This window comes from Triturus cristatus, chromosome 1_2 (assembly GCF_964204655.1).
Source record: "Triturus cristatus chromosome 1_2, aTriCri1.1, whole genome shotgun sequence".
Taxonomy (NCBI): domain Eukaryota; kingdom Metazoa; phylum Chordata; class Amphibia; order Caudata; family Salamandridae; genus Triturus; species Triturus cristatus.
The window spans coordinates 647606953-647679041 of record NC_140580.1 but is presented as its reverse complement, the minus strand read 5'-3'; the positions used below and the strand labels follow the sequence as shown (position 1 = coordinate 647679041).

General features: G+C 47.4%; 1 protein-coding gene across 1 annotated transcript; it reads left to right on the top strand.

Moving 5' to 3' along the window:
* The first annotated feature begins 36368 nt into the window (after window positions 1-36368).
* On the top strand, window positions 36369-52685 carry LOC146867793 (uncharacterized). Its single transcript, XM_085623753.1, has 5 exons — window positions 36369-36432; window positions 37694-37953; window positions 40535-40663; window positions 41576-42081; window positions 52575-52685. The coding sequence occupies exons 2-5, from the start codon at window positions 37704-37706 to the stop codon at window positions 52683-52685; spliced, it is 996 nt and encodes a 331-aa protein (XP_085479879.1). The 5' UTR covers window positions 36369-36432; window positions 37694-37703.
* The last annotated feature ends 19404 nt before the right edge of the window (window positions 52686-72089 follow it).

Below are 72089 nucleotides of genomic sequence, written 5' to 3'. Positions count from 1 at the left end.
ATATATATATATATATATATATATATATATATATTATCAAGCGGAAGCCCCTTCCTCCGACTCTGGAGACCACTCCCAACCTATTAATGTATTTTCAATTGGGTCAGCCAGCCTGCAAAGGGTGGCCTATCTGTTGTTTATGGTTACACAATCAATGAAAGCAGAGTACCCTCTGAAGCAGCGGTTGGTGGTGGGAGTGCTGGTGGGTGGTGACATGGGGAGGGGCAGGGTGGGTGGCACTGGCAAGTAAACTATGTATTACGGCCAAATACAGGTAATCAACATAAAAATAAATAAAATTATTTTCATTGTGCGCATTGCACCGCCGAATGCGATGCAGTGCGTGCAACAATTTTTAAAAAATTTTTTTAATGTATTGTTTAATTACCTGGGATTGTCCTTAATCCATAGTTTACTATCCCCACCCTGCACCTTCCCACGTCACCGCCCGGCAGCACTCCCACCACCGACCGCTACTGACCTGATGTCGTATTACCATCTATAATATGAATATAAGCAATGATCATTGGATCAGATACATAATCAGCCTTTTTGTAGTACCCAGGGCAGGGTGTAAGTGAAATTGTTCATTTGCCCTAATGTAACAGACAGAGTATGGCCAGTGCCACCGGCCGTAAGGCGTCATACAAAAATATGAGCTTCCCACCTGCAGACAGTAGTAGTAAATAAAACTAACGTGAGTCTGCATCATGTGGCTCATATCTGTTTCTCTTGGGTGCAAGCTTAGCTGACTGAGCTGGCATGCCGGCTACAACAAGGTTATATAATTGCGCTAAACTAGAGATAAGAACAACACGACTGGTGCACCGGAGTACATAGTACGATTATAATGTCGGAAACTCCCACAAATGTTAGAGTCCAAGGAAGTAGGAGTAGAGATACTTACCACCAAATCACAAATGTTATGAACTGTGCTTGCTAGTGATACTGTGACACTATGTGTTGAATGATTTTAGTGTTTCTGTTTTGCTAAGAGTATTGGCTACAACATGTTCTTTTTCTTTCTTGATATAGATACTCCTTCCACATCCACACCAAAACCATCTAGGAAGGAGTTGGCCGCCAGGGCCCGGCGCCATAAACTGGAGGCCATTTGCAAAGAATATCGCCGGCTGGTGGCTCAGGCGGAGGAGGAGGCGGCTGCAGCTGCAGCCTCCTCCAATGCCCCGGGCCCCAGTCAGGCCCTGCCTTCAGTTTCACGGCGCCGTGGTCCGGCAACCGCCCGCCGCCGCGCCTCCATCTCAACCCCTGCTGCCCCCCACCCTGCATGTAACTGCAGGGCATTTCGCCGCCAGCTGCTCCGCCGGATGGCCCGCTTAGAGGAGAACCTAGGGGAGCGGGTAAAAATCCTGGTGGACAAACACCTGAAGGCCCGCCGGCTATAGAGGACCTTGTCATTTGCCCCTTTTTTAATTCCTTTTGTTGGTGGGTGGGTTTTTGGGTGTTGGGGATTCATTCGAACATTGGGACTTGGACTTTCATTTAGTTGTGGACATTGGTTGGGGTTAGGGAGGGGGGTGGGTTAGGTCAGAGTGGGATAGTTTATTTTTGTTAGGGGATATTAAATTTTATGCTATTTACTTATACGATGTTAATGTTTTGTGGTGGGTTACTGTTTTCCGAATTCAATCTAAGTTACATGGTTTGTTACTTTGTTTCTGTGCTGCTGCATGCCCACAGCCAGTGTTTGATTTAAAAGATCTGCCGATTTTGTAACACACAAACCGATAGATGCAGTACCCCTCACTGAGTTATTTTTAATTGTCATAATAGCACTGTCAGTCTCTCCTCCTAGTCCATACCTCCCACCAAACTTATCTTACCTGTGATTGATGATGAAGTTCGGCACACTGATGGCTGCATGGTTGGTTTCCCAAATGAACGGAGATGATGCCATTATTGTGGTGGTAGTAGTAGACACTGGCAATAGCATTTGAAAAAAGAAAGAGAAAGTCACTTGACGGAGAGACTGTGGGAGGAGTAGTAGAACAAAGTAAACTACAGCATGGGTGGGCAAGCAGAAGAAGATCTTTGCCCTGCCTTAGTTGAAATTCAATTAGTATTGCTTTCACCACATCTGCCCCAGCAACCGTGTGATCAATTGTTGGTGTACATTTAATGTAGTCACATCACACCTTAATATAAATCACACAGCCCGGGGGAAGAGGGTTAGGGATTGATGAATGGATGAGAAGTGGGGTTTTGGGAAAGGTTTGAGAAAGAAAAACAGACAGTATGCATGGACACAACAAAAGTAAAACACAATCTTGTAAGACGACCATGATCCATTATCAAAGAAATCAAAGTATAAAGTGAGAACAAGGAAATGCATGCATGCTGAGGAAGAGAACGTGATGGTTAATGATAATGAGTTGTACTTACTAACTACTACTACCCAATGAGACAGCACAGGTAAGAAATTATTAATATGAAATTTGCCTTGCCTGTCTGCCACCCTCAGAGCTCAGACCGAACCAAATTACATGCTGTACCGGGCTTACTTTTATTTTTCAAGCTATCAAAGGAAATGAAAAAATAGTTGTAGGGATCAATTACCAAACAAACCACAACACACAAACGTAATGATTGAAGAGAAAAAAGGAATAAAATAAATTTAAAGACAGATGATGAATGATACTAAAGTTACTGTATTACCCTGGTCCAAATGTGGAGGTGCATCATTCTCGTCATTCCTCTTGGTCCTTCCTTCCATGGACACTCCGCACATCAATCTTGGGTACCACTGCCTGCCTGATGCGGATTGGTAAGGTAAGTGTGAGTTGTTTCCCCCACTTTAGCACAGGTTAAAGGCCGGCCTGTAAGTGTAGATGGAAAAACAAACAGGGTATTGAAAAATTACTGCATTTAAAACAATAAACTCAATTACAGTGGGGTGCAAGAAGAGAAGACAAGACTCTGGAGAGAACACTTTCAGACTGAGGCAGCTTGGATAGGATACATAGTGTCTACTCTACAGCATTAAGCTACAACAACAACGGGACAGGACTCAGGAGCCAGCACAGCCACAGAACAGGAGAACCGCGGCACAGGCCAGGTACCCTATCCCTTACTTACATTTTGACCGAGCCAGACAAATGTCATATGCACTGCAGCAACCTAGCATTTTCCAAATATAGTGACTAAATCAATGCGCCACTGTCCCTCATACCACTACACTCTACTCCAGTCCACACCACTACACGGACATCTAGCCTAGGTCTGCTGTGGTTCTTGTTCAAACTGTTTACCTTTTAAGTCAGCTCATGAAACACAGTTATTCCATCAATTATCTCCGATCCAACTGACTGACTGTGTGCAAAGATAGTATGCTCAGCAGCATCATGATGATGACCGTGTGGTAAGTGTTCTCCAACATCAACTCAGTCTGTAGTGACTGATTAAGTTTATAATATATTCCATATTACAAAATTGCAACGGATATTGGCCGGCACCTGCAGTGGTAGGAGTACATTGTGGTTATTAAACAACAAGGAAACATTAACTGTCACCTGACCTGAGTCACTTTTACTTTGGCAATAAACTAGTATAGTTCTACTTCATGCACATTCATTCGTAGTCAGCAAGCATCCAATGCAATGCATGCCATCATTCACAATAATCACTCATTACCTGTCTTGCTGTTCTCTTTGGCTGTCAGATCTGATGCCTGCCTAGCCTTCTGACAGTCAGTGATGAGTTTCTTTCGGCTTGGAAACAAAACGGAATATAGCTGGAGTCACGTTTCACTTCTTATGGAGGGACTGTTAGAGGCAACATGTATTGCACTATTCTCCATCTCCATCCAATGTCTGGCTTGCTTGAAATGTATTTAGGGAGAGTAAGGAAGATGGAGCAGGACCCTGAGGAGTGGAGTGGACAGTTATGCACAGACATGCAACTCAAATAGGGAAATAAAAAGAGGATACTGTTAATGGATTTGTTGTGATTAGATTTTGAACCAGAAAAACAGATACACAGTCACACACAAATAAAGGAAGGGAGAACAATTTGAAAGCCTAGTTGTCAGGGAAGAGGAGCTTGTCCTCAAACTCTGGTGGTTCGGACAGAAGTACGTCTAACAACCCACTACTTATGTCATCGAAGTCGCTCTCCTCTTCTTGCTGTGATTCACGTTTTTTGTACTCTAGTGGTATAAAGTGTTGATTCATTTTGATCATGGTTAACCTCTCCACGCTTTTGGGCGAGAGACTGGTCCTTTTCACAGTAACAATGGCACCAGCAGCACTGAAAACACGCTCTGAAGAGACACTTGCAACAGGGCAAGCCACATACTTTATCGCCAGCCTGCTGAGCACTGGCCATTGGCTTCTTTTACCATACCAATACACCAATGGGCTTTGCTCCATGAAGACCTCTATGTGTCATCTAGATAGGCCTGAACCATCTGCTCAATGTTCAGGGGTGCTCCGATTTGCTTGGCCTCTTTTGCCTTTGCATCAGTCATGGACGTACAAAACCCTTTCCGTAGAAACCAATCACCTGCCATTTTTTTAAATGTGGCTGATGATCCTGTTGGCGCTATTGAAATTATTGCTGGCAGAGTGTTGTTGACTGCTGGGAGGCAAACGCACTGCTCTCGGCCTCTGAAGTAGAACTTTACTCTGGGTGCCCTGCAGTACTTTTTCTGCCCTGGGGTGGCGGGCCTCTAATTAAGATCCGTTCATTTTCAAAGTCAGTGGCTTCCTCAGCTATCAATGTTTTGTACTTGGCAACATCCACTTCTGAAAAAGGAATTACTTCATTACTGTGCAGCAATAATTTGTAACGTGGATCCAAAATTGAGGCAGTAATGTAATGTGGATGTGACACAATGTTATTTTGAATCCTTGTATTGTCAGATAAGCAAGCGACTAAGGTGTCTGTCAAATAATATGCGTCTACTTTGTCATCCACACCTGCGTACATTTCTGACACCTCCTTCAGCTCTTGCTCTAGCATGTGCAACAATGGGATAGCTTGGCCCATAGCACAGTCCTCCCTGCTCACTTCACGTGTGAAGACCTCAAAAGGAAGTAGCATCTCTGTCAGTCATTTGACGAGGTCCCATTGGGCCATCTCAACGGTCATGCCTTTCACAGTAGGATCTCCTGACCTTTTCATGACAAAAGCATTAAGTGGTATGTGCTGCTCAAACAGACGCTCAAGCATGTAATACGTTGAGTTCCAACGTGTTGGCACCTCCTGGATGAGTGCTTTGACTCGCATTTTATGCTCACGTTGAATGACCCTCAGCTGCTTCCGGGCTTTATAAGAATGGTTGAAATGTGTGCATATTCTTCTACAGGTGGTCAGTAAGCTGCTGACTTTGCTTTCATTTTTCAGAAAGTCTTGAACAACAATGTTAATGCAGTGTGCCAAACATGGGACCCTGAAAAAGCCACCATCTTTCATGGCCCTAACTACATTACTGCCATTGTCCGTGGCAACAAAACCAATGGTAAGCCCTCTTGGTCGCAGCCACTCAAACACCTTGCTGTTAAACTCATCCAAAATGTTTGCAGCAGTATGAGATTTCTCCATAGCAAATATGGCTACAGTTGCATGTTTGCGAGTGTCTTTAAAAATCTCAGCGGTGTCAACAACACCGTCAGATATCTTATCTTTAACACCCGAAAAAGACCCAGTGTGCAGTGATGCACATCTAATCAGTGGCTTGGCAACTGGTCCACATGTCTGTTGTCAGGTGTATACTCTGAACAGCACTCTGTTTTAAGGCTTTTCCAAGCAATTCTAGCACGTCGTGGAATAGCAACTCTTGCGAAATAGTAGCGGCTGGGAACTTTCAATTTTGGGCAGATGGTGGTCACAAATTCAAGAAAACCCACCCCTTCAACAAAAGAAAAAGGGAGAAGGTCCAGTGCTAACATTTTAGCCAGCTTCGCATTGTACAAACGTGCTATTGTGTGGTTGCGTTCGTACTGCCCCTCCGTCCTAGTAAACATGCTAAAAATGGTAGGCTGCATGGTATTCCTTCCTGTGCTCAACGTCGCCCTTTTTTGGCAAGCAGTACTCCTCGGTGTCTCAGGCTGACTCTTACTCTTGTGCCAATGAGATGTGGCTGAGGATGTGGGCGTTAACACTGCAGTGCTGGGGACAGGGCTACTTTGTTTACCACTACCACAGAGAATGTCTCCCTCTTCTTCCTGTTCCACCGTGAGCGGACTTTCTACTCGTTTATGCCCAACAGCAATGGTTTCAGTTTTTATGTAACTACGTTGCTCCTCCCACTGGATTGCGTGGTGTTTTTTCAGATGGGTCATTTGGCCTCCGGTACCATAGTTTGTACCAAGCTTACCACGACTAACAGAGGTATGACAAACGGAGCATATAGCAATGTTCTCCTCCTTTCTGCTAACCGTAAAGAAGTCCCACACAGGGGAGCTTAACTTTTCTCTCCTGCTGGAGGTGCCACTTCCAATGCCGGATGAACTGGAGGGTGTGTGTTGAATTTGACTCTGTGTAGTACCACTACCTACTTCTACTGAGGTGGTGCTTGTGCTGGATGTAGGATGCTGCCAGCCCTTTGCTAATGTAAATATGGAAGCTGGAGGTCGTGTTGGTGTTACCTGTGTAGGAGGTATGCATGCTACATCCCTCGCAGCCATTTTGGATAGTGTAAAAATGTTGGTCTCCATCTCCTCAGGCCCGGGAGTGATGTTCGTGATGACTGGCTCATCTTCATCATCATCATCATCCTGCTCTTCTACATCAACCTCCATAAGTGTAAGACTTTCTGGAACCTTCCTTTTCCCATGCCTGCTCTTATGACGTGTTTCCCTCTCAGACTCAGTTTGTGGCTTCCAAGTGGCATCTAGATCATCAGAAGGGGGACTTGGTGAAGAACTTCATGTACTAACCCTCCTTTTCCATGCTGGGGATTTGGAAGCCAATGCAACTTTAAAGGAGTGGCTTCCTCTTCTTCCTCTGCATGAGGCTCAATTTCCTGAACTGCCCCTACTTCGGGAGGAACTACAGCTACTATTGCGGGCGGTGGTTGCGGCTGTTGACCACTTATCTGCTGTGTTCCCTCCTGCGTTGATTGTGTACTACTTTGTGATAGCGAGACGTTTAGTTCAGGCTCAGCATCACTGCTTTCCACCATAAGGCTGGCTACCTCTTCCACACTCATCTGCTTGGGCCTGGGTTGGTGGGTTGGGCCCACCGATGTGGAGGTGCTGCCCCCAGCTTGGCCCCCGACACCACTGCTGCAGGCATCATTTTTGGTGTCCCAAAAAAAGTTTTGGGAGGCACACCAGACTTCCTTCTTCTTCTGTTCCTTCTTCTCCATGGCAACTTTCTTGGTACCGGAGGACCTGCTACCTGCTTTCTTTGGGGGCATCAGATGTCAAAACAGCACTCAGTTGCACAAGTTGCAGAGATACCTGGTCAGGTCACTCACACGTCACGTCGTGTATAGCAGCAGGACGTCGGTCTGGCACCACAACGGTCGATGATGATGACACACCTCCTCCGTCGTTTGTGCACCTAAAAGCAAAAAAGCCAGAAGAACACTAGTCAAAAGATCAATAATACAATATAACTTCTTAGTGTCTGGTGGGTAGTCACAATTATTACATTTTATGAAGTCAGTGAACAACAAAAGTATAGCCATTTATGAGACTGACAAGGCCAGGGCTCCTGGTGTACTTGTACTGTGTACACTCAGGAAGAAGAATAGCAAAGAACAAAAACATAAATGTAGTGTAGCCTGTTTGCTCTAAATAAAAATTTGTGCATCTTATGGGATGGATGCAGCATCAGGGAGCAACAACAATGAACATATACACATAAAAACTAAAGGCATTTATTTACAACACCCAAAAAGTGAAATGTACCCCCGAAAAAAAGCAAAGCCCACATTTTACAATTCAATCCAAAGCCATACATGATGTTGAAATTTAACGCACAACACAAAAACAGTTGTTTAAATTCCATGCACCCGTGATGATTGATGAGTAGTACCCCTGGGCCTACTGTACGACTAAGCCACAAGCTTGGACGCCTATGGAAAAAGCACAGTGGCTGGTACCACAAAATGGCCGCCACCACATGGCCAGGCCACTCACAAAAACAAGAAAAGGTCAGGAATACAAGACAGACAATGCAGGCCTATTCCAAAAGCACAATGCCTGCCTCCACAAACTGGCCGCCACACATGCTCAGGCCACCCACCACAATAATAACAAAAAAGTGATTACAAAGGACATGAACAGGAAGTTGTAGTCTCTGTGGGACTTACTTCCTCTCCTAAAAATATTTTTTTTTAAATAAAAGTGACTGTGCTCCAAAACTACAGCAGAATGACAACCTGAGGAGTTTTCTTAGCAAAATGCAAAAAATCAGCGTTTTCGAGAAGGATTTATGTTGCTTGCGAGATATTGTTTGCCAGATTGCAAATGCTGCATGTTCGGGATCGCGAACTGTACAAAAAGGCTTTATAGCGTGCGCAAACCCGCATATTGAGAGCGCGAAAATGACAAAAACTGTAAGTCCGTGTTGTCGCGCTGTGCAGAGTTACCGAAAGTACGCGAGCTGAATCCCTAGGGCTACCTACTGGCTGAAAAGCCCTATTTATTTAACACACCCAAAAACTTCTATTCCACCCCAAAAAACAATTTTTGCAATTCAATCCAAAGCCATCCATGGTGTAAAAAAAAATAATTCAACAGACAACACAAACTGTAAATTTAAATAATGCACCAAAGATTTGAGGATGACTACCTCTGGGCCTACTGGCAGACTAGGCCACAAGTTTGGAACAGAATGACAAAAGCAAGCACACTACTTGGATGGCTCCACAAAATGGCCACTACACACCCACAACAACAATAAATGGAAAACAGACAATGTAAGCCTATGGCAAAAAAGCACAATGCCTGCCTTCACAAAATGGCCGCCACACACGTGCTCAGGCCACCCACCACAATAATAACAAAAAAGTGATTACAAAGGACAGGAACAGGAAGTTGTAGTCTCTGTGGGACTTACTTCCTCTCCTAAAAATATTTTTTTTTAAATAAAAGTGCCTCCGTGCTCCAAAACTACAGCAGAATGACAACCTGAGGAGTTTTTTTTAGCAAAATGCACAAAATCAGCATTTTCGAGAAGGATTTATGTTGTTCGCGAGATATTGTTTGCCAGATTGCAAATGCTGCCTGTTCCGGATCGCAAACTGTACAAAAAGGCTTTATCGCGTGCGCGAACACGCATATTGAGAGCGCGAAAACGACAAAAACTGTAAGTCCGCGTTGTCGCGCTGTGCAGAGTTACCGAAAGTACGCAAGCTGAATCCCTAGGGTTACCTACTGGCTGAAAAGCCCTATTTATTTAACACATACCCAAAAACTGCTATTCCACCCCAAAAAACACCTTTTGCAATTCAATCCAAAGCCATCCATGGTGTAAAAAAAAAAATTCAACAAACACAAACTAAATTTAAATAATGCACCAAAGATTTGAGGATGACTACCTCTGGACCTACTGGCAGACTAGGCCACAAGCTTGGAACAGAATGGCAAAAGCAAGCACACTGCTTGGATGGCTCCACAAAATGGCCGCTACACACCCACAACAGCAAGAAATGGAAGACAGAGGGCCCGATTCACAGATCTAACTTAAGACAAAATCCTAAACTTACTACCATTTTGATATTCACAGAAGGCACTTACTCATTTTGGTATTCACAGAAGGCACTTACTCATTTCGGTATTCACAGAAGTTAGGAGTCCTAACTTTAGGACTCCTAAATGCCTTCTGTGAATACCGAAAGTCTTAAAGTTAGGATTTTTCTCACTTTAGGAGTCCTAAAGTTAGGAGTCCTAACTTTACTACTCCTAAACTGAGAAAAATCCTAATTTTAAGGCTTTTGGTATTCACAGAAGGCATTTAGGAGTCCTAAACTTAGGAGTCCTAACTTTACTACTACTAAATTGAGAAAAATCCTAATTTTAAGACTTTCGGTATTCACAGAAGGCATTTAGGAGTCCTAAAGTTAGGAGTCCTAACCATACTACTACTAAACTGAGAGAAATCCTAATTTTAAGGCTTTCGGTATTCACAGAAGGCATTTAGGAGTCCTAAAGTTAGGAGTCCTAACTTTACTACTACTAAATTGAGAAAAAGCCTAATTTTAAGACTTTCGGTATTCACAGAAGGCATTTAGGAGTCCTAAAGTTAGGAGTCCTAACTATACTACTACTAAACTGAGAAAAATCCTAATTTTAAGACTTTCGGTATTCACAGAAGGCATTTAGGAGTCCTAAAGTTAGGACTCCTAACTTCTGTGAATACCGAAATGAGTAAGTGCTTTCTGTGAATACCAAAATGAGTAAGTGCCTTCTGTGAATACCAAAATGGTAGTAGGTTTAGGATTTTGTCTTAAGTTAGTTCTGTGAATCGGGCCCAGACAATGTAAGCCTATGGCAAAAGCACAATGCCTGCCTTCACAAAATGGCCGCCACACACATGGCCAGGACACAACAACAACAAGCATAAGCCAAGGGAAACAAAGAAAAGAAATGCAGGCCTTTAAGGAAAAAGAAGCACACACTACTAAACTACCACCACAAAATTGCCACAAGCCACATGCCCACTCACAGTCACAACAGGCCATGGAAAACAATGAACTGAAGCAGTCTATAAATGGACAAAGGAGGCCTGCTAAACAACACAGCTTTAATACAAAAATGAAAATCAACAGGGCTAGGAAAGGATTGGAAAGAAGTTACACATCAAGCACACACATCCAACAAAGGTATTTCACACACACACACACAAACAGTGAAATACACCACAGCCACATTTAGCATTTCAATCCTATGCCATCCATGCCCTACATGATGTTGAAATTCAACAAACACCACGAAACATGGACCCATGGGTACCCTACTGGCTGAAATTGCAGAGAAAAACAACTAGGCCCCTATTTGAAAGTACAGCTCACCCACAACAATAATTTTTTTCTAAAAATGAAAATCCCAGAAAAATGTAGGTACACTACAAACAAGCCCCAATGAAACAAACACACCAATTCTCCAACTTACTTGTAGTAAATTAAATCTCAAATCAAAAAGTCCTCAAATATATCCAATCCAATGGTATATGATGCAGCAGACAGACACAAAAAGTGATCTTTCCAGCTCCAAATCCAAATGAAAGTGAACAGCACATGGACAAAGCACTGGGAGGAGCCTGCTGGACAGGAACAGGAAGTTGAAGACTCAGGGGCACTTCCTTCCTCTTGAAAAAAAGAGTAAGAAAAATTAAAGGACTCCTTACACAAAAGACTACAGCAAAATCACAATCTGAGGAGTTTTTCTGAGCAAAATGATCATTTTAGAGAAGGTTTTATGAAGCTCGAGAGATATTCTTCGCCAGATTGTAGTTTTTGCATGTTCGGGATCGCGATCTTACCAAGACAGCCGCCGGAAGTCAGATCGCGCGCCTGAACAACATGTCCGCGTTCGCACACTCTCGCGGGCTTGGGCAGCCATATTACAAATCTCGTGGCGCACGCGAACGGACAGAAAAGGAAGTTGGCGAACGCAGAATCACGGTAAGACGTTACCGAGCGCGCAAGAATTAATATTGAGCGCGCGAGTAAGCAAAAACACTACGCTACGCGCTAGATTGCGAAGCAATCTGCAACTTCGCACTCTACGCGAATCGCAAAGTTGCCTAAACTTCGCAAGCTCCGCGAATGAGCGTAGTTCAATGCCCAGGCTTACAAGAGATGTGATGTGTGTATAGTGACATACTCCTACATTTTCACTTGCATGTCCAACAAATGTGTAGGTGGTGCATGTCGACACATTGGAGTATTAGCATCCAACATGCAACAGACATATGGGTGCAAGTCCAGGAGGGATATGAGTGCCATGGTTGATGGTGAGACTGACAATTGGGTTATTCTAAACAATGTGAGCACTTTGGGCAGTGTTCAGCTGATGATGCCAGGGCTTGCCCTGTGATGTGATGTACTCACTGTGGTGTGTGCAGTCAGTGCAGGTGACTGATGTTGTTCTCTTTTTTCTAATTTTATCCAGATACATCCATGGCCACAGGAGGGGACAGCTCCACGGACCAGGAGGAGCCACAGAGCCTGACTGGGACAGAAGGCGAAGAGTCGGAGGGACCCAGTGGCACGGAGAGCGAGTGGAGCCACACCGAGGAGTCCTCAGCACCATCCACCCCAGCTGAGGGCCACAGCAGCAGCAGCTGGGAGGATGACTCCCTTGTGGAGGCGGGTGTCAGCAGCCACCAAACCCCAGCTAGTGAGGCTGTCCCCGCCACCGCCCCACCACCACCATCACCACCCTCCCATCAGCTCCCATCCCAGAGGTCCGTGGAGGCATGTCCCCTTTGTGCCAGGCACCGCACCCTCTGCCCCTGTTGCCCTGAGTGAGGAGCCTGTGGACTTGCTTCGACAGATCCATGTAGGGCAGACATCAATGCTGAGTGTCCTCCATGCACACACCAGTCTGTTGACACAAATGGTGTCGTTCATGGAGGGCATTTCATCGGGCATGTCTACCCTACAGAGGACCAATCAGTCCATGGCCTCCTCCCTGACGGAAGCAGTGTCCCTCCTCCAACAGTCCCGCACCCCTCCTACCCCTGCACCACCCACGATTTCTAGCACCCTACCTGTCCCAAGCACACACACACCTGCACATTCTCACAAAACCACAGACACGGGCAGCACACAAACACCCAAACCAAGGGCTAGACATGCACACAAGCAAGAGCAGGGGACTGATACCACACTCACAGGGGATGGTTTGCAGACACACACACAGTCATCCACAACCACTCTGCAGTCCTCCGATACCTCTCCCTCCCAGCCCCCTTCCCTCACCTGCAACCCCATCTCCACAGAAGCTCTTCCTCTGTGACCTTGGCCTCTTCCCCACTGACCCAGCAGATCCAGCTTACAAGGGGAAGAGGAAATCCCCACACACAGAGGGTAGTGCCCCTCACACCCGGACACCCTCCTCCAGGCACAGTCAGTCTGAGGCCCCCACCTGCAAGTCCCCCCGGAGCTGGAAGAGCAAAACCCCACCCCCACCCTGCAGCTCCACGATGAAGTCTCCATCCTCCATCCCCCAGGCCACCACTCCACAGGTTCCCCTGCCACACCCTGCCCCAGGTTCCCCCACCCACAGATACACCATCCCCAAAATGCTGAGGCCCTCCCCCCCTACCGCTTGCTCTTCCACCCCCGGTCAGACAGTTTGTGCCACTGATGTGGGGACCGTGTCCCCCTCCCCTGTCCTGCCGACCTCACCTGAACCCCATTCCTCTTCCATTGAGTTAGGCACAGTGTGGAGTCCACGACCACCCCGTCTGACTTGGGCACTGCAGTGGGGACCCAGTCCACTCCATCTGACCTGCCCACTGCAGTTGTGCCGGCACCCACCCCATCTGACTTGTGCCCCACAGTTGTGACTGCACCCACTAGTTCAGTCAGCTCCACTGCAGTTGCCAGGGACTCTCTTGCATCCACCACCCCTTCACTGCCTCCTTCTGCTGCGCCCTGATCCTGTCCCTGCGGTGCCTGGCCTGCCCCCATGTATGCCCCTCCGAGGGGATGTCCCCTGTCCTTTCCATCACAGGCAAGTAACGAGTGACAGTTGTCACTCAAGTTAACTTTTTGTAATTTGGATATGGACTGTTTTGAAAGGACTTTGCATTTTAAAATTGCTGAATAAAGCATTTTTCTTTATCCTTGTGAATTTGATTTAGCTGTACATTATGTTGATGATATTTAGCATGACCTTGCAGTTGTAATGCTCGATTTCCAATGTTGAAAACTGAGGTGTTGATGTGAGGTACTCCATGTGGTCCATGAGATATGTATCATATTCTGGTCGTTATCGATATCATCATTTGCAGCTAACTTGGTGTGTCATGATTAACAATTTGTGAACATCTCTGTAAACATTTCATTTGCATGGTCACATCTGTGGCTTGCACATACACATTGTCCAATTTGTCTATTTTCCTGACTGTGGGCGCATCTCCACTGGACATGTAAGTGTGGGCATCATTCGTGTAGGAGCAACTGGGTCCTCTGTGCAACTTGCTGGACATATGTATTGAGTATGTGCAGATGACTTAAGGGACACTCCCGTACACAGGCTATTGTGACCAGAGCCTTCATTGTGTGGTAACTAATGGCTAACTGACCAAGTGTTCTGCTGACATGATTGAGACCTGCTGGGACTATGTTTGGCACAGCTGAGCTTCCAGAGGAGTTGAGTCCCCTCAAGTAAGTGTGTTGTTCCGTGACATTGCCTGGGCCCATGGTGTGTGTTGTGTGAGCATGTGTGTGTGAGTCCACATCCCTTTTCATACACAGGCAGTGTTCCCTTGATATGTTCCTGTTGTTGATGCTTGCTGAGTTGTACTGTGTTCATCCCACAACTTTGCCATGGGCTATCAGATGTGGGGGTGCATGACACACTACTGTTAATTGGTGGTTCATCATTGGGATTTGTCAGTTCTGAGTGGTGATGATGTGGTCAGACGCAGATGGGACAAAATCAGGGGCCCCTAAGGCACTTGTTTGTTCGCAATATCATGTAGTTGTCCCTAGGTGGTACCTTTCAGTGATTGAGACATGTGTATGTGTGTGTGACTGCTCCCACTTGTCCGGTTCAGGGCTGCAATGTTTGCAGGTGTCAGCATGTGTGCCTTGTGGTTCTCCTTGGCTTTTGCATTGTCCTGGGACTGTGGCAGGTATTCCGAAGGTTACGGGAGCTTTGATGTCATGGCCATGTACCGCATACTGTGCAGTATGTCTGTCATTCACCAGGGCTGTAAACTGTCCTTGTGTGATGAGTCTGTGCACCTTAGTTCCTCCCAACATTACTGTGTTTGTCATGGGTGCATGTGCAATGTCACCTGTCCATGTGGGCTTCACAGATGCACATTGGTGCAGTTCAGGGTGTGTGGTGTTGAGGGTGGACTGATGTAACGGTTTGCATGGATGGGCCCCTAGCTCCCGTTTGTCCATGGATGACGGGCCATGCTGAGTGATTGTGTTTGTGGAGGTGTGATGTACGTTTGTGGCACAGGACACATGGGTTTCACAGTTTCTACGACATCTACCTTTGTCAGCACAGTGGACGTATCATGCATGCTTGTGTCACCCCAATGTCTGGTCCCTGGGGGTAGTGCTGTTATGTGTCAGTCTCTTGCTGTGTTAGTTGCTGTTCATTCCAGCTTGTGTCACATGTGTCTGTTGTGCTCCCTCTCATCTCACAATGCCTGATTGCCCACTAAGGGGGGCCCATTGATGGTTTACTTTTGTATGGCACTGTGTCCACATCTGTCTCACTGTGGTTCAGCCACCCTCATGTGTTGTGTAGTTGCCTGGGGATACTGAGACACACACACACACACACACACACACACACATTGTGTCAGATGTGCAGTGTGAGGTTGCCTGTTTGTGTTTGTGCATCTGCACCAGTGCATTGGTATTGCTGTTGTGGGCCATTGTCTGGATGTTGTTTTTGTGATTTACCCTGCTGTCCCTGTGAGTCATATCACATAATTCTGCACATTCATCCTGGTTGTTAGGTCCCATTGCTGGCATGCAATGGGAGTTTGTGACCTGACACCTACAGTCTACACAGGTTGTTTTGATTTGTGTGTCTATTTTCGAGATGTATGTATGCTTTGTGATGGTCACTTCTGCTTTTGTGTCATTGTACACCGTACGCATTGTCAGCCCCCATGGGTGGTGCTTGTCTGCACATGCCCGAGAGTATGTTAGGTTTTTACAGCACTGTTAGCCTCACCATATCTCTGTGGGTATGGGACACAACCACTACTTTGCCCCAAAAGGGTTTCATGTGTTGGAAGCAGGAATCATACATGCTGTTTGGCATTTGCAGCTTTGACCATGATGACCCTTACCTTTTGGTCACTGTGATGAGGGGGGTTTTGGAGCCCATCACCACAATGCTCAATATTTGCTGCAGTTTGGAACCACAGACTTAACTTTTGTTCAACACAGTGAGGGGGTGTTAGTTTTACATTGACACAGTGCTATAGTGATGCTTGCCTTGTGTAGGCCACACTCAGTTTTTGGTCACACATGTGATGGTAGTTACATTGTATGTTTGAAGTCATAATCACTGTTGTGGGCATTTGACACAGACCACACACTGTTGTCATGATGTTAGGGGGATGTATTTTGCCAACATACCTAATGTTGGTGTATGATGGATGTGTGGTGTATCACCTATCCTATGGGTGGGGGTGGCAGGAGTGATGGGCAGCAGGTCCCCTATGGGTGGGGGTGGCAGGAGTGCTGGGCAACAGGTCCCCTATGGGTGGGGGTGGCAGTAGTGATGGGCAACATAAGCCCTATGGGTGGCGGTGGCAGGAGTGCTGGGCAATAAGTAAATAAGTATCGTATGAGTGGGGGTGGCAGGAGTGCTGGGCAACAAGTCCCCTATGAGTGGGGGTGGCAGTAGTGATGGGCAACATAAGCCCTATGGGTGGGGGTGGCAGGAATGCTGGGCAACAGGTCCCCTACGGGTGGGGGTGGCAGTAGTGACGGGCAATATGGGCCCTATGGGTGGGGGCGGCAGGAGTGATGGACAACATAAGCCCTATGGGTGGGGGTGGCAGGAGTGCTGGGCAACAGGTCCCCTATGGGTGGGGGTGGCAGTAGTAATGGGCAACATAAGCCCTATGGGTGGGGGTGGAAGGAGTGATGGGCAACATAAGCCCTGTGGTTGGGGGTGGCAGGAGTGATGGGCAACAGGTCCCATATGGGTGGGGGTGGCAGGAGTGCTGGGCAACATAAGCCCTATGGGTGGGGGTGGCAGGAGTGCTGGGCAACAGGTCCCCTATGGGTGGGGGGGGCAGTAGTGATGGGTAACATAAGCCCTATGGGTGGGGGTGGCAGGAGTGATGGGCAACATAAGCCCTATGGTTGGGGGTGGCAAGAGTGATGGGCAACAGGTCCCATATGGGTGGGGGTGGCAGGAGTGCTGGGCAACAGGTCCCCTATGGGTGGGGGTGGCAGTAGTGATGGGCAACATAAGCCCTATGGGTGTGGGTGGCAGGAGTGCTGGGCAACAGGTCCCCTATGAGTGGGGGTGGCAGGAGTGCTGGCCAACAGGTCCCCTATGAGTGGGGGTGGCAGTAGTGATGGGCAACATAAGCCCTATGGGTGGGGTGGCAGGAGTGCTGGGCAACAGGTCCCCTACGGGTGGGGGTGGCAGTAGTGATGGGCAACATAGGCCCTATGGGTGGGGTGGAAGGAGTGATGGGCAATATAGGCCCTATGGGTGGGGGTGGCAGGAGTGATGGGTAACATAAGCCTTATGGGTGGGGGTGACAGGAGTGATGGGCAACATAAGCCCTATGGGTGGGGGTGGAAGGAGTGATGGGCAACAGGTCCCTTATGGGTGGGGGTGGCAGGAGTGCTGGGCAACAGGTCCCCTTTGAGTGGGGGTGGCAGTAGTGGTGGGCAACATAAGCCCTAAGGGTGGGGGCGGCAGGAGTGCTGGGCAACAGGTCCCCTATGGGTGGGGGTGGCAGTAGTGATGGGCAACATAAGCCCTATGGGTGGGGGAGGCAGGAGTGATGGGCAACATAAGCCCTATGGGTGGGGGTGGAAGGAGTGATGAGCTACAGGTCCCCTATGGGTGGGGTGGCAGGAGTGATTGGCAACAGGTCCCCTATGGGTGGGGGTGGTAGTAGTGATGGGCAACATAAGCCCTATGGGTGGGGGTGGCAGGAGTGATGGGCAACATAAGCCCTATGGGTGGAGGTGGCAGGAGTGATGGGCAACAGGTCCCCTATGGGTGGGGGTGGCAGGAGTGCTGGGCAACAGGTCCCCTATGGGTGGGGTTTGCAGTTGTGATGGGCAACATATGCCCTATGTGTGGGGTGGCAGGAGTGCTGGGCAACAGGTCCCCTATGGGTGGGGGTGGCAGGAGTGCTGGGCAACAGGCCCCCTATGGGTGGGGTGGCAGGAGTGCTGGGCAACAGGTCCCCTATGAGTGGGGGTGGCAGTAGTGATGGGCAACATAGTCCCTATGGGTGGGGATTGCAGGAGTGCTGGGCAACAGGTCCCCTATGGGTGTGGGTGGCAGTAGTGATGGGCAACATAGTCCCTATGGGTGGGGGTGGCAGGAGTGCTGGGCAACCTAAACCCGATGAGTGGGGGTGGCAAGAATGATGGGCAACATAAGCCCTATGGGTGGGGGTGGCAGGAGTGCTGGGCAACAGGTCCCCTATGGGTGGGGGTGGCAGGAGTGCTGGACAACAGGTCCCCTATGGGTGGGGGTGGCAGTAGTTTTGGGCAACATAAGCCCTATGGGTGGGGGTGGCAAGAGTGCTGGGCAACAGGTCCCCTATGGGTGGGGGTGGCAGGAGTGCTGGGCAACAGATCCCCTTTGAGTGGGGGTGGCAGGATTGCTGGGCAACAGGTCCCCTATGGGTGGGGGTGGCAGGAGTGATGGACAACATAAGCCCTATGGGTGGGGGTGGCAGGAGTGATGGGCAACATAAGCCCTATGGGTGGGGGTGGCAGGAGTGATGGGCAACAGGTCCCCCTATGGGTGGGGGTGGCAGGAGTGAGGGGCAACAGGTCCCCTGTGGGTGGGGGTGGCAGTAATGATGGGCAACATAAGCCCTATGGGTGGGGGTGGCAGGAGTGCTGGGCAACAGGTCCCCTATGGGTGGGGGTGGCAGGAGTTCTGGGCAACAGGTCCCCTATGAGTGGGGGTGGCAGTAGTGATGGGTAACATAAGCCCTATTGGTGGGGGTGGCAGGAGTGCTGGGCAACAGGTCCCCTATGTGTGGGGGTGGCAGTAGTGAATGGCAACATAAGCCCTATGGGTGGGAGTGGCAGTAGTGATGAGCAACATAAGTCCTATGGGTGGGAGTGGCAGTAGTGATGGGCAACATAAGCCCTATGAGTGGGGGTGGTAGTGGTGCTAGCCATGCAACCCCTATGGTGGCCTTTTGCTAGTGGCCAGGATATGGATCCTCTGGGTGTGTGTGACATTTGGTGGGTACGTGTCATTTGTTTGTGTGGTGGGTGTCTGACTTACCGTCTGCGCCGTCGGTTCCTGATCCGGTCATAGATGTACAGTACTGGTATGACCTGCGCAATGGGATTCATGATGTGTTCGTCTCGTACATGCTGCTTGTTGCTCCGTCTCATACCCGTTGCAAGCTGGTCCTTCTCGTAGCCGTGGATTGTGTTCTGGCGTGAATCGTACCTGATATGCTTCTTTTCCGGATGCTGTCACGTGCCGTACATGGCGACCCGTCTGGTGCGTATGATTTGCGCATCGTACTTGTCTGGCCGGAAACTGCTATGGATACTGCTTCCGGGCGACTTGGTTCGGCGTTCGGAGGTACGGCTCGGACGAAGAATGAAGCTTGAATCACAGCCTACGTGTCGGTCGGATTTTTGTCAGTTATGCGCATCGTACTGCATCGCCTGGACGGACCGGCTCCGGGTACGAGTTGGTCGCAAGGTAAGGCTACGGAGACCCAGATCGGAATCGACCCCTAAGTGGTGTATGGACACCACCTCCGGGTTAAGAGTCCAGACACTTAAGGGGTGGAATTTACTATTCTCACTCCAATCTATACCAATGTGGGGAAGGTGTTGGATGCTAAAGGGGTGACATTTAATAATCCCACTCCAATCTAAGGCTATTTGAACAAGGTAATGGACGCTAAAGAGGTGAAATTTACAATATCCACTTCAATATAAAACATTTTACACAAGGTAATAAATATAAACAATTTAAATACACAATCAATACTGCAAACTCATACACATTTTTTTACTATAAAATTTAAAAAAATCTAAATACAAACTACCCTAAACTACAAACCTATATATGCAAATTAAAATATTAAAATATAAAAATAATCTTTTATTACTATTAATGGTTACAAACTTTTTGAATTTGTTTCTAACATTCCTAAACTTTAAACATTAAAATAAAAAACAAGGTATAATTCCAAAATTAATCATAAAATATAAAATTAATTCAGTAACTTTCATATTTTAGAAATGTAAAATATAGGAGGTCATTACAATGGCAGTGAATCCGCCACCGACAGGCTGTCGGTGGTGAATTCACCGCCATCGTGAGGCTATTTCCCGCCCACCATATTATAATGGCGGGCGGCTCCGTGGCGGTCGAAAAATCCGACCACCATGCGTCGGACGGGCTCCTTGAGCCCGCCGGTGCGGCGGATGCCTTCCCATCCCAAAAATGGTGGCAGTGCCTACCAGGCACCGCCGTTGGGATTAAGATGTGCCTCCCTGCCAGCCTTTCCATGGCTGAATTAAATAGAAAACTAAAATGTATTGCAAATATTAATGGGAGAAAATACATTAAAACAAATTATCATTTTACATATCTTCAAAATTATTAACATACTTTTTAATTTGAAATATTAATCTCCCCACACTTATCCCCATAAACCAAATATACTGCTACTAAAAAAATTTTAAAAAAATATTTCTATAAATTAATACAACTAAATATATACATTTCAACAATTTCATAACTGAAAAATAATCTTACTAAAATGCTAATAAAAATAAACAAAAACAATAAAATACAGTACAATAAACTACATATTAATCACCAATTACAAACGATATTTCATATAACTATATTTTCTACATCAATATTTTTTACAACAATAGTAAAAATGTAACTAAAATTCTATTTTTACCTTTGATATTCCTGTCGATGATATTTTTGATGTTTCAATATTCTTGACACATTATTTTTGTATCACGGTATTTATTTCCCGATATTCTGTCCAAACACCGTTGAGGCACATAAAGGCTGGTTTAAGAACAGCATTTTGAACTTATCTTGAAGAATTAACACATTTAAGATGTGATACTATAGCCTTATAGCCCGCCGTAGCTGGCTATACCGGCTATTAAAGGCCCGCTCCAGCGTTAAAGGCCCGATCCGAAGGTGAGAGACTTTAACAAGGGAGCGGGACTTTAATAGCCAGTTTAGCCCAGCTACGAAGGGCTATAAGACATTTAGAACATTCTGTCACTAGAGAGCAGAATGTTCAAACAAATACAACAAAGGCCTCTCAGAGTTCGAGGGGTTTAAATTCCCTCGGGCTCCGAGATGCTTTTGAAAACATCATTGGAATGTTGCTTTGCGGGCCTTTACAGGATAGTAAAAGCATGGAGCACTCCATTGTCTTCAATGGAGCTCCCAACATTCCAATGTTCTAATACAGGGAGTAGTTTAAGAACAGCATTTTGAACTTGTTTTGAAGAATTAATAAATGTAAGCAGTGATAATCCTGTGTCTGAGACTCTACATTCTTGCGCACCAAGAAGTAAATGGAGAAGAAATCCATGGTTCTTTCTTCAAAGGGCACCATTTCTATGGCGCGTTTGTTCAACAGAGCAGAAACTTCTGTCTCTAGATTTCACACATCTGCTTAGAAGCATACCCTGGGAGAAGGAGGGTGGTCCAGAAGAGAAGATAGAAAGGGAAGGGTGTAGTCCTTGTTGATGAACCAGATTATGCAGTGAACCATTGTGACTGTCTCTCAATTAGTGAAGAACTGGCTCTTGAAGGTCATGGTTTTATGGCAGCAGGACCAGTGTAAGATTGCAGGGATGGAAGGTACTGCTGTTGTTGGTGAAGATGTCCTTTAGATCCACCCCTGCCAATAAAGGAGCTGTACAATGTTTAGGGTGTTTGGATTGGCTGCAAAGGTTGTCAATGACAGGATTGTTGTGAACTGAAGAAGCTCTGAAACATTTGGTACTGCTGGTGAAATTGTTTGCCAAGGAGGTTAGGCCCAGCAGGCACAGTGTCGCCTTGCTGTTTTTGAAGCGCTCCAGATAGAGTTCGTCTTCACTCCAAATAGCCAGTCACCATCAAAGGACATGTCCATGAAGGTCACTTGGAAATTTCTGGAGAATCCAGGGGGATGCATCAGCGCGTGGCATCATACAGTGACCATGGCACAAGCTATAGGGGTCTACTACAATGTCGGGTGGATCGCCACCGCCCGCATGGTGGTGCCGATCCACCCAACATTATCCCCCACCCACCTCCCATTTCCCCCCCGCCATATTATGATGGCGGGGGTACCGTGGCGGACGGGAAAACCGTCTGCCGCTTTTCCGCCTGGTCGACGAGTCTACCGGGCGGAAAAGGGTTGAATATGGTGGCGGTGTCTGTTAGACACCGCCATCCATATTACAATGTCTGCGGGAAGCAGCCCAATGCCACCACGGAAAGGCATGCGGTTTTCTCAGTTGAGGGCCTGTTGCGGGCCCCCAGGATGTTGGTGGGGTGGGGGCATATGGGGGGTACCTATAGTACCCCCCTGCATTTGCATGCACGACGTGGCAGGCACCGCACACTGCCTGCCATGTTGTGCATACAAATGCACAAATGCCTTTTTTGCATTGCGGCGGGTGCTGTTGACAGCACTGCCCACCGCAATGCAAAAAATGCAGGATGCGCCCGCCAGTGTGGCGGGCACATCCTAATTGTGTATGCAGGACCGCCACACACATGGCGGGCGGTCCCATTTCACGATGCCATGGTATCGTAATAGACCCCATAGTGTCTGAAGAATCCAGACCACGCTTCATGATGTGTTTGGAGGTGTCCAGACTATTGTCCCAGAGTTCAAATTTCCAAACACCAACTGAAGAGTCATACATAGGGTGGTTCTCCAATGAGGATCTTCATGGCAAGCATGAAATCTGTACTGGGCAAGACTTCACTTGTCTGCTCTGCCTAAAATGTCTGCTGATCACATGAGATTAGGCCATCCCATGACATTTGGAGTGGGAGACCTATATCGAATGAGATCTGCAGTCCCAACTACTACAGGACGTGCCTCACTCCTTGGTGAGCTAACACTTGGATTCGCTGGACCTAAAGGACCCTGACAGAAGGAGAGGGCAAGTCTTGAAGCTGACTGTTGACTAGCATATTGGACCTCTAAACCCAAGGAAGACATGACAATTGGCAATACTGTGATCTCTAGAACTACTAAAGTCACACATGCATCTAGATCCAAATTTCTGGGGGATTAACACTTAGAAAAACAGGGGTTGAGTCACCTTCAGAGCTAAATTAAAATTACGTGTGGGGGCTCCCTTCACTCTTCTGGTACAGTACCATGATATGGGGTGTCATTATTCTCAAAGATATACAGCCAATGATGCCTTTTAAGTGCACTGGCAAGTATTGTTGGTCTCAGTATAAGAAGACTTAACAATGTTTACAGTGGTTGCAGGGTTCTTCCTCAAGGAATTTTAGCAACATTCATATTTTTGTGTCATACATTACGTCAATAGTCCTGGTAGGATGCAGAATTGCAGTTCCTACTCCACTGAGCCACCGGAAGAAGGATTCCATCAATGGGGCAAACACGGGGCTCAGCCAACAGAGCCTCTCATCTCTAAATAATGCGGAGAGACCAAAGATTTGGCAGGAAGGATATTCAGCTCTGTCATGTTTGTAACATAGTACTGTTGTGCCACCAAAATTTAAAACAACCCCGCAATACTTGAATCAACGTTCTTACAGTCAAGGGGAAGAATGTCTCTTGTATTGGGTTGGTAACATACCAAGGGCCGTATTACGATGTTGGTCGGAGTTGCCTCTGACCAAAACCGTCTCGGATTCGGGATAGACCGACCTGAGGTCGGGGGTTCCGACTGCCTGATTACAATGTGACCGAACACTGTGCGGGCGCATACTCACTTTTCTCTATGGGAGCTTATGTCATGGCCGTACACCGGCCGTAATACAGGTTCCTATAGAGAAAAGAAGGTGGGTGTAAAACCATGCCCCATGTGGCAGGGCCGCCTTGGGGCCTGCCACACAGTGCAGGGTTTTACAGGGAGGTACCCTAGGTACCCCCTCGACCACCAACTGTAGGCCGCGGAGGCAAGAGGGCCCTGCTAGGGTTCGACTATTCAAAGGCTTAGATGCTCTCTCAAAATCTGCACGACCTCTGTCACATGCAGCATGCCTTCAACATTTACAGTGCATTTAGAAAGTGGTGCAGACTGGACGTTGCCACATGTCATCAAATACAGAAAGCTTCAAATCCAGGACATCTGGTCTTGCAACATAGGATTGTGGGCTGTGGGAGGTGGTGATATTCACAGAGTTTGAAGGCTCGAGTTGGAGGTCCCGCACATATGTAAAGATTTACATAGAAGACATCCTTGTGCTTTTGCTTTAAACATCGCTCATTTGGGATTCTCTGAACATTCCAGTATTGATTCTACACAGTTAAATTTCAGTTCCACATTGGCAGGGTTTAGCAATGATAGTTATTCAAGGTTTTCTATATTATTCTAATTGACATGCTAATACTTCATCTTTTCCAGAACCAATCAGCAATATTGAAAGCTGCATTGGTTCCATATCAGATGTGTAAATGTAGTGCAGTTGCTCTCTCATGATCTTGTAGGAATGCAGCTGAAGCTGCATCTTCATCACCTCAAGTGTACAAAAAGCACACTTGCACCCCGCTCACTAGAGATGCATTCAAGCATGAATTTTGGATAACTGAGATCTGTCATTTTCAGAGTGCATTTCCAACAAAAACACTTTTAAAAACTGTTCTGGAAATCTTACCATGACCCCCTTTTGATGTGGCATCCTGGAAAAAAGATCACTCTGCAGTTGTTATTTTGCTGGTCCTTTTGGCCATGGATGGAAACATGTTGTCAATGCCTATCTGCATATTAGCATAAAATGCTCAAGGAAGTCTTTACTGAGGGTAATCAGTGGGCTACTTTGCACCCCACCTAAGGAAAAAATATGTCAGTGCATTAGTGTTTACTTTATACAGAACTGCCACATTTGCAGCTCTGTGTCTTGGTTAGATGATTTTCACAGTGGGTGAATGTCCAGACCTCAGTGAAAGCACACCTGGAGAAAGGGACATGAAGTTTAAATCAATATATCTATGCAAACATGCAACCGATTTAGATGCAGCACCCAGTTATGGACTCAGCGTGGCCTCTCTTAGTTACCTCTCCTCAGATATTTCCACTCCAATAGATGGAAATGAGGGTGATGTTAAAGCTCTAGAGGGTTATTGGAACAGGATCTGGTTTCCCTGCAGTGCTACCCCTTCCCCAGGGCCCTGAGTAATAGAGACAGATGTAGGTGTTTTCTCTGTACAGCATCTTGGTGATGCTGTGTCCTGGAGCAGCATAGACTTTAGAACTACAACATCTTCCACAGGTTCTCATTTAGCTAGGCTATTCAGCTCTTTCTGGGGAGGTTCTTCTCTCTGAGCTGTAGTCCATGAACCGCCTTCAGAAACATACAGGGATCTTCATGAAAGGCTTCAAAAAAGATTCTTGTTCCATACTCAGTCCACAGTTTCACAGAAGGGCGGTATTCAGGAAGACTCTAACCTTGAATCACAGTTCCTCTAAAGTGTACCCACTCTTCCATACATATCCTAATCATTTCTTGGGTCACACAGTCTCCAACCATGGGTGAATCCCCTAAACCCATAAATGAATAGGATGTCTTGATTGTCTTGTGTAAGAGCATCTCTGCTCGAGTGCACCCTGTAAGAATGCTGCCTGTTGATTTTCATTGGGTTATGTCCTTTTGTAACCCAGGCTACCAACCTACACATACTCACCAGGCACATCAGGGATAGCTCAGCCTCAGTCACAATAACAAGTAATGATGGTACGTATAGTACTGTAGTGGAAGTGTAGGCAAATGTGGTTCTGTTTCCTGCATCTTTCTCCTTCATGCCATTGTTAAGCAAAGCCACATGTTTAGTACCACATGTTTGGAGCAAGCTTCTGAACCTCACACACAACCCCAAATTACTTCCAACATAGACCACAATACAAAACACACACTCTACCAGACATGCATTCCAAGTAGATGGTTACTTGCTCATCCCAAAAGCACTATGAGGAATCATTAGAGGTAGAAAAGTGGTATACAAATTATATAGTGTGACATATGACTCTACAAAGCTATTACCAAAGCAAATTCTGCAGCTATGGTTATCCAATTAATATATTATGGCTTTGCATAAATGAAATGGTAGGAAGTCCACTTCATTAACTGTCTGGCACATAGAAACTGAGTCTAAACAAATGTACATTTATTCTAAAGAGTGTACAATGGGACAAACTAGGGTAGATTCATTCTAACCAAACAACACATTTTGAGACCGAACATCTGTGTACAATGCAAGACTTAACTTTACTTATCATTGCCATTCGCTTAATACAAAGTTTCTATTAAGCGTCAGTCATGGTTTGTGGATTATTGTTGTCACAGGCAAACATGTGTTGTGGCTCTGGACTCTCAAAACGTTTTATTATAATAGAAAAGAGAGGCAACAAACAAACATGTGAATGTAGACAATCAGTTCAAACCACAACTAGTAGGTCCTTGTCATATGTACAATTTTTCTTTATTCAGGTTTTTCATCCAAAAACACAAAAGCTCAGCCAACACGTTTCACCTTAAGAAAAGTCTTCCTCAGGGCAGTTTTATACATCCACAGGTTTCCTCCAAAATTCGTAAAGCGCAATCAAAGGACAACGGTCTAAGACATATGAACATAGGTCCTTACGGCAATGTTTAGGTGAAATTCAGCTAATACAATCCTCCTAGAATTCATAGACGTTGTGAAGTCAGACAAAGCAGTGAGCCGCAACTTCACAGTCAATCATTCCAACTCGTAGCAACTCTATACGCCGTTCATCCTGAAAGTACCTCCTACAGTTAATACACATAGTGAAGTCTGGAGGAGCCTCACTCCGAGGCTTAGAGGTCATACAGTTCAGCTGCATACTGCACAAACAGAGTCAAGTCCTACTATCTTCCAAAGTCAAATAGGATGCATTTGCAGCTTCCTGCTGCAATATGGGACTCCTTGATACCTATACGTGGTAGTGCAATTAAGGTCCATTTGAATAAACTCATTGTTGGACAGGCCACACAGAGGGCTGGCTCCCCCCCCGCACGACAGGGCCCGAGCTCCGGCCCACCCGGCATACCCCCGTGACAAGCCCCTGTACTCCGTCTCCCGACGGACCCTCTGCCCTCGGACCCCTACTCATCACGGGGTCCAGCCCCACCGGCTTCCCCGGCCAGGTCAAGCCGCCATCTTGGGCCCTGCACCACGCGGCCGCGTGGCCTCACCTCGACCCTAACCCCGGGCCTGGCCGGCCCCGACATCCCGGCACCACCATCCACCCAGGAGGTGAGCGGACCACTTGGCAGGTCAATGGGAGAACGAAGCGTCAAGAGCTCTTCCCCCGCCAGGTGCCGATCGCCTCCAGCAGCCCCCAGGCGCTGGCTCCACCCCCTGCTGGGTGTCTGGACACCTTCATCCCGGACCCTCCGACCTCCAAGTGCGAGGGTCCGGACATCAAAGGGCACCAGCCCTATAACTAAGACAGCTCCGGAGCAGGAAGGCAGTTGTATCCTGGAGTCGAGAGACACCGAGTGAACTCAACCCTGACGGTCTACTGGCGCTGCCGTAGCCCGCTCTTGTGAACCATCGTCCTGCCTGCTGGCGCTGCCGCGGCCTTCTGCTACCTTCATCTTCCTGGGACCTGCTGGCGCTGCCGCGGCCCGTTGTAACGACCCTCCTCACCGGGACCTGCTGGCGCTGCCGCGGACCGTCATCTTCCTGGGACCTGCTGGCGCTGCCGCGGCCCGTTGTAACGACCATCCTCACCGGGACCTGCTGGCGCTGCCGCGGACCGTACATCTTCCGGGGACCTGCTGGCGCTGCCGCGGCCCGTTGTATCAACCATCCTTACCGGGACCTGCTGGCGCTGCCGCGGACCGTACCACCTAAACACCAAGCTCGAGGATTGTGAGCTCATCATCATCTCATCCGAACTACCTGATTGGTAAATAGACTGACCCGCTACCCCCTTCCCTACCTTACGAGACTCTAATCGAGGGGACCCCGGCGTCCAGACCTCCTTGTACCATTCTACCGTATCATAACTAAGTACCTATAAAGAACACTGAACCTTATCCGTGTGTGATTCCTGTCTGTGGGGGGGAAGTTACTTGTCTGTACGATCGCTGGAGACGGCTCTCCCCGGAGACCTCTCCCCCTGACCCCGGCCGGCCCTCCCGGTCCGTCTACCTTTTCTAACATTGGTGGCCAGCGGCGCGATCCGAATCAACGCGTAAGCGTACAGAGAGTAGCTCACCCCACGACAAAAACACGATGTCGACCAAAGATAGCAGCTCCACCGAGAAATTCCAAATGGAGAAATTAGAAGAATACAACCACCGCGAACTGAGACAATTTTGCATAGAACTTGGCATTGCTACCACCGGCCTGAGCACCAAGGATGATCTAAAGCACGCTCTGGAGTCATGGACAGAAACGGGGGTCACAGGACCCTCCGACCAAAGCAGCGTCACCCCAGACCAAACCAGCATCACACCAGAGGGGAACGCCACGGCTCCCGAGGAGCGGGGAACGGGCCTTCCGCAAGAGGAGATCCGAGAAAGAGACAGAGTCAGATTACACGAGTTGGAGATGGCACGACTCAAGATGGATGGGGAACTCAAGTTAGCTGAACAGAAACTTAACCTCGAGCATATGCGGCTTCGAGAGGAACGAGAAGAAAAGCAGAGACAGAGAGAGCTGGAAGAGAAAAAAATAACGCTCGAGCACGAGCGCCGACTAGCGGAAATAGAACTGCGCAAACAGAATAAGGAACTGGGGGTGCCTGAGCGACCACACACCCCGGGGCCAAGTGAGAAAAAAGTTCACATCCCCAAGGATGTTGTCCGCGAATATGTCCGAGAAGACGACATACAACAGTGGTTTAAAGCCTATGAGATCGCAATGACCTCCCACCGAATCGACCGGAGTGATTGGGGAGCCGGACTTTGGGGGAGATTTATCAACGAGGGTCACGATGCCCTGCTGCAGCTCCCCGATCACCAAATGTCGTCCTACGACCACATGAAGGCTGCCCTCCTCACCCGCTACGGCCTCACGCCCGAGATGTACCGCCAGAGGTTCAGAGATTGCACCAGGATCCCAGGTACAACGTGGGTAGAATACGTGAACTATTTCAGCCGGGCATTCGAAGGGTGGATCAAGGGAAGTCAGGTCACCACTTACGAACAACTCTTCAACCTTATGGTATGGGAGCACCTGTCAAACAACTGTTTCGTCGAGCTCCGGCAGCACCTACTCGACAGTAAGCTGACCGACCCCCGGCAGCTCGCCGCCGAAGCTGACCGGTGGGAAAGCACCCGAGTGGGCCGGAGAGGGCCCCACGACCAGAACAGAGGCAACCAAGGCCAGCACCGTCCTCGGGGAGGAGGAGGGGGCCAGGGGCGAGGGAGAGACGCCTTACCAACAACACCCGTGGCCAGCACCCCGCCTCCGGCCGGCCGGGGCAACCCCCCGTTGCGGCCTGGGTACCGAGCCAACGTCACGTGCCACCGGTGCCAGCGACTAGGCCACTACGCCAATGACCCGAACTGCCCGCTAAATCAAACGCCCAAGCCCCGCCAGGTAGCGGCCGCTGCCCTAGGGGAAGAGCAATCCTCGGAGGGACCCGAAGAGTACGAGCCGGCCCAGCAAGGATGGGAACCGGCCGCCATGGTCCTGGCATGCCTAGGGGGAAGAGACATGGTTCCGCGGGCTCCCCTACCCGCCAACACCAGAAAATACGGTCAGTGGGTGACCATTAATGGACAGAGAGCCGAGGCCTTGCGTGACACCGGCGCCAGCGTGACGGCCGTCCGCTGTCATCTGGTGAAGCCCGAGCAGATCCTGCCGAACATTCTCTGCCCCGTCCGCTCGGCAGATAACTCTGAGAGTATGTGTAAGATGGCCTGCGTCCCGTTTGAATGGGGAGGGGTCTCCGGCCTACTGAAGGTGACGGTCCGGGACGATGCCCCCGTGGACTGCCTCCTGGGGAATGACCTCGAGAGTTCCCCGTGGGCCACCGTCGAGAAAAGAGAGCACCTGGGGATGCTGGGCCTCCCGGACTGGGCCTGCATAACCACCCGATCCATGGCCGCCCGGGCCACCCCCCGATCAGAAGAAACCGAATGGCCGGCACCTCCGCCCCCGGTTGCCCCCGTCGAGGACAACAGCGAGGCCGACCTCCCGGACCCGACTATCGAAGCAGACGCACAACACCAGGACCTTCCGGATCTGGCTCAGTGGCGTCAAGAGGGGGGGCCCACCCAAGAACAGTTCCGCCAGGAACAAAAGACCTGTCCCTCCCTCGAGGGACTCCGCCAACAAGCCGATACCCAAAACGCAGGGGACACCACCGGAACCCACTGGGTCTACTGGGACAACGACCTGCTCTACAGCGAGCAAAGAATCGCCGAGCTGGGGGCCGGTCGAGTTCTGGTGGTACCGCTCCGCTTCCGAGACTTTCTGCTCAACCTGGCCCACGATGTCCCCCTGGCTGGACACCTGGGCCAGGACAAAACATACAGTCGCCTGGTGACCCACTTTTTCTGGCCAAAAATGAGGAATGACGTCCTGAACCACTGCCGATCTTGCCCCACGTGCCAAGCCAGCGGGAAGAGTGGTCGGAAGCTGAAGGCCCCTCTGCAACCCTTCCCGGTGGTCACCACCCCGTTCGAGAGGGTGGGGATAGACATTGTGGGGCCTCTGGACCCCCGCACGGCACAAGGACACAGGTTCATCTTGGTACTAGTGGACCATGCCACCCGCTACCCCGAGGCGGTGCCCCTACGGACAGTGACAGCTCCGGTGGTTGGCCGGGCCCTGATGGGGATCTTCTCCAGGGTAGGCTTCCCCCGAGAAGTCGTCAGCGACCGAGGTACGAATTTCATATCTAAATACATGAAGTCCCTCTGGCAACAATGCGGGGTCACCTACAGATTCACGACCCCCTATCACCCCCAAGGGAACGGACTAGTGGAGCGTTTTAACCGCACTCTCAAGGGGATGATTGGGGGATTGGAAGAGCCTCTCCGTCGCCAGTGGGATGTGCTGCTCCCGTGCCTCCTCTTCGCCTACCGAGAAGTCCCCCAGAAGTCCCTCGGCTTTAGCCCTTTCGAACTCTTGTACGGGCACCCTGTGCGAGGGCCCCTCAGCCTAGTCAAGGAAGGTTGGGAGATGGCCCCCTTAACGACCCCTCCCGACGTCTTCAAATACATCCTGGCCCTACGAAACCAGACCCGGCGCTTCAGGGAGATGGCCAAGGCGAACCTCGAGGCCAGTCAGGAGGACATGAAAAGGTGGTATGATCACAATGCCTCCTCCGTTGAGTTCGAGCCTGGGCAGCAAGTATGGGTGATGTCCCCCACCGAACCATGTGCCCTGCAAGACAAGTGGACGGGGCCCTTCAAAGTGGTCGAGCGTAAAAGCCCCGTCACTTACCTCATCGACATGGGGTCCACCCGGAACCCCCTGCGGGTCCTCCACACCAACCGGCTCAAACCACACTTTGTGCGCTCCGAACTAAGCCTCCTGATGGCGACCGACAGTGGTACAGAAGAAGACTCCGAGCCCCTCCCGGATCTCTTAAAGACTCAGGAGAAGGACGGCTCCGTGGATGGGGTCCGGCTCTCCGACGCCCTCACTTCGGAGCAACGCCATGACTGCCGGGACCTCCTGCTGCAGTTCGCTGCCCTGTTCTCACTCACCCCCGGGGTCACCCCTTGGTGTTTGCACGACGTAGACACCGGGGACAGTCCCCCTGTCCGGCACCGGGCCTACCGCGTACCAGATCGGGTACGGGCCTGCATACAGGAGGAAGTGGCCAAGATGCTCACGATCGGGGTCATCGAGCCCTCGGACAGTCCCTGGGCCAGTCCGGTTGTATTAGTTCCCAAGGCCGCTGCCCCCGGCACCGCCCCTGAACTGAGATTCTGCGTCGACTACCGGGGCTTGAACGCTGTCACCCGGACCGACGCTCATCCCATCCCCCGAGCAGACGAGCTGATCGACCGGCTGGGGGCCGCCCGCTACCTTAGTATCTTCGACCTAACGGCGGGCTACTGGCAGATCGGCCTCACACCCAGGGCTCAGGAACGGTCAGCCTTCTCCACCCCCGATGGCCACTATCAATTTAAGGTCATGCCCTTTGGCATGAAGAATGCCCCCGCCACATTCCAACGTCTTGTGAACCAGGTCTTGGCAGGGCTCGAAGAATTCAGCGCTGCCTACCTGGACGATATCGCTGTATACAGCCGCCACTGGTCCGACCACCTCCGGCACCTCCAAGAGGTCCTCCAAGCCCTCCAGCGGGCCGGCCTCACCATTAAAGCCGGCAAGTGCCAAATTGGCCAAGGGTCTGTGACCTACCTTGGGCACCAAGTGGGAAGCGGGCTGGTGGCCCCACTACAACTTAAGATTGCTGCCATCCAGTCCTGGCAGCCCCCCGTCACCCAGACCGAGGTCCGAGCCTTCTTGGGGCTCACCGGCTACTACCGGCGGTTCGTGAAGGACTACGGCAGCATCGTGGGGCCCCTCACGGGACTCACATCCAAGAATCAACCGAAGCGGGTCCACTGGACTCCTGATTGTCAAGCGGCCTTCGAGGAGCTGAAGGCCGCCCTGTGCACCGCCCCGGTGCTCCAGGCCCCCGATTACAGTCGGGAATTTGTAGTGCAGACCGACGCCTCCGACCACGGCATCGGGGCCGTCCTCTCTCAGATGAACCCCGAAGGTCATGACCAGCCGGTGGCCTTCATCAGTCGACGTCTCCTGGCCCGAGAACAGCGTTGGAGCACAATCGAGAGGGAGGCATTTGCAGTAGTGTGGGCCCTCAAAAAGCTCCGACCCTATCTCTTCGGTACCCACTTCCGGGTACAAACCGACCATCGACCCCTGCAATGGCTGATGCAGATGCGGGGGGAGAACCCAAAACTCTTGCGCTGGTCCATTTCCCTGCAGGGAATGGACTTCACTGTGGAGCACCGGCCAGGCCAAGACCACGCCAACGCGGACGGCCTGTCCCGCTTTTTCCGCCTCGACGAAGAGAGTCCCCAAGGAGATGGGTGACTCTCCCCGCCTTCAGCTGGGGGGGACGCATGTTGGACAGGCCACACAGAGGGCTGGCTCCCCCCCCGCACGACAGGGCCCGAGCTCCGGCCCACCCGGCATACCCCCGTGACAAGCCCCTGTACTCCGTCTCCCGACGGACCCTCTGCCCTCGGACCCCTACTCATCACGGGGTCCAGCCCCACCGGCTTCCCCGGCCAGGTCAAGCCGCCATCTTGGGCCCTGCACCACGCGGCCGCGTGGCCTCACCTCGACCCTAACCCCGGGCCTGGCCGGCCCCGACATCCCGGCACCACCATCCACCCAGGAGGTGAGCGGACCACTTGGCAGGTCAATGGGAGAACGAAGCGTCAAGAGCTCTTCCCCCGCCAGGTGCCGATCGCCTCCAGCAGCCCCCAGGCGCTGGCTCCACCCCCTGCTGGGTGTCTGGACACCTTCATCCCGGACCCTCCGACCTCCAAGTGCGAGGGTCCGGACATCAAAGGGCACCAGCCCTATAACTAAGACAGCTCCGGAGCAGGAAGGCAGTTGTATCCTGGAGTCGAGAGACACCGAGTGAACTCAACCCTGACGGTCTACTGGCGCTGCCGTAGCCCGCTCTTGTGAACCATCGTCCTGCCTGCTGGCGCTGCCGCGGCCTTCTGCTACCTTCATCTTCCTGGGACCTGCTGGCGCTGCCGCGGCCCGTTGTAACGACCCTCCTCACCGGGACCTGCTGGCGCTGCCGCGGACCGTCATCTTCCTGGGACCTGCTGGCGCTGCCGCGGCCCGTTGTAACGACCATCCTCACCGGGACCTGCTGGCGCTGCCGCGGACCGTACATCTTCCGGGGACCTGCTGGCGCTGCCGCGGCCCGTTGTATCAACCATCCTTACCGGGACCTGCTGGCGCTGCCGCGGACCGTACCACCTAAACACCAAGCTCGAGGATTGTGAGCTCATCATCATCTCATCCGAACTACCTGATTGGTAAATAGACTGACCCGCTACCCCCTTCCCTACCTTACGAGACTCTAATCGAGGGGACCCCGGCGTCCAGACCTCCTTGTACCATTCTACCGTATCATAACTAAGTACCTATAAAGAACACTGAACCTTATCCGTGTGTGATTCCTGTCTGTGGGGGGGAAGTTACTTGTCTGTACGATCGCTGGAGACGGCTCTCCCCGGAGACCTCTCCCCCTGACCCCGGCCGGCCCTCCCGGTCCGTCTACCTTTTCTAACACTCATTATAGTGAATACTCACAACAAATAACATGCCTTCATGCATTGTATAGGAATAGTTATGACTAGTACAGCACTGTTTTTTAACATTTTAAAAACACTTTAAAATGTGTTTCAGTACTTTTTAAACGTATTCATCTCATAATTTATCCTGTAGCCGTTGTAACATTAAGGGCCTGATTACGATGCCGGTGGGCCCGACACAGATGGCTTGTTAGTGTCAGACCTACCATCTGCCCCTGAAGTCCACTTGCCGCATTACGATGCAGTGGGTGGAGGGGCTGTCCGTGGCGCTTCCGACGGGCTCAAGGAGCTCTTCGGTGCCTCAGAGGGTCAGTAATCCCTACAATAAGGGAGGGCTATGCCTGCTCAGGCACAACTGTAGGTATTACAATGCTACTTTCTGCTTGCCCTTTCATGGCGGTTCACCAGCGATGAAAAGACAGGAGGAAGTGACTTTGGGGACCCCTAGTGCCCCCCCCTTTTCCCCTGGCCCTCCACTATGGGTCCCTAAACATCCCTGCACAGGATGCAGGAATATTTTAAATGTGTATATTTTCTATTTCAGATTGTTCTGCAGCACACACCGCAAAAGAAAATATACACATTGCGACCACTGTGAAGGCGGTCGCATTGTAATCAAGGCAGGGGACCGCCGACTTCTAGTCGGGCAGTCCTGCTTCAGCCGCGGTCCGTGCAGGTAACAGAGGTGGGGCGGTGGGACTGGGAAGGGGGGATTTCGAGGGACGATGCAGAGGGAAAATTAAATAAATAATTAATTTCCCTTCCGCATCGTCCCTCAAAATCCCCCCTTACCCTGCCCCACCGCTGTTACCTACACGGACCGCGGCTCTCCTGCTTGCTCAATGGTGCCGGTTGGATGAGAGCCCGACAGGCATCGTAATGATGCCCTTACTTTCATTAACATTGCTTTTTGACTCAACAAATGTACTTTATTGGATTTCACTTGCATGTATATAGTGCTTACTACCCCTATGAGGCATTAAAGAGTTTTACTGTGAATTGCACAGTCCTACCGAAAAACAAAGTTGGTGGTTAGTCAAGTACATTATTAGTTATTAGATTTAGCTTTGTGCTTTCAAGAGAGTAATTCCATTCACTCTCTTCTGCTTCTGTGAGATAAATCAAAAAGGAATTTGATGACAGTAGAAGCTTTGCATCATGAAGGTTATTCAAGCGATGAAGAGAGGGGCTAGAATGTATTAGGAATTATTGGATTTCAGAGTGAGGAGGGTTGTGATCTATTGAATGGGGTGTACCTAACACCTTACTTTGATGTTTTCTGTAATGCAGATTTCACGATTAGGCAGCAAGATCAGGAGCAGCAAGGGGGAGCGGGAAGACAACAAAGATTTGATGTGTTATAAACTAGCAGGTCAAAGCAGCGCCATCAGCACGATGGTACTTGACATTCATTAACATATGTGTTACATTTAAATGAATCAATAGAGTATATGCATTACAAACACTACAGCTATATGAGGGTATCAAGTTAATACATTGACTACTGTAACCATGTCATCCATATTCACATTTACCATTTATTATTGTCCTCACTTTACATGTACTTTATATTGTAACCCGCATCCATTTTGATTCTGAAAAGCTTAACTTGAAGTGAGGCCTCGGTTGAAAATGCTTTCTTTACTTTGCCACCATGTTAACTTTTCCTTCGGCAGGTGCGTTATCATGCTTCCAGTTAGCTAGGTAACAGCTTATTGATTGCATTAAATGACTGCTAGTTATGCCCGGATGGAGGAAGATGACAACAAGAAACTCAGAGAAATAATGGTCAAAGAAGGTCTTTTGCTTAGTGAGTTCCAGGAGAATGCCCAGGCGCCCCCCGCGCCTAGGGGAGGGGCGCCCTTAGTAGCGCCACGGGACTGAGCTCCCAAGGTGGGCTTGGTGATGAGGGGGACTGACCAGTGACGTAGGGTTGGGATGGTCTCTCTCAGAATCGAAAGTGAATCCCAAGCCCGGGGGTATTTAAGGAGGTGTCGGAGGGGTCTCGTCCTCTTTGTCTCCCTGGACACCTGAAGCTGCAGGAGCGTCAGCAAGGAAGCGAAGCTGGCCTACGCCTGAAGAGTGTAGCGAGGTGGGTTCAGGGGGGCCTGGCGTAGAGGGATGTATCGGGTCTCACTTCGAAAGTATTTATGTGCGGCAGAAGAGTATATAATTAACGTGATCATTATCATTATCATTATCCTACACTATTAAAGGTGCAAAGCGGCGGTGGCAGCGCAAATAATGCCGAGATAGGGGCCGTGGTCGGAGGGGTAGCTCGCACTTACTAGGTTCCTTTGCTGCCCGCACCACACAAATTCAAGCAGGGAATCCGTCGTCCGCCCGAGGGGAAATGGCTATGACGGATCACGAGTGCTGGGTGGGCGGGCCTCCAATCCCACTTTCACGGATGGCGCGGGGCACCGGGGAATACCGGCCCCCGGGTACAACATGGCCCCGCAAAAGATAGATTCTTCATGCTGGAGTTTCTCTTTGGCTGCAGTATGAATTGCGGCTGCCGTGTGCAACGCGTTAGGCTAATGGATAGCCTTGGGCCCCTTAAAACCTTATGGGGGGGTCCGACCTTTCTGTATTACGCGGCGGAGGCATCACACTGGGTGGGAGTAATAGGTGCCAGAAGAGTTGCCTATGTCGTAAACCGTGGGTCTTGTCTGCTTTCTGCAAGTTTATTTACATTGCTCACTGCTAGGGCAGTCATCTCTGCGAAAAGTGTGAGGTGTCTCGCGCGAGCCTCAGCTTCTCACGTGACTACAGCGCTCTGTGCACGAGGCTGCACGGCTCATAAGGCAGACAGTCTCCGTCGCAAACAGCGGATGGACGGCCAACTAATTGCCCTTATCAGTGGAAGCCTTGGGCACGTCTGTCAGTGTTGATGCGTGCAAGAAAAGTTAATGGCAGTGCAATGACCAGTAGCAAGCTTAATTGTTCTTGTAGCCTATGTAGGCACAGAGGCAGGTACGGATATGTTTACTAATCACGGTTTCGAGATATCTTGGTAACTAGGCCTGCTAGGGGATGGACTATTTGGCCATTTTAGATTCATAGCACATGGGGCATTATTGACCTCCCCCCAAATTTTTTTTTGTTTTTTTAAATGTATGGGAATATATATGGGTGTGTGTTATACATATATATATGTCAATAATGATGATGGCACATTGAACAATGATCCGGGAGCGGTGTTATTATGGCTATGTGGACTAGGTAGCCCTGGAGTACCGGCGTTGTAAAGGTGGGGGTACTGAGGATGATATCCAGCTAGTGGGCGGGGGGGGGGCGGTCATTGTTTGGGGAGGCTGGTGTATAACTTGTTTGCTTTTGTTTTCTGGTAGCAGGTGGAGCATGGCGCCTAAGCGCGCACGCCCAAATTCCGGGAAGTCCGCGACCTCGGAGGATTTCCATGCCCTCAATGAGCTTTGGAAGGCGGCAAGCCGGCATGGCCTGGAGGCGGTGTTGCAGAAGCTGGCTGGAGAGCCAGAACGACAGCCAGACGGCAGGACACCAAAACGACAGAGGAAAGTCCCAGTCCGCTTTAGGGAGGGGCAGAGTGACAAGCAGAGTACTCAGCCTGGAACAGCGGCCACTGTTGGGGGTGAGTCAATGGATCAAGGCAAGGCCGCTCACAGCGCGGACCAGTCGGTGCAGGGGCCGGTGCTTAACGTAACGGTGGGAGCGGTGGGGCAGAGCGTAATGACGATCGCCACAACTACTGCATCTGTTGGGGTACCACAGGTGGGGGGAGCGCCAGTAGTGACGCAAGCAGCAGGTGGCGCCGTTGTGCTGCAGCCCCCAGGGAGCATGACAGGGGGGATACTTCAGCCGATACAGGGAATGGGAGCCCCGGAAGGAACCCTAGGGGGATTGCGAACGACTGGGACTTCGGGGGGATTACAGGCCCGGTAGTTTTTGGGGGGTTTCCGGTTCCATCACCACCTGTGTCAGTGGCAGGAATGCAAGGAGGGATCGCAGCTCAAGTGTGGGCACAGTCTAGCGGGTCACAGGCGACAGTAGGGTTGGGAGGAGCACAGCCTCCTACGGCACTGGCAGCGGGGGGGGCGAAGGTGGTCCAATCGCCTCCAGCGATGACCCCACTGATTTTTGGGTCTACATCCCTGGTACTAGCTCCCTCGTCCGCTATTTCATGGCACGTTCCATTAGCGACTAGGGAAAAAATTCACAGGGGGGAATATGTGAATGTTTTTGATTTGATAAATGCGGGGGTGGTTCCAGGTAGGCCTAGAACAACTAAAGAGGGGGAGGCCAAATCCAAAACAGTGTGGGTTGAATGGTCATTGAAGAATTGGGTAACAGGGTTTGCAATTTATGCGGCTATTCTCACGGAGAAGACACCATCGTTGGCACCACAGTTGTTTGGGTACATGTCTCTTATTCACGGAGCGGCATCCGAGTTTCAAGGGTAGGCAAATGAAAGCAGTCAGACCGGAGATAGCATGGGACCAGAGGGAGATCAATATTTGGCATGCGGAGTTCAACATGTCCTCTGCACCGGGGAGGGCGGTTCAGTCCTTTCGATTCAGTAAAACGTTGGGAGACAGAAAACTGGCCTGCTGGCAGTACAACAAGAAGGAGTGTACCAAAGGAGCAGCCTGTAGGTTTAGACACAATTGCGCGTTTTGCGGAGTTCCGGGACACCCAGAGTTCAAGTGTTTCAAAAACAAGGCAAGCAGCAGGAGCAGGCACCCGTTAAGAGCGTATGGCCCAAGCAATAATGGCAAGCGCCCGTCCCCAATTCGCATGCATGTCCTCATGCACCTGCTCAGTAAATACAATAATGACAAGGAGGCTTACATGCTGTATCACGGTTTCAAGGAGGGGTTCCGCATTCCTTCTCACGCAACACCTTCAGCGGTACCACCAAAGAATCAACAGTCAGTTTTGCAACAACGGGAGCTGGTTAGGGAAAATATCTTGCGAGAAGTACACGCGGGGAGGGTGGCAGGTCCTTTTAGTTTTCCACCATGCGAGTCCTTGGTGTGTTCCCCATTGGGGTTGGTACCAAAGAAAGAACCGGGTAAATTTCGTTTAATTCACAACCTATCTTACCCCGCGGGATCTTCAGTAAATGAAGGGTTGGACCAAGCGTTGTGCACAGTGCGGTACACCACCTTTGACGAAGCGGTTAAGAAATTGCAGAGTTTCGGTAGGGGGGCCCTAATGGCCAAGTCGGACATAGAGTCCGCTTTCCGCCTTCTTCCCGTTCACCCGGAGGATACGCGCTTGTTGGGTTTCACTTTTGAGGGTCAATATTTCCTTAACTTGTGTATGCCCATGGGATGTTCCATCGCCTGCTCAGTTTTTGAGACATTCAGCAGATTCCTGGAATGGGCAGTGAAGGATTTAGTGTCATCAGATGATGTGGTGCATTACCTTGATGACTTTCTTTTCATGGGTCCCCCAGGCGACCAGGCGTGCGGCCGAGCACTGCAAGGGTTCCGACAGCTTGCGCAGGCGTTGGGTGTCCCGTTAGCGGAGGAGAAAACGGAAGGACCTACGACCTGTTTGTGTTTCTTGGGGATTGAGATTGATTCGGTGGCTGGAGAGTGTAGGCTGCCACAGGAGAAGGTGAGGGCATTTAGGGGGGCGGTTAACGCCTGCTTAGCGGCCAAAAAGGTTACTCTCCATCAACTGCAGGAGAGTAATTCCCATAGGAAGAGTTTTTTCACGAAACATAGCCTGGCCTCCGGGCCAAACACCACCACACGAGGTTGTCAGCAGAGGTCAGGGAGGACTTGGAGACATGGAGACGGTTCTTGAACAATTTCAATGGGACTCTTTTATGGCTAGCCCTTTATACTGACGCAGCAGGCAGTATTGGTTTTTGAGCAGTGTTGGGTTCTAGGTGGTGCATGAAGTGTTGGCCTGGGGAGTGGGTGGCGTCTGGGCTGACACGCAACGTTATATTTCTGGAATTGTTTCCTATCATAGTCGCCATGCACATTTGGGGGGCGGCACTAGCAAATTCCAGAGTGATATTTTGGTCAGACAGTATGTCTGCCGTTATGGCCATCAATAATCAAAGGGCAAAATGTGGTATGGTGCAAAGATTACTCAAGACCCTTGTCCGTTTGTGTATCTTGCATAACGTGCATTTTTCTGCCAAACATGTACCCGGGGTGGATAATGCAGTGGCTGACGCTTTGTCTCGATCTAAGTTGACAGAGTTCAGGGCGCGGTGGCCGCAAGCAGACGAAATGATGGCGGAATTCCCAGAGGAGCTGTGGAGGCTTGGTGCCCCATTGCCGCAGACCTAATTGCAGCAGCGCTGTCACCACACACAAAATGTATGTACAAGAGGGCTTGGGAGGTGTACAGCGCAACGTTCAGCTCTGGCACGGAACAACACAGATTCACACTGGAGGGTGTATTGGGTTTCGTGGTGGGACAGAGAGCCCAGGGAAAGTCACTGTATTTGGTGCGCAGGCAATTGTCGGCCATTGCCTTCTTCGCTGGGTTACGTGGAGTGAGTGACCCCACTAAAGACTTTAGGGTGCGTAAGGCCATCAGAGGTTGGGAACGCTTGGTACCGGGGGTGCAAGACTCTAGACGACCCATTAATGTGCAGAGGTTGCATAGTCTTCTGGGGGCCCTACATCAGGTGTGCCGGTCTCATTATGAGGTAACCCTATTTAGCTTTGCATACGTGCTTGCGTTCTTTGGGGCTTTGCGTATTTCAGAGCTGGTGCCCTCGTCAAAAAAAGGTGAAGGGGGGTTAGGCCTGGCGGATGTCCTATTGGAAGGGAGGCCAATTCATCTTAAAATCCGGCGGTCAAAAACAGACCCGCTAGGGAAGGGCACATGGGTGAAATTGCATGCGGCGCAAGATGCCGCATGTTGTCCGGTAGAACTAGCGAGAGTGTTCCTTTCTGGATGCCCTACGGTGGCCTCATCTAGGCTTCTAGTACATGAGGATGGGATACCAATGACAATATATCAGTTCACGCAGGTGTGTAGGAGGGCACTGGCCTACCTGGGGGAGGATTCTATGCAGTTTAGCTCCCATTCTTTTCGTATAGGGGCAGCCACCACAGCATCGGCAATGGGGCTGCCAGCAGAAGCTATAAAACGGGTGGGGCGTTGGCAGTCGGCATGTTTTGAACGGTATGTGCGGCCAAACCTCGTTTAGGGGGCAGTTGTTTGGCCGGAGGGTGAGGGGCTCAGCCCTGGTGTTAATAGCCATTCTTTCTCTATTTCAGCGAACCACGGCAAACCTGTGCATGTATATTGGTGTGGGCATTCCTTGATTTGCGCCGTGGAGCAGCAATTCCGTGGTTCAAGTTTGGAGACAGCGCAAGGGGCAGCTGGTTTTGTGCACCATTGGATTGGAGTGCAAGGGCTAACATTGCAGGAGCTGTTTGGTAGGCTTCAGCAAGCAATAGATTCCGAATCAGTGCCTCGCCCAGTCATGTTAGTTATTCACGCAGGGGGCAACGACATGCCGCAGTTAGGCAGGAGAGGTGTGAAAGAGGCATTGTTTGAGGTCATGTCTAAAATTCGGAAATACCTACCGTCCACATCTATTTTATGGTCCGAGTTGTTACCACGGTCGGTATGGGTGGGAGGGGCTTCAGTGAAGGGCATGAATGAATCTGTACGGAAGCTGAATGGCTCAATTCATAGGATATTGCGGGACTCCACAATGGTTACAAATCGACACAAGTTGCTGCATTTAGGGAGGCCAGAGTTGTTTCATCATGATGGGGTACAGCTGTCGGCAGAAGGAATAGAGATTTTTCTGCACGCTATACTAGGGGCCATTCAAGATCTCAGTCAGCGTCGGGGGGGGGAGGGCGAGTGCGCCGGTGAGCTTCTCACCCTGTGGCGGAGAACTGACCGTTAACAGCAAAGGAGATGGCACAGCAATGGAGCTTCAGTGACTAGAGGGACCCCAGGAGGGGGTAGGATTGCGGGCAATAGATTTGGCAGGGTGGACGGACTGGCCCGCCGGTGGCCCTCGGCTCCACTGCCATAATATAATCTTCCACCTATGGACTGAGGTGATTCTTGGGGCGATTGCCTGTGTTCAGGTACCCTGGAGGACCGGCGCTATGCGGTGCCCTGGATTTCAAGTTGATTTTCAAGTTATGTATCTGTTTGCTGGGGCACGTTGGGGCCTGCCGGCGCAATGTGATGACCAGCTGGACGTTTATCTGTTGCTGTAGTGCGTTGGGGCCTGCCGGCGCAACGTGTGCAGCGGAGTATTATCGGTTGGCTGTAGCGCATTGGGGCCTGCCGGCGCAATGGGCACAGCTGGGCGTTCAAGTGTATGGTCTCCTTGACGCAATGCTGAATGGTAATGCCAATGTTAATTTCTTACTGCCCAACATGTGAGTGCTGATAAGACGATGTGAAGTCATGTATAATCTGATGTGTGTACATATATATATCCAAGTAGGATATCTATACTCTTGTAGTGTATTATGGTGAAATTACCTGATTTGGAGTGAATAAATTCTACGCCTTGGACAACATACCCTGACCATGTGAATTCTTGGACATATCTGAGCATGGCAGGGATTGGGCGGGGATCGATGTGTGGAGGGGGTTGAGAGAGAATGTCACGTTGTGCGCGCACTATGCCCAGGCACCCCCCGCGCCTAGAGGAGGGGCGCCCTTAGTAGCGCCACGGGACTGAGCTCCCAAGGTGGGCTTGGTGATGAGGGGGACTGACCAGTGACGTAGGGTTGGGATGGTCTCTCTCGGAATTGAAAGTGAATCCCAAGCCCGGGGGTATTTAAGGAGGTGTCGGAGGGGTCTCGTCCTCTTTGTCTCCCTGGACACCTGAAGCTGCAGGAGCGTCAGCAACCACCCTCCCACCCGGTAATATAAATAAAGCGGAGAACTGACCGTTAACAGCAAAGGAGATGGCACAGCAATGGAGCTTCAGTGACTAGAGGGACCCCAGGAGGGGGTAGGATTGCGGGCAATAGATTTCGGTGGGGTGGACGGACTGGCCCGCCGGTGGCCCTCGGCTCCACTGCCATAATATAATCTTCCACCTATGGACTGAGGTGATTCTTGGGGAGATTGCCTGTGTTCAGGTACCCTGGAGGGCCAGCGCTATGCGATGCCCTGGATTTCAAGTTGATTTTCAAGTTATGTATCTGTTTGCTGGGGCACGTTGGGGCCTGCCGGCGCAATGTGATGACCAGCTGGACGTTTATCTGTTGCTGTAGTGCGTTGGGGCCTGCCGGCGCAACGTGTGCAGCGGAGTATTATCGGTTGGCTGTAGCGCATTGGGGCCTGCCGGCGCAATGGGCACAGCTGGGTGTTCAAGTGTATGGTCTCCTTGACGCAATGCTGAATGGTAACGCCAATGTTAATTTCTTACTGCCCAACATGTGAGTGCTGATAAGACGATGTGAAGTCATGTATAATCTGATGTGTGTACATATGTATATCCAAGTAGGATATCTATACTCTTGTAGTGTATTATGGTGAAATTACCTGATTTGGAGTGAATAAATTCTACGCTTTGGACAACATACCCTGACCATGTGAATTCTTGGACATATCTGAGCATGGCAGGGATTGGGCAGGGATCGATGTGTGGAGGGGGTTGAGAGAGAATGTCACGTTGTGCGCGCACTATGTGGTGTTCAAGCTTGACAGCTGCAGACCCAGTTTAAAGGAGATGCGAACTTGGGGAGTATGAATGAATTGTTATTTATATTGCACAGTTACTTAAAACCATTTGCAATATGACTTGCGCAAACATTTATAAGAAAATTAGAATACCAATTGTTTAAAAACATTTGTACAAAATGGGTTTACGTACAGCATTATCAAAACCGAATAAAAAGATATGTTATATACATTACTAAAACGGCGAGAGATTGCCAGTTCAGCCTTATTGCAAATTTGTTGCAGGTACTAAGGTTGGTAGTTAAAACAGCGTCATCATGAGCTGATTGCTGGAGACTGATCGTTTAACAAACCAGGTTGCCTTTTGTATTGCCTGGCCCCTCCTCTTCCATAAGCCTAAGACGCAGCTTGGCCATGTATCTCTCAAATTTGGCCAAGTCTGACGTTAGGGTGCAGGAAAAGAGAACCGAGGCTGCTTCTTTCACTGTCCGGACCCCATTATGCTGCCATATGTGTTTTAAAAGGTTCTGACGGGGCAGTAGCATACCGGGACAACAACAAATCAAGAGTAGCAGAGATTTAGATTTAAAGTTGCAGATTCTACATCTGGTTTTGTGTTCAAGGGACTTCCACCCAGGATTTAATTCTTTAATTGGGAGGGGCACTAATCTGGCTCATACAATGTTTTTTAGTGCTTTCTTTCCCAGTGCTTGGCTGAGATAGGGCTGTATTTTATGCCCTGCATATGATGTTATCGGACCTGGTGGACCTCTTCCTGTTACATATTCTGCTAGGTCATTTTTATGTGACAGATGGTAGCATTGTTTATTAATTGAGTTTGTAATGGCCAGATAATTAATCGTTTCTTGGTCCCAGTTTTCAATTGCTAAACCCAACTTTTTCACTGCTTCCTCCATATAACATTGCCACGGGTTAATTGAACCCCCCCACCCTAGATCGGCTTCAGCATGTTTTTTAAGCTTCCGGCTGGGGCTGTTAGTACTTGATAGTAGTATTTCGCATGCATTCCCAAACATTCTTTACTCTGTTGCAAGTGTATTTAGGCAATTTGAAAATTTGATTATAGGCCTGGCATTGTGCTTTGTCTAACATTGATTCCATTTTACCCAGGAATGCCTGCTGTGCATACCCTGCAGTTGCCCTGATTTTGGCTTGTATTACTTTTCTAATAGGAGCTGTCGTTGGACTTTGAATTAGCTCATTTAGTTGACATAAGGCATAGGTTGTTGACTGAGCTTTGGCCTTCATTTTACGCAGATGTAGAGTTGCTTTACCCGTTTCAATTATCCAGCACCCAAGGTAATTGTAGGATTTCGCAATAGACATGATTTCTTTGTCCACATGCCATTTCAATAGAGCTTTTTTTGGGAAATGTCCAAAAATTACTACTTTCGTTTTTAGAGCATTTATTATAAGCTCATTTCTTTCGTTATAATTGTTAAGGGCATCTAGGCCCCTTTGTAGCCCGATTTTTATTTGTCCATTACCACTAAATCATCTGCGTATTGTAATATTTGCAGTTTGTTGATTCCAATTTTCGGAGTTACGAGACTGGCATTGTGAAGCTTCTTCCCCAGATCAGCGGTGTACAAGTTACACAATGTGGGAGCAAGTACAAATCCCTGTTTTAATCCACGATTTGTCAAGCACTTCTTCTTTGTGGTGTTGTCTACTAGCTTCACTTTGCTCCAAGTGTTACTGTACAATGAGATAATGGCGTTGAGAAGACCTGCTGGGATATGCCAGTTACGCAATTTGTCACAAAGCTTGTGTCGAGGCACCCCATCAAAGGCAGCTGAGTAGTCTACGAAGCATGCAAAGACTGGTTTATTATTTTAACCGTTTGCTTGCTGGCTTAGATATGACATGGTCACGATGTTATCAGTTGTGGATCAACCTTTACAAAATCTGGTCTGGTAGGGGGGGGAGGATTTCGTTCTCTTTAACCCATCTATTTAATTCATTCAATAAGGTGCTGGCGTAGGCTTTTCCTTCAATGTCCAAGAGGGCGATTAGTCTATAATTAAAATTTTTGGCTCTTTGTTATCTCCTCTCTTGAAAATTGGATGTAAAAATGACCCTCGCCATGAATCGGCAACCTTTGCTTTCAATCGACATTCAATAAACAGATTGGATAAGATTTTTCCCCAATATACTGGATCTTCTCTAAAGATAGCTCCTGGAAGACCATTGGGCCTGGGTGCCCCGTCTTTTCTTATCTTTTGCATTACTTTTTCGACAGTGGTACAGTCTTGTTCTTTGCCCATGAATTCCACTGAGACCGCCTCGTCTGTATTTGCGCTAGCCAAGGGGCGAACCCCGGAGCTTCCAGGGTCAATGGAGCCTTCCTTTTCAATATCAATTGTAGCGACATGTCTCCGCCATGCATCTGCGTGTACAGAGTTGACTTAGGGAGCATGTTGACTCTCTTCACGTTCAGCAGCTTGGTTAGCTCTTGGTGACTGGTGAAAAAGAGATATGGATGTTTTTGAAGCTACTGTTATATTAAATTGGTGTTTCCTTATCTAGGCAGACCTTCCCTTGACACCAGGAGGGAACCAATCTCTCATTACTGGGCTTTCACTGAGTGTAAAGCTTCATGCTGAACACTTCTTCTATTTTCTTGAACTTATACAGACATCCTGTTCTATACCTACACCTTCCGTGCTCCCCGGCTGGAAATCCGTATTAGCAAATCCTCTTCTCAACCTATGTTTAGAATAGAAAAGTGAGGTTTCTTTATAGAACATCTTGTTGTGACAATGTGATTTATTTGGGTTGTAGCCATTACTATTCTCTATCTTATATCATTACGACTTGACACATTTCAGCTTTCAAACTATATTGCTGTATCGCATGAATTAATTTTTACTTTACATATATACTGGATGGATTATTATCCTAAAACAAATCAATGTAAGGTTATTGTGGAATTAAATTAGCTTCACAAATTGGAAATGTACTTCTGATGTCAACCACCTTACAGCGCTTTGAGTCAACTGACAAAGGTCCATACGACCAATGGGGAAATATATTTGATGATTTTACTAAGAGGCTGCGGTGTGCATATCAGACGCCTATCAGATGGTAGCAAGTTGGATGGTTAGTCACTGAAGCGATATGGAAGCAGAATACCCCTATACTAGATCTAGAATAGTCCAAGCTCTAAATCCATGTCCCAGTTTGGAAGATCTACGGTGTTCCAGCGGTTCGGAAAAGATTTGTAGTAGTGAAGGAGAGTGAGTATTAATAGGGTCACGCATTACAATTGTGTATCTCTAGCTTGCAGTTATGTGGTATAATGTGATGCTGTTTTAAATTGCTGTATACATTTAAATGCACTTAGTGTGTGTATTTGAAGCTGTTATCGGGCTAGTCATGGTTTAAGATCCCAGGATATATAAGAGTATATTGTGTTGTTATTTGTTTGCTACGTTTTGTGGTGACGGTCCTGAGGTAATATCGACGGCAAAATCGAGAAAGGACTAGAACTTAATTGTGAGAGTACTAATAATGATTGGTGCTAGTGGATCCTATTGCACAAAGCAGAAACTGCATTAGTCAGGGTGATTTACCTTTGCCATAATTTCATCCGTGTATGTGTGAGTAAGTCGGAAAGCGTTACTCTGGACTATTTCTTGTATGACTAAATACTTTGAATTCTTTAGTGGAGCAGATAAAGTTTCATTTATAGTGCTTGCTTAGTATTGCAAAAAAGTGAGCTTGATAAAATGATAAGGGAGGTTGAAAACCCCTGCGAGGAGTTAAGATAACGCCTTTTTTCTGCCACGCTGGGATTAAACGGTTGGTGTAGGTGTACTGGTTGCTATATCACAGGAAATTGGGTTGCAATCGCATAGAGCAGAAGGTATTGCACTAAGGTTGGCTACTTTTGTCAGGCAAAATTAATTGTGGTTAAGAGAAGAATTATCCAGAGATGCCAGGACTTTATTAAGCCATCTAGGTACTGACTTGAGGCCAAAGGACATCACCGGCAACTGGAAGTGAGAAGAACCAACTCTGAAGCACAGGAACTATTGATGCTGCTTGTATATAGGGACATGGAGATAAGCGTCCTGTAAATGTATTGTGGAGAGGTAGTTGCATTCTGACACCAAAGGGGTAACCTGTTGTAACAAAAGCATATTGTAGTGAATGGTTTTCACCCAGCGATTCACTCCTCTTAAGTCGAGTACTAACAGCTACTTCCCATTGGCCTTCTGCACAAAAAGAAGGATGGAGTAGACTTGTTTGCCGCTTTATGCAGGTAGAACTGCCATAATGGCGATTTTCTCTGAAGAAAACCTCAGAGGACGACCCCTTGAATGGAAGCATGTACTTCTGTCCTTAAAAAACTTTGTGGAGATTGCGTCCAACTGGTCACCAAAAAGTTTTTTCCCTTCGATGGGTATCTTCAAGATGGAAGCCTTCTCTGAATAATCGGTTTTACAGTCCTGCATCCATAAGTTTCGGGCAGCTTGGATAGAAGCACTAGTATTCAGCAATGATTACCTAATGTCATTAGATGACACCTCTACCACCAGTTTTGCCTCCTTGCCCCATCTGTAGAAGAGGAACAGACAATCTACATTCTCCTGGATTGCTGAAGAAAGAGACTCAAACTCCTTGACCAGAGACTACTCTGTATATGCAGCATAAGTTCCCGCCTTAATGGAGATGGAGCTGGCAGTAAAGGGCTTCTTGATTGTATGCTTCACCTTCTGATCAACGACATCAGAAGGCAAGAAATCATCAGGATTTAATCTTCATCCTGATAATCAAACGTGCCAGGGTAGAATCCAACTTATTCCTTTCAAGAAAAACTTCTTCCCCCTCAGTCAAGGCATACATTTTCTTTGGGAATCCGGGCATGTTAGACTGATCTACCTCCTTTCAGTGCCTGAAGGTCAGTTCCGTAACATTCTTATGAAAAGGCAAAGCTACCACCGATGGTTTCGCATTTTGAGGAAAGAGCCCCTCCTTCTCTGGCTTGTCTGATGCCACCACAAACCCAAAATTGCTTCTGACATGGTCCTTAATTTGTGTAAGATCCTCTCTGGAAATGCGCTTCCAAGTTAATGAAGTACTTGCATCCTCTCACATAGAATCCAATAAAGTGTCAGGCGAATCATCCTTGCCTTGGAGAACTTAGACTTCTTGAATTTAGACTTATACTTGGCTGCCAAAGCCATAGCAACTGCCTCCTCAATCATGGACTGACTTTAAAATTCAGTCAAAAAGATTCCACTGCCAGACTGCTCACTGGGTTTCTTAGGTCTCTGACCTCCCAGGTAAATTCCTTCAGAATCAGAAGAAGATGCGTGCAAATGCCTCATCTGGGTACTCGTCTTACTCCAAATAATCTCAGAACATTCACTCACACCTAGAACAGTTGAAAAACAAGTAACACCTGGCAGGCTGCTAAGTTAAAAAAAATAGCAAATTAAATCTGTACATGTGCTTCATTAACTTATTATTAGTCAAACCCTTTATAACACAGGGCACAGGTAATTGACCCTTAGGTATAAACATGGTAATTGAATAACCAGGACTTGAACCTTAAACTTCAGAGTGAAAGTCTAGGACCTTAATATCACAGCTCAAATGACTCCAATTAATCCTTAACAAGGGGCATAATGAGCAACAGGGACGTAACCACGTAGGCACCAAAAACCAAACCCTTAATCTTCTGAGTGAGAGTCTGAGTCCTAAATCACTAGGCCTCCGTCTTTAATTGATTCCTTGCAAAACTGACAGCCAGGCTGCTACACGAACACCTGTTCTCCATAGCCTTCATTGACATCCCCTGCAGGCACTTTGCAGCCACGGGGACTCCCGCCTCTCAGCTATCCCCCGCCACCCCAGCAAGTCAGGAACTCAGGTGTGCAGCATTGCCAGAAGGAACATGGTCGATTGGTGACCCCAGAGACACTCTGAAGCCTCGGGCTGCCTGCCGCTCACAACTTAGCCCACCACTGCTGCAGAACTGGGATTCAGACGTACAACATTGTGAACTCAGATTGACAATCTTGCTGTTTGCCAACAAAATGACCTGATCTGAGATCTTCAACATAGCAGAAGACCTCGTACCCCATGCCTGTTGAAGTATCACTTGGTCATGTTTTTGTATATCCTGATGAGAACATTTTGGTCCACCAGAAGATGAGCAAACACCAGAATTGCCAGGTGAATCGCTTCCAACACTCTACAGTTGAAGGACCTCAGTTGTTGGTGCTTGAACTCTACCCAGGCCCCTATACCTTTGCACTAGCATCGGCCGTCAATATGAGAGGCTGCTGAGACGGCATCTAGACTGCTCTCAGGATGTTTGATGACTGCAACCACCATAAACTTCTTTTCTCATGTCCAATGTTATAGAAATTGCTAAAGACAAGTCCAGGGATGACTGAAACAATGGGCAAGAATTTGTCTCATACTCTTGTTCAAGTGAAACCTGGCCCATGGCACTACAAAGAAGGGCACTGCTTGGCTGCCTTGCATGTGAAGCAATGCTGCTGTTATTTGATTCTCCAGAGGTCTGATCTCCTTCAAATGAGTGTGGTTCTTTGTGATTCTTTTCTCTCTCAGAGAGACTAAACCTATATTGGTTAGAAATCTTGTGCCAATGAAAGTCTGGTCCTGGGCTGGCATCAGATGAGACTTCTTAAGGTTCACTAGAAATCCATGATGTTTTAGTACTGCAAGCACTCTTACGACCTGTGTGTCCGTGGTCTCAAGGGATGAAGAAATCACTAGGCAGTTGGTCGGAAGAGTGGCAATGCCCTCCTGTTATATTTCTGATTTATGCCCATGTAGCGAGGCAGCTTATTCCTTACATTGTCCTAGAAAATAACATTTCAGCTTGACCTTTTGCACACATTTGCATGCATGACAATGTTGGATTTGTTTCTCTGAAACTACTTTGTTTATCCATCCAGCTTTGCACAACATTATCACGATGCCTTGAACACCATTTACTAGGCCTCTTTACGCACTAGGTACAAAAGTCGTCCTATCTTCATCACTGGAGGGACAGCACTATCCACATATCCATACATCACTAATCTAGCACGCACATCGCAAAGGCTGCATTTATTATAAATAATAGGCATCCCAATAGATTGGTAGAGGAGATACTTCTGCTGACACCGAAGGGCCCTGCATGCTGAGAAATCACCACGCACCAGTCTGACATTCTGTGAGGGGTGTCCAACTCGAGACCAAGATGGGGGCCTTCACTCTCTCCCATCAGTTAATGGGGTTGGATCGTTCCTTAGGAGGATTCTTGGCTCTACACCCATATACACTCTAGGTGCATGCAGAGTACGGTCCGCATTGTAGGAGTACGTTAGATTACCATTCTGCATATATGCCTGCATATATTCATTGCATCGGCACCATGGTAGAAATGTATCAACTGTTTACTCTTTTAGTGCTTGTAATCTCCTTTATTTGCTTCTGTCTCCTAACTATTGCAGCACATGTATTTTATACAAGAGTAACGTTGATTAAATAAATATATTGAAAAAGTCCCACTGTGTATTTTGTATACTTCTCTGAGAGAAAATTAGCACAAGTGACTCAGCAAAATATTCTGTACTGTTTCCCCGATCCCGGAGTACTTAGGGTTGTCATGTTTAGTGGTTGCCAGAAACTGCTCGCTTCCTGGTAGGTTAGAGGGGATTACAGTGGCACTGTGAGCTAGCAGGTCAAGAGGCCAACATATCCTGTGGGGGTGTCCGGAAACAGTATTGCCACCAAGCCCTTAGTTTATTTTGTCCAAACAATGCATAGATCCTACGAATTGGTAGGAACTACACGACATGGCACCCAAAGTTATTTAGGCACTTATTTAACTGTCAAATCTGAGTATTTCATTTGGGCTTTCTCAGAGACCCCTACTCACATTAAACTGGAGACATCTGTAGTGGGAAAGGGAATCCGCCTCAGCTGAGTAGGTACTTTCTATGTAGGTTTTATCAAGCTTGGAGGAAAAAAGAAGATTTCCACATTGTACAAACCATATCTCAATAAAATGTATTTTATAGACAAATATCTTTTTATTTTTAATAATGTCCGAACATGGAGAGGACGTTGAAGTACAAGCAGCTACTTTAAATATTTCAGAAAATTGAAGACAGGCAGTTACTATGAAATATTACAATATGTCCTCCCGGCAATAGGTGGAGATGTTACCTTTGCGGTTGAGACACACGAAGCTTTCAGGACAGAGTTATTTTGGCCCTACGCCAATGCCTGAGGGAACTCTCTCCTTTACAACAGGAGAGGGAGTTACCTAAGATTATCTCAGAAACATACGCTTCCCTGAGAAGAGATAATCTGGGAGCCAGACCTGGGAAACCAGTGATTAAGGATACTTCTGAAAAGTATTACTCTAAGCAAACACCCGATTCTTCCAAGAAGAAATGGGACAATGAACAAAAAAACAAACAAAATAAACAAGAATCACGGAGTGGGTCTCCTCGACAGGAGCACACTGAAAAGAGATACAATCTCAGAAACCGTGATAACATTAGAAAACCTGACAGGTATCAGGATAATGATACACATTCCTCTCATTCCTTTCAGGATCAATCTGAGAAACGCTTGGAGAGAGGAGGACGGTCAGAGCAAAGAGCCGAAGAGCGAGTGAAGCCGAAATGGGAGACACATCGCACTTCAGACTACATCATCAAATAAGAAGATACACAGAAATTGACAAAACCTAAATTTAAAAATAAATAGGTTCCAGGGATTAGTATAAGAAAAGCCCATGCTGCTGAGGACTCTGCTTCTGAAAGGGGAATGGGTAGTGACAACGCTGAACAGCGCAGCAGGAGTCCCAATAGCTTGCCAGAACATGATGGATTGTCTTGAAGTAGTAGCGCTGAGTGAGTATATCACGGTGGGAACACCGGATACGAGAGTAAGTTTCCCACATCGTTTACACAATATAACGCTTCAATTAGAGGGTGACATACAAAGACAGGTGACGGGTCTTTTTTGGGAGGACCTAACACATGGTTGCAACATTCTTTTGGCTGAAAAGGATTGGCCACCTGAGTTCGTATTAGATTGCCCAATGGGGAAAGAAGTAATTTTACCTGCTTTCTCTGACCTCGTAGCAGAATCAGTTAAAAAAATATTCGCACAGGAGTGGGCATCAGCTGTAGTGTCTGCTCTATACCGCAATCATGTTGCATGGGATGATGAGTCTCCTCATCACGTGATCCCATTAGGAACGATTCCTCAACCGCAGAGACAATACCAAATTAAACATGAAGCAAAGACACAAGTCAGGGAGATCTTAGAACAACTTCAGTACCAGGGTGTAATAGAAAATTGCACCTCATCTATGAATGATCCTTTGTTTACCGTAATGAAATCTGACAATTCATATCATTTAGTCTTAGATTGCAGACATTTGAATGTATTGACACGCACATTTGCAGTATAGAATGCACACAGTGCCGCACTTATGAATAACATTGTGTGGACGAAAGACAAACAACGCTAGATATCTCAATTAGATTTTTCTGCCAGACAATAGCACCTGGATGTCGATATTTGACCGCTTCTTTTGCGCTAGGGTCCCAGGGACAATTTTGTCATCTGCCACAAGGGTATAAGAATAGCCCTGGGCTGTTTTCAGCCAGTGTAACAGAGTTGCTTCAAAGTATTGATGAGGACACCGTGTCCTATGTAGATGATATTTATCTGACGGATAATGAATTAATGGAAAATTTGGCTAGAGTGAATAACATAATTGTGGGGTTTGCTAACCTGGGCTTCAAATTTAACTTCAAAACAATCAAATATATCCCACCTCAGTGTCTTGTTTCTGGGATACAAGTAATAAAGCGAAGGAAAAAGCCTGGCAACATATTTTTTGGAAAAATGTGCATTGTTCCTACATCCGGCAACTCTGAAAGGACTACAATCCATTTTAGGATTTTTGAAATTTTGGCAGAACCTACATTTTGGATTACGCAGAGAGGGTAAAACCTTTCTACGACTTAATTAGACCTGATTTTTCAGTGCAACACTGGACACAGGAACACTCTGATATTTTACGTTCCATACAATCTGACATGTTAGATTCTAGGCATTTACATACATGTGCCAACACAACTAACCTGGTGATCCGCGTAGTAGCTGGACCAACCGGGTACACCTACATCACTTTCAATGTAGAAGATAAAGTAACTATTGCATACAAATCACATCTGTAGACAAATGCTGAAATGCGTTTTTCACCCCTTGAGAAAATTCTCACGGCTGTACAGACTGCTGTAATGAGAGAGAGAGAGCCCTGGCTCAGAGAAAACGCATAATTGGCGTTACCTCAGTACCAACCTTAGAGGCTGCTACAAAAACAAGCATTCTAAATGCAAAAACGTTGCATCCAAGATGGAGTCAATGGGCTAACTCCCTCACTGCAACGGATGTAGATTACAGATTTGACTCTACATTACAAACACAAGCATTCCTGCAGTTCGAGAAATAATATCCTCTGCCAAATTAAATTATGCCTCTAGATCGATATAAATGTATCATTTATACTGATGGATATGCTCAACCTGCCATAGGCTCGAAACAGCAATATTCTGCGGCATGAGCAATAGTAAAAGGGCAAATGCGAGGCTGAAGGTTCCTTCCCGCAATAACAAACACAAAGTCCCTAGGAGACTCTACAACGCAGCTAGCAGAACTAAAAGCCCTGATACTGGCACTACAAAAAAACGATTGCGAATTCCTCACACTTATCGTGTGTGATTCATTTTACTGTGTCCAGGCTTAAAATGAATACCTTCACTATTGGGGCCAAAACAGGTTTTGAGATTTAAAGGGTTGTACAATCAAGCACAAGATGCTTTGGGAACAAGTAGCAAAGCTGAAAGAAGCCCTGCCACGGGCTCATGTTATTAATTCATACATTGAGTCATCAGCGTATTGGCATTCACGTTGAAGGGAGTTCAATGGCGGGTGAAGCTGCCAAGGTAACAATTCGCATTGCAGCTGTTGCTGCAATTACTCATTCTAGAACGAAATTAGAAGGAACAACTATAATAGCTGTTAATGCCATGCACAAAAGCTCAGGACCACCTAATTGCTTTCCACTCAAGTATTCCTACAAGTTAGATGCACAAAATATTGTGTATGCTCAAATTCCGGGAGCAGGGGATAGAGTAATACCAAACACGGATTGCAGATTGGGATTGATGCTAGCTGCACATAAGAGACTGGGCTCAGCTCATGCTGGGATTACTGCTACAGTTTCATTACTGAAGCAGCACTACAGGTGGCCAGGTTTCACTAAACAGACCAGGGACTTTGTCCTCAAATGAAACATCTGCCAACAGATTAAAGGCTCAACGTAGCATGTCTACCGCAAACACCTTTATTGATCTCAGACAAACCTCTTGCATGTGTCTATTTGGATCACTGCAACCCCTTACACTCTGACGGGGCCTATAAGTACATTTTGGTTGCAGTGGATTCATGCTCCAGATTCTTATGGGTTTGGCACCAGCGCTAACCTGACGCCCGAACTGTTATAAAGGATTTGAGAGTCTTTACCAGGACATACGCAATTAGCACACTATATTCTGAGCAGGTTCCAGCGTTTAGCTCTCAGGCTTGCAAAGAAGCCATGGAAAGTTTGGGTGTGGCTTTGCGGTACTCCTCCCCTGCCCACCCAAGGGAAATTCAGTTGTTAAGAGGAAGAACTGGGACTTAAGGTAATCCTTAACAGCTAGGGTACTAGGCTCAGGAGGCAGTTGGATCAATCACCTATACCGGTCCTTAATAATGTGCCAAGAAAACCCTTGGGGTCATACACCCTAATAAATCCTGTTTGGGTTGAGAATGTGGGTACCAGACCTCAATAGTGTCAGCACAGTGGCAGCTGAATCTCCATTTGACCTCAAAGATTGTTGGGATGTTTTACAGGACCTAAAGGAATACAGAGCTTTACAAAGCAACGTTCAAGTGAAACACACCTCCACTGGAGAAGTAAAAGCATTATCGGCAAGACCTGTCTGTGTCCTGAAGATTATGGACCTGGTCAGAGAAAAAATAGTGGACAAGAAAGAATTCGGGCCATCCTACAGAGCGCCTGTACCTTTGCTGGCTGTTGAAGGTTCCAGAACTGTACTTCTTCCGCCTCTTGCTGGTCGCCGAAACAAAATGTTTATCTCCATTGATCTGATCAAACCACACTATGGGGCCGATTCTCAACAGTAGGCTGTGAGGGCTTCTGGGTAGCCGCAGATCTCCTCTCGCTACCGTGCAGGAAGTTCAGATGGAAGCTTTAGTATCAAATAAAGACTCCGCTTTCCAAAGAGAAGCAGTACATAACAATGAAATACTTCTCCCGATTGAAACAACTACAACTGTAAAGTCAACATGTACAGAAATTAAAATTTGAAACATTGACAACGTCTATGTCAACATGCCAAAGATTGAGTAATCTCCCAGTTCTACGAACCCTGCTGAGCTGCCAAAAATAGATCGGACAGCGTCTGGCTGCTTTGTGTATTATGACGATTTTCCATCGGATACCAGTGAACCTTAACTGCCAACACCACCACCCTCTTTCAAGCTACGAATTTATTCTCTCTATCTTTGGCTGATAAAGACATACCTTGTTGCTCCCTGGATACATCTCTGGGTTACAATTGGATTTTTTTTCCTGGTACTCTGGATTGGTTTGGTGACTGTATTTTTTCAACTTCTGAATGAACATTATCTCCCAAAATGCCCTGCAGTCCAACATGGGAACTTGGTACTGAAACCACATGCATCATTGCACCGTGAACTGAGGGACCTGTCCTGATCGAATAGTTTCGAACAGAGTATCTATCATATGATGTGTATGGTCCTACTAAACTTTTGCAAATTGCTTATTTGTTTAAAATGCCCTTAAATTATATCATCACCTCTAGTAAATCTTCTTATGATTGAGACATTGAAGCTGTGTATAATTTGCTTTCAGATCTAGAGCAGCATTTTCTAATGATGAATTGTATGATGGCACAAGTAATTTTGGAGACATGTTCTGTTATCAAGATTATGATCACCATTTTTTACTCAAAGCTAGTATCCCATGTGCTGTGTACAACTACATCCAATGGGACCACTGCCCAACACCACCACCAAAAGGTAGTAGTTCAAAACAAAAATTCACAGAAGGTTGCATATTGTTATGGTTTTGACACATCAGACACAGCCTCTTTTTACTATAGGCGTGCACCTACACCTGCAAAGAAGAATAGGCTCATAAACACCAAGCTGATTTACTCTGCTTCCTTTATTCCCAACTGTCTGTACAAAGTTTCGACTGTTGGAGAGACACAATAGACATAAAACCTGTCTGAGGAACAAAAGATTGGCAGGTTCAGGGAAAAGATGCGCTATTTAGAGCATGCCTCATACCACATCAAATGATTTCCCTGAATGAAACAGTGCAACAGACTTACTGTCTTGATTTAGCTGAGGCAAAAGATTTGAACATACCGCGCATTCCTACATTTGTACGCTTTGGCAACAATACACAAAGGACAGTGAGGATAAGCTAGATGCCATGCTCCATAATGGATCATACAACGCATCAGACCACAATCAGCAGGGTTGGTTGGTTTGGCCTCTAGAGACGGAAAAATGTCAGTCTAGATTCTTGGGTAACACAGGAGAGTTTAAGATCAACAAGCCTGACCTACGCTATGTACAAAAAGAACACGCACGGGTGGTGACATAATATAGTGTTGGGAAGTTATGCTTAGATTGGCTAAAGACCTCAACACTTTCTCAGGTGAAACAACACTTGTCCCTTCTGTCTGATGACCTGGATCTCAGGGATTTTTTACTAGGTCACATAAACCCATGTCAAAAGCGCTTTTTGTATGGAACATACAATGACCTATGGAAGATTTCTCAACAGGAAGCTGCAGAGAGATTGCGCAAGATCGACAGGGTAAATATGGAAAAGGCTTTGGCTGTGGTATGACAACTTTATCATCCAGAATTTATTTACTGGGCAACATTGTGACATAATACTGTAGGACATGTCTATTTTACAACTTGGTACTGAAACCACATGCATCATTGCACCATCAACTGAGGGACCTGTCCTGATGGAATAGTTTGGGACAGGGTATCTATCATATGATATGTATGGTCCTTCTGAACTTTAGCAAATTCCATATTTGTTTAAAATTTCTTTAAATGATATCATCACCTTTAGTACGTTTTCTGATGATTGAGACATTGAAACTGTGTATAATTTGCTTTCAGATCTAGAGCAGCATTTTCTAATGATGAATTGTATGATGGCACAAGTAATTTTGGAGACATGTTCTGTTATCAACATTATGTTCACCATTTTTTACTCTAAGCTAGTATCCCAGGGTAAATATGGAAAAGGCTTTGGCTGTGGTTGACAACGGTATGACCACTCTATCATCCAAAATGTATTTACTGAGCAACATTGTGTCTTCTGCAATTGACATAATACTGCAGGACATGTCTATTTTACAACATGTTCAGTCATAATTACGTTCTATCGTATGCTGAGCTGGGCGTTGCAAACACTACATTATGGCCAGGTGCCCTGGTGTCACCTCAATACTACCAGACTGTTTTCTGTATATGATCTAATGGAAAGACAGATAACAATGGCACGCAGAGATGCGAAATCCACCATGTTGCACACTGAAAAATTAGACCAAACACCTTTTACTGTGGCAGAGACACCATCCATTCACTTGATTACCCATGGTTCTATCACCCTACCAGTCACACCTTTCCATTTCCAATATTGCCTCCAATACCAGCAGGTAGGCAGATACGAAGCACATGGGGAGGGTTATGTGCATGAGTATTGGGAATTGCCTTTCAGGTTTAAATGCAGGAAAGTTGACACAGGGAAGGATTTTCGCTCAGTCTGAGTCGGAAAATCTGCTACGAAAGGAGAAATGTCCTTTCTTAAGTCCCCTCACTCACCAGGGTTTCGCCACGGTGACATGCTTCATAATAGGGGCCATCTCAACCCGCTGCGGGTTGAGGCGCGTTGCGACTCCCGAAGTTATGTAGGAGCACTGTATGGTGAGGACTATGTGTAGTGCAATGGTGTTGTGGAGTGGAGTGAGTTAAAAGTACCTAACCTGTGAGCGAAGTAACTTTATTCTGGCTCCTAGTTGGTATAATAAAAACGGGGTGGGTCTCTAGGGTGCCTAGCTTTAATGAGTCAGGGATCCCTAGTGAACGTCAACAAGTTTCAAGCTTCCCCAATGCTCTTCTTCAGGACAAACACAGGGTCCAGCCCTGTGTGTGCCACTCCTAAAGTGACCTAAAGTGAGGTAAAGTGAATCCAATTATGCTGCAACTAATAAGCATGCGTTATTAATACATACGATAATTTTAGTCACGTAGTATTCGTTAGAAAACAACACTGTGCTTCATGGTCTTGAGGGGCTGAGAGGGTTCGTACTCGAACGTTGTGAGAAACTCCTCTTGGGCGAATTACCTATTTGTGTCCCTCGAGTATGCGGTCTCGAGTAGTGCACTTTTTTAAATGCATCGGCTCTGGACTGGTTAGCACCTTTCAGACAAGCGTCGGTGTTATTCCATCATTCGCACACTCTGTGCTGGGAAGCATTTTTTGGAGGGCTCCCGCTTGTCCTGCTACTTTTGGCAGGAATCCTGATTTTAATTTTTCTGCTCCGCAATGGAAGTCCCAGTTTGTTTTGGAATAGAGACAGCACTGCTTGTGCTATGATGCCGTGAGCACATTGTTCACACGTTTGGCACACTTCGACTTCAAGAACTGGATGAGCACTGGCTCTTGTCCTTCAGGCCTGTCTGGCTTAACTGCATATAACCTGTATTCTATTGCCTGCTTTGCGGCCACGAATGCATATTAGACATAGGCCTAGGATCAAATCTGGTTGCGCCTTTGGACATTGATGTACTACTGGACCCGTTAATGGCCCACGGGTATTGTAGTCCCCAGCATCTTCCATTGCTTATTAATGCCTTTCTTGAGCCACCTTGGGATGCTTTAGCTCCTAGTGACTTGGGCAACGGCTCCACAATATGCATTCAGGATGCAGTTTCTCCCAGTGGGCGCTGCTGTGGGAACCGGATGGAAACACCTTTGCTCCATAAATCTGCTACGAGGTGCGCCTCTGGGATCCTCATCTGCGGTTTTTGACAACAACAATGTTGTGTCTACCACGTGTAACTCATGAAATAATTGGCCTTTTCCGTGTGGGAACAACTCCGCTTATTTTACCAAAACAACTTGATGCAAAACAGTTTTGTTTATATTTTTCTAGCCATGAGTGCTTTCGGAGTGCTTAGGATTTCCCACAGTATAATCACTTTAAGGCTTTTATGAATATTTTAAAGGATAGCTTGCTTTTAGATAATGTTAAGAGTAGGTTTTACCTTTTTATTTCATTTTATGATATGCTGATAAACAGGCTTTTTAGATAGATTTAATATATTGACTCTTAGGCTGAGGAGTGGGTGTTAGGCCCATTAGTGAGGCAGCTTATTCCTTACATTGTTCTAGAAAATAACATTTCAGCTTAACTTTTTACACACATTTGCATGCATGACAATGTTGGATTTGTTTCTCTGAAACTACTTTGTTTATCCATCCAGCTTTGCACAACATGATCACGATGCCTTGAACACCATTTACTAGGCCTCTCTATGCACTAGGTACAAAAGTCGTCCTATCTTCATCACTGGAGGGACAGCACTATCCACATATCCATACATTACTAATCTAGCAAGCACATTGCAAAGGCTGCTCTTATTATAAATAATAGGCATCCCAATAGATTGGTAGAGGGAGCACTTCTCCTGACACCAAAGGTTCCTGCATGCTGTGAAATCACCACGCACCGGTCTGACATTCTGTGAGGGATGTCCAACTCAAGACCAAGACAGGGTCCTTCACTGTCTCCCATCAGGTAATGGGAGCTGGATCGCCTATTGGGAGGGTTCTTGGTTCCACACCCATATACACTATAGGTACACACAGAGTAGGGTCTGCATAGTAGGAGTATGTTAGATTACCATTTTGCATAAATGCCTGCATATATTCATTGCTTCAGTTCAATGGTAGAAACGTATCTACTGTTTACTATTTTGGTGCTTGTAATTTCCTTTATTTGCTTCTGTCTCCTAACTATAGCAGCACATGTTTTTTATACAAGAATAACCTTGGTTCAATAAATATATTGAACATTTCCCAGTGTGCCGGATATTAAAATGTACTGGGAAACAATCATGAACACAATAACACGGGTCAGTGGGGCGCCAGAACCACCAGAACCAAAACAATGTTACGTGAACATATGGGAAGCCACCGACCTCACTCACAAGGCTCAAGATTGGGTGACAGTGGGTATGATGATAGCAAAATGCAACATCGCCAAACACAGGGGAGGGCAGAATGCACCAACATATGTGGAATGGTTCAATGACATGGACTGGGTTATGGTGGCCGACAAAGCAGTCTATGTAAATACAGGGTGTCCCAAAAAGTGGGAGCGGGTGTGGGGAGGGTAGAATAAATTTAGAGGAAATATCTGTACACTGCCGTCGGGTGGACTCTCGCCTGAGGATAGCTAATGTTATACTATGCTAGATACTGGAGGAACCAACGGTGGAGACGTCTTTGAAAATGTACATAGTCCCTAGAGCAATAGGTTGTGGCGCAGGAACCTGAATTTTCAGGCACATGTATATCACTTTATGTGGAGATGATGCTTTTCAAGTCATGCATTCAATAAAAAGAGTTTAAAAGTATGTATTCTGTATACTTCTCTGAGAGAAAGTAAGCACGAGTGACAGAGCAAAAGATTCTGTACTGTTTCCACCATCCCTGAGTACTCAGGGTTGTCACGTTCAGTGGTTGCCAGAAACTGTTAGCTTCCTGGTAGGTTAGGGGGGCTGACAGTGGCACTGTGAGCTAGCTGGCCTAAAGGGCAACATATCGTGCGTGGGTGTCCGGAATCATTCTTGACACCAAGCCCTTAGTTTATGTGATCCACACCATGCACAGATCCTACAGATCACTAGCAACTACACAACACTCCTGAGGCAGCACACCTACCAGACGTGCCTGGAGTTTCGTAAACACCCTAGGTGATGACTTGAGCCCAAAGGACATCACCCGGAACTGGAAGGGAGGAGAACCAACACTTAAACATTGGACCTACAGATGCTGCTTATATACAGAAGTGAAGCAGTGCAATTTTAGCTCCAATTCTAAATACAGCTACATTTTGTTTATGGGGGGGAAATGGAAAGAAAGTGCTGCAAATGAAAGAATCTGTTTTTTTCCCTACAAATGGTATCAATAAAGGGTTTGTGGGGCTGAAATCACAATTTTCCCAGCTTTTAGGGACTGACAGACTTTTGTCAGAAAACCAACATTTTTTTACACAGTTTTGGCATTTTACTGGGATATAGCTTATTTTTGTTATTTTTTGTGCTTTCAACCTTCTTCCAGTTAATGGAAAAATGGGAAAATGGGAAAGACAGCAATAATGGATCCTGGAAAACTATACATTTTAGAAAAGTAGACACAATTCTGAATTCAGCTAGAAGTGATTGTGTAGACCCTTCAAGGTTTCTTTATAGAAACTAACAGTTGAATATAGGAAAAATGTTAAAGTAGTTGGAAAAAACAGCCATTTGTGCCAACGTTTTTACCTGTAACTTCTTCAAATTGTGACAGCTGTTTGAAAGCGCTATACCGTTACATGCGCTGGACCTTTCTGGTTGTGGGGATATATAGGACTTGTAGGCTCACCAAGAACCCAACAAACCCAGAGTCAATAACTGAGCAGCGTCTTGCAATGGTTTTTTAATATGTACGGGTATATAGCAATTAATTTGGGAAAATATATGCATGTAACAATCGGGCCCGACAGGCAAGGGCCCAAAACCTACTGAGGCGACATCAAAATTACCTATCACAAAACAACCTGGTTTTGAAAAGGGGGTCCCATGAGTTTTTAGCCCCGGGCTAGGCAGCCATCTAGGGAAACCTACCAAACCCACACATTTCTGAAAACTAGACACCTGGGGGAGTCCAGCGAGGTATGGCTTGCGTGGGTCCCCCAAAATTTCCCACCCAGAATCCCATGCAAACCTCAAATTTAGCTGAAAAAATAACTTTTTTCTCAAATTTCTGTGTGGGAAAGTTCTGGACTCTGCGTGGATCCACAAATTTCCTACCAGCATTACCCCAGGTCTCCTGATAAAAATGGTACCTCACTTGCATGGTTGGGTCAAGTACCCGCGACAGGCAAGGGTCCAAAACCTATTGAGGCTACATCAAAATTAGCGATCACAAAAGAACCTGGTTTGGCAATGAGTTTCTGGCCCCGGGCTCGGCGGTCATCTAGGGAAACCTACCAAATCTCCACATTTCTGAAAACTAGACACCCGCCAAGAAAGACCTCAACCACCTCCGATGCATCCTACTGAACACCCGCTCCGCACGCAAACATGCCGTCGAGCTCTGGGACCTGCTCAACACATCATCCCTGGGCATCGCCTTCCTAACAGAGACCTAAATGAATGACTCCTCCGCACCCGACATCGCCGTAGCCATCCCAGACGGCTACAAGATCACCCGCAGAGACCGCACTAACAGAGTCGGAGGAGGAATCGCCATCGTCCACAAGAACAGCATCAGGGTCTCGACCAGCACCGACGACATGCTCCGCACCGCCGAACACATGCATTTCCAGATCCACACAGACCCAACTCCATCCTCCAATACGTTTTGGGCCCTTCCCTGCCGCGGGCACTTGGCCCACCACACAAGTGAGGTACCATTTCTATTGGGATAGTTGCAGCAATGCTGGGTGGTAGGAAATATGTTGTTTCTTTCTGAAGCGTGAACATTTTGGCACAATAATGCAAGGAAAATGTGAGAGTCAAATTTTGAGGTTTGCAGGACATTGTGGGTAAGATAACCTGTTGGGATCCACAAGAGAGACATCCCCATGTATTCCCATGGATGTTCAGTTTACAACAATATCTAAAGTTGGAAGGTTTTTCTTAGATGGAATGTCCCACTTGGCAGAGAGACAAAAAAGACAAATACTACTGCACAGCTATCTATTCCTCAAGCACACACACATACTGGTTGGATTTGGCACGAGTGCGAGTGATGGTTCAGTATATATTATTTTATTAACTAGAGATTTCACAAAAATGACATGCACTGTCATAATTGAAAGGACAAAAAACTGAACCACTGAGTCACAGCTCGTGAGCACTAAAGCCGCGTCAAGGCCCCAACCGCTTTACAGGCCATTCACACACCTATCATACATGATACACACAAGACCATTGACACCACCAGGCACGAAACCAACACATTACAACATTCACAAAAAGGGACAAGGTACACCCTGCTTGAGAAAGCCAGAAAAGACAAATATTCCAACACAACCACCTATTTCCCAAGCACACATACATACCGGTTGGATTTGGCACGAGGGTGAATGATGGTTCAGTATATACAATTGTATTAACAAGAGATTTTACAAAAATGAAATGCACTGTTAATAATTGAAAGGACAAGAAACTGAACCATTGACTCACAGCTCGTGAGCTGTAAAGCCACAACAAGGCCATTCATACACCTTTCATACGTGCGACACATACAAAACCATTCACACCGCCAGCCGCAGGTCTATCACATTACAACACTCACACCAGCAGACAGCACCATTCAAGGGCCCATCACTTTCACACGCCCACATTCCTGACACAGCAGCCACACCAGCTAACGGATTGCGCGGACTGGCGTTTGGCTAGCAGTGTGTGTAGTGACCAGCAGCAAGTCACTAGTCACACATCCCAGCAAAGTGCCAGTCCACGCACACCACCAGCCAAGTGTCAGTATACGCACACTGCCAGCCAAGCGCCAGTCCACACACACCGCTAGCCAAACTCCAGCCCACCCACACTGCCAGCCCACACATACCACCAGCCAAGCGCCAGCCCACGCACGCTGCCAGCCAAGCGCCAGCCCACACACACTGCCAGCCAAGCACCAGCCCATGCACACCGCCAGCCAAGCGCCAGTCCACGGACACCGTCATTACATTTTTTTAACAAGAAAGAAAACACAAACCAATTGCAACTAGATACAAAGCTATAACTACAAAAACAACAGCAGTAACTAAAGACATCATTCTAATGCCAACCATGAAACTGAACAACAACTATATAAAACCATACAGACCAGGCAGTACACTATTAGACTCACGGTTGCTCCCGAAAACTCTTTTGAGTGTGATGCAATCTGAAACATGTGGGCACACACAGCCCAGGATTAGAAGGACAATCGGCACAGTGCATACGACTCTCCTTCCGCATACCTCTTCGGAAGCAGACTCTATATCTATTACAGAGATTGATTTTTAGGGCATGGGAGACAAATATTACTGCACAGCCATCTATTCCTCAAGCACACACACATACTGGTTGGATTTGGCACGAGTGCGAGTGATGGTTCAGTATATATTATTTTATTAACTAGAGATTTCACAAAAATGACATGCACTGTCATAATTGAAAGGACAAAAAACTGAACCAGTGAGTCACAGCTCATGAGCACTAAAGCCGCGTCAAGGCCCCAACCGCTTTACAGGCCATTCACACACCTATCATACGTGATACACACAAGACCATTGACACCACCAGGCACGAAACCAACACATTACAACATTCACAAAAAGGGACAAGGTACACCCTCCTTGAGAAAGCCAGAAAAGACAAATATTCCAACACAACCACCTATTTCCCAAGCACACATAAATACCGGTTGGATTTGGCACGAGGGTGAATGATGGTTCAGTATATACAAGTGTATTAACAAGAGATTTCACAAAAATGAAATGCACTGTTAATAATTGAAAGGACAAGAAACTGAACCATTGACTCACAGCTCGTGAGCTGTAAAGCCACAACAAGGCCATTCATACACCTTTCATACGTGCGACACATACAAAACCATTCACACCGCCAGCCGCAGGTCTATCACATTACAACACTCACACCAGCAGACAGCACCATTCAAGGGCCCATCACTTTCACACGCCCACATTCCTGACACAGCAGCCACACCAGCTAACGGATTGCGCGGACTGGCATTTGGCTAGCAGTGTGTGTAGTGACCAGCAGCAAGTCACTAGTCACACATCCCAGCAAAGTGCCAGTCCACGCACACCACCAGCCAAGTGTCAGTAAACGCACACTGCCAGCCAAGCGCCAGCCCACACACACCGCTAGCCAAACTCCAGCCCACCCACACTGCCAGCCCACACATACCACCAGCCAAGCGCCAGCCCACGCACGCTGCCAGCCAAGCGCCAGCCCACACACACTGCCAGCCAAGCACCAGCCCATGCACACCGCCAGCCAAGCGCCAGTCCACGGACACCGTCATTACATTTTTTTAACAAGAAAGAAAACACAAACCAATTGCAACTAGATACAAAGCTATAACTACAAAAACAACAGCAGTAACTAAAGACATCATTCTAATGCCAACCATGAAACTGAACAACAACTATATAAAACCATACAGACCAGGCAGTACACTATTAGACTCACGGTTGCTCCCGAAAACTCTTTTGAGTGTGATGCAATCTGAAACATGTGGGCACACACAGCCCAGGATTAGAAGGACAATCGGCACAATGCATACGACTCTCCTTCCGCATACCTCTTCGGAAGCAGACTCTATATCTATTACAGAGATTGATTTTTGGGGCATGGGAGGATTTAAATCAGGAGAGTGGCGATTTTTCAATCTAATCATACATGGGCGGGTTGCACTCCGATTTTTCTGAACATGTAACACACATTTAAACCACACAATTCACCTTATGTCGTGCTCGTTGGTGACGTGCCAAGCCCGAACAGCACGTATAGAACTAAACACCGTCATATTGAGGCTATTTTTTGCCCCAAAACCAGTGGCGACAGCCTTTACTGCAGTTTTCAATCTAGCCACATCCTCCACCACTCCAACTCTAGGAATACATGCCTGTTCCACTAAAACAAGGCAGCTTATCACAGAATCCTGAAACTGAACAAAAGTCATCTTTGATGCAAGAGAACCCTCCTTGAACACAACAAAAGCATTAAAAGTTGCTAAATTGAAGAGATGGATGGCCAACTTCTTATACCAAATGTAAGCCTTACGAACAGCAGTGTAAGGTTCCAACCTCTGATCTACTCTATCAACACGACTCATGTGCCTATTGTAGTCTATAATGCACACAGGTTTGCGCACTTCATCAACCTGACCCCAAACAGTCACAGGTGAAGTACTCTCATCATGGATAGTAGTCAGCATGTACACATCCCTCCGGTCCACAAATTTCACAGCTAGCAGCTCCTCACTACGCAAGGCACTACACTGTCCCCTCTGAAGCTAAGCATTTTGCAAACAAGCTCTTTTGGGTAACCTTTACGATTAGAGCGGATTGTGCCACAAGCAAAAGTGTCCACTGTGAACAATTCCTTAAACAATTGCACAGCAGTGTAGAAGTTATCAAGGTACGAATGGTGACCTCTGTTAAACAGTCCTCTAGCAAGATCCACACAATTTTCTCTGAAACACTAAAAGTGGATGGACAACCAGGGGGAGTCAACAGTGGAATCCCTACCAGTGTACACCCAAAAATTAAATACATAGCCTGTCCTACTCTCAGACAACATATACATCTTAATTCCATAACCTGCCCTCTTGCTAGGAAGGTACTGCCTAAAAACCAAACGGCCCTTGAACAGGACCAAAGACTCATCGACAGCTATTTCTTTCCCTGGAGTATAGATCTCTGAAAATCTATCTACTAAGTGATCAAGAACAGGCTGAATCTTAAAAAGACACAGTCAGGGTGCTCTAGTGGCAACGTCAAAACATTATCAACAAAATGCAGCATCCGAAGCGAAAGTAAGTACTGATCACGACTCATAATTGCAGGAAATATGGCTGCAGCCATGAAGGGACTGGTAGGCCAATATGAAGCCAGGGACGGCTTCCTTATCAAGCCCATCTAAAAAAGTAAAACCCCAAAACTTCTTCATTTCATGCAGATTTGCGGGAGTCCACAGGGTAGCTCTAGAGCGGGACCTACGTCAGGCACTGGTGTCCCTCAAAAACTGTTCAGCATACAAATGAGTCTGCTCAAAAATCTCAGCCAAAAATACATCATCCATAAACAACTGAAAAAACTGTATAGGCAAAACAAATTCACAATTCACTCTCCACCCTGCATCCCCACTAGAGGCAGGCAACATTGGCTGCACCATGTTTGGATCAACCCAGAGTCCAGCAATTCCAGGAGGAAGCCTCGCAGCCTCAGGCTGCAATACCAATGTCTCTTGCTCCACCATCAGCACAGTAGTGTCCTCCTCTAAAACAGGCACTTCATCCGCACTGAGAGTAGCTTCATCCGCACTGAGAGTAGCTTCATCATCAGGTTATTCCTCGTGAACAGAAAACTCACTGCCAGAATCTTGCACTCCCTCCTCTCCCTCAGACGCACTGTCAGTCTCATAATCCTGCTCAGAGGAACATTCAAAAAGCATACCAACCACCTGCTGGCCAGTAATTCTACGGCTCACCATAATGCTTACTAATAAAGGTAACTTGTCAAACAAATCAACAACAACAAACGCTTTGTAAAATAAGTAATAAACAAAATGTGGCTTTATCACAAAGACCTATATACTCTAACACTATACCACTCACTTGCTAGAAGCAGCTAGACTCACCACCACCTACTCTGCACAGACACAGTAAGGACCAACAGTATCCCACTAAAAAAGAAAACGAAAATTACACATAAGACAAAGCAAGACACATCGCAAAGAATTTCATTCACAAAACACTAACTAAATATGCTGCTATTATGACACCACTTACAAATAACACATTCATGCATGACAATAATACTCATTTGGAGAAAACACAACAAAATGTTTTTCTTACCAAATCAATGCAACTATGCAAAACTGCAGAACAACCACTGCCGAAGCCGCAAACAAGAATAAAAAACTTTACACTAGAATGAAAAGGAGAAGAAAACATTACAATCATATATGCAAATAATGCACCAGTCCACACACAATCCACCAGCCAAGCTAAGGGATAGGTGGCCCTAGGAGTATATATAAAATATTCAACCCAGTAAAAGGGGAGCAACCCTTGCCCTTAAGGCCACTCCCTAACATAAAAATCATCCTCCCTTAAAGGGGAGCGACCCTTCTCCAAGGGGTCACTCCCCAACATCAAAACAAAAAATCCCCGGTGGCCTAGTGGCTATACAAAAACAATCAGATGATCTGGCCCCCAGGGGGGCAGGAATGGCCAAATAAATGTTCCTCAAAGGGGAGCGACCCTTGCCCAAGGGGCCACTCCCCACAAACAAATCCCTGTTGGTCTAGTGGCCCGATTGTTTTTAAAAAAAGGTGAAATCTGCCCCCCTGGGGAGCAGACACAGCCAAAAAGATTGCCTCCAAAGGGGAGCGACCATTGTCCAAGGGACCACTTCCCGCAAATAAATCCCTGGTGGCCTAGTGGCCATACAAAAAAATCAGCCGATCTGCCACCCAGTGGGGCTGAAACAGCACAATTAATGCTCCCCAAAGGGGAGCGACCCTTGCCCAAGGGTCCACTCCCTACTAACAAATCCCTAGTGGTCTATTGGGCTAAATTCTTTTTTTAAATGGCGAGATCTGCCCCCCTTGGGGACAGACACAGCCACAAACATTGCCCCCTAAGGACAGCGACCCTTGCCCAAGGGGCCACTCCCCACAAATTAGTTCCTGGTGGTCCAGTGGGCTACTTTTTTTAAAAAAATAGCAAAATCTGCCCCCAGGGGGCAGACACAACAAAAGAACATTTACCCCAAAAGGGGAGTGACCCTTGCCTAAGGGGTCCCTCCCCGCAAACAGTAAATCCTATTTCCAATTTTAAAAAAAAATCCCTGGTGTCTAGTGGGCATTCCTGCTGCACGATCGTGCAGCAGGAGTGCTCAAAAGAGGCATCATGGGTAAGGAAAACTCTTTCCTTTCCCCCGATGCCTCTTTTGTTTAAATGCCCCCCTCCCCCGAGGAGAAACTTAACTCCTCTCTTGCAGACACGCTGGAAGCAAATGGCTTCCAGTGTGTTGGGAATCCTCTAATGACGTCAGCGCTGTTGTCATTAGATGATGTGGAGGGGAGGCGGGGGAGGCAGGGGAAGGGCTTCCCCTGCCTTCCCCGGTGGGGAACCTTAAAGTGCGGCCATCAGACGCACACGCCCACCATAACGTCGGACGGCTCCCGGCCGTCTGACGCACGGAAAAGGTTAACGATAAGTGAATTCAAATGTATTACTGAAATGCTTTTACTGTAAAAAATTAGATTCATACTAATGTTTAGCCTAACTATGAAGAAACATAGTTCTCATACATATTTACACTTATGTCTCAAGTTATGTCACATTTATTTCAAAGGTTATTGCAAAACATAACCATGGCTCATTTACTTAAGCTGCATTTATGTTGTTGCATTTATTCTGAAGTTATACGTGCACATATAATCATGCAGCTGAAGTTCACAATTAAGGGGCTAATTACGATGTAAGTCCGCCCGACACCGTCACAGGTACGGGTCCGATTGACCACCGGTCAGTGGTCCTGACCGCCTACTTACAATGCGACCGCACATGGTGCGGTCACATACTCACATTTCCCTATGGGAACATGTGTGACTGCTGTAAGCCAGCTGTAGCATAAGCTCCCATATGGAAATGGGTGGTTGTGTTCTTCCCTGCACGGCGCGGCAGGCACCTCACGGGGCCTCCCACGCAGTGCAGGGATCAAGCCCTCTCTGCCCTCAACCGGAGGCCGCAAATAGAAGGAGGCCCTGCTAGGGGCTCCAAAACTCACTTTCTGGCAGGCTTTCCATCTTGGAAAACCCAGCATGGAAAGCCTGCCGGAAACCGAGCATCGTAATCCGGATGGTGTAAAACGCCGTCCATATGGATTACGGGCAGTCTCTGACTGGCGACGGGCTCCCGAGCCCGCCACAATCCAGCCGAGAATGACCAGCCGGTTTCACTTCCAACCGCCTAAATTGCAATTAGTGAAGTGAAACCGACGATTTCGGTCGGAAAGCCTCCAACTTAAGGCCAGAAGCTTTCTGACCGAGATCTTAATCGGCCCCTTAGTGTTAAACCAAGCTAATATAGCTAAGCCGAAATCTGAAATCCATTTGGTTGCCTGGAATGTTCTCTGCTCTACAGATGCAGTTTCAAGACTTCATTACTGAGAGAAAAGCGTAATAGGTATTAAAAATAGTGAGACCTGAGAAGAAACTCTTAGCAGAGACGTGAAGAGCTGACAAACATGAAGAAGCCTTTTATTCATCATGTATCAGTAAAGGTTGTGTGAATGTCCAGGTTTATGCGGGGTGAGGAGATCTAGAAATATTGGCACTGTGCACGTGAAGTGCAAAGCAATTGGTCCCTGGAAATGTGGTCTGAGGATCGGATGTTGAGAATCTATCATCTATATGCTTTAATTAATGTATACACTCTTAGAGTTGTAGAGATCCTCTGGGACTTTGAGAGGTACAGACCTCTCTGCTTGCCCTATTCTTGAGAGTGTAAAGCTATATGATAAACACTTGTTCTCTAGACACCTTCCTGCTTCTTATTCTGAGATTTTCATTCTGCACCATCGCTAATCTGGACTTAGAGCTCTGATTAGATGAGTTTCTTTAAGGAACATCAACTTTTGACTTGCGCCATTGAAACGTATATGGCTGCGCTTGTCGCATATCTGATGCTATCCAACTGAATTAACTTCATTGACTATCACTTCCTTTTCAAATTCTGTATCTGAATGACACTTTATTTGCATTGATTTCAATTGCTTTAATGTGTAATAAACCCACTTAACTTTAGTTACCAATACCTGGTCCTTATTATGTGGTCAAATGAGCGACACTAACTTTAAATTGTTTTATTGTATGCTAACTTCTTGGCCTCTCAGTCAACCA

Coding starts and splice junctions, on each gene's coding strand:
- LOC146867793 (XM_085623753.1), top strand. CDS start 37,704: ATGGCGCCTAAGCGCGCACGCCCAAATTCCGGGAAGTCCGCGACCTCG. Junction 40,664..41,575: donor GCTGTCACCACACACAAAAT/GTATGTACAAGA, acceptor TCTCTATTTCAG/CGAACCACGGCAAACCTGTG. Junction 42,082..52,574: donor AGTTGTTTCATCATGATGGG/GTACAGCTGTCG, acceptor CATTCCTTTCAG/GATCAATCTGAGAAACGCTT.